Raw genomic sequence first — 72,089 nt, 5'->3', positions numbered from 1 at the left:
GAGACAAGCCTACTTGCCCGAGGCAAAGAGGGATCTGCGCGCGGCTCAAAAAGACTATTATGCCACTATCAGATCCGCTAAGAGCATTTACTATGCAGGGAGAATTGAAAAAGCAAACAATAACAGCAAGGAAATCTTTTCAATTGTTAAAAGCTTTCTTTCAACATGCGCTGCACAACCTCTGTTGCCCTCATCTGATCACTGGTGCGAAGAGCTCTCCTCTTTTTTCGTAGACAAAATTGCCAAGATCCAAGAAGACTTGTGCACCGCCTGTGACGGTTCTTTGTCCTCCTCAGCACTACCCCCCTTCCTTGTGCCTAAGTCAGCTGAGCAGTTTGTTACCTTTTCTCCATCCACTTAGTCTGACATTTCTGCAGTACTTGAGGCCTTGAAGTCAGGGTCTCCCTCTGACCCTTGACCAGCCGGGTTTCTTGGGGGGGTGGCTGAAATAGTAGGCAAAGAGGTTACCCAGATTGTTAATCTTTCCTTTTCCTCTGCAACTGTCCCGCTCTGTTGGAAGCAAGCCAAATTGCTGCCGCTTCTAAAAAAGACCGGGCTGCATCCGGCTGTGCCTTCCAACTACCGGCCCATCTCACTATTGCCAGCCTTGGCAAAGGTCTGTGAGAAGATTGCTTTTAGACAGCTGGACTGGTTTATTGAATCTTCTCATGCTCTGCATCCAGCTCAATCAGGGTTTCGGGCTGCTTACAGCACCGAAACGGCGCTAGTCGAGATGTCGGAAGCTATCCGGGAATGCCTCCATGGAGGTGGCAGAGCAGTTCTGATTTTACTAGACCTCTCTGCCGCCTTCAATACGGTGCCCCATACTCTACTTCTCACTAGACTAGCTGCTGTTGGCATCTCCGGACTTGCACTTGACTGGCTGACGTCATTTTTGGACAATAGGACGCAACAGGTCTGGATGCCGCCACACGCCTCTCTACCTAAAAAACTCACCACAGGAGTTCCACAGGGGTCTACTTTGAGCCCCCTGCTTTTTAACGTTTATTTAACTCCTTTGATTTATTTGGTGGAACATTTGGGGACCAAAATAATGGCCTACGCCGACGATACCCAACTTCTGTTCACCTGGTCAAAGGACAAATTGGATACGTCGGCAGTCCAACTCTGCCTCTCATCGGTCTTTCGCTGGCTAGCACTTGCCCAGCTTAAGTGTAATGAAGACAAGTCCGAGGTTCTTTTTTATGGCTCCTTCCCTGATAAATTCAGTGACCTCCTATGGCCACGCGACTTGCCATGTCCCAAATCCATGGGTGGCCCAGCAAAAAACCTTGGGGTTTGGTTTGGGAAAGACCTTAAGTTTGAGGACCATATTAAAAAACTCACGGGGTTATGTTTTGCCACTCTCAAAGCCTTACGAAGGTTCTTTCCCCTCCTTCCGAGAGAGGCTAAAGAGACGGTGGCGCGTGCTCTAATACTCTCCAGGCTTGACTACGCGAACGGTCTGTTTAGTGGCCTCCCGGCTTATCTGATCCAACGTCTTCAGGTCATCCAAAACGCGGCCGCAAGACTTCTGTTCAATTTGTCCAGGAGATCTAGCGTCCGCCCCTTTCTACGCAGCCTCCATTGGCTCCCGGTTGTCCACCGGATTCTGTTCAAAACACTTGTTCTCTCCTTCCGTGCGGTCCATCAGATCGGCCCTGTTTACTTGAGGAAAAGGTTTGCCTTGTACATTCCTAATCGCTGCCTCCGCTCGGCTAATCAGCTTCAAATGATTGTGCCCAGATTTAAGTACTCCCGACTAGGAGGACAGTCCATTTCGGTTAGGGCCGCTAAGGCCTGGAATGCTCTACCTTTCCAGCTTCGGGCTGCCCCGACCATTACGGCCTTTAAGAAGGGGCTGAAAACTCACCTATTCAGTATTACTCTCTAATTGCTAAACTCTCCCTCACATTCTGAACCTCCTCACCTTCCGCGCCAGGATACTTTTTTAGTAGCAGAGCACGCTATAAAAGCCTTTATATCATATCATATCATATCATATCATTTGCTGATTGAGTGTGTACAACAGATGCTTAACACTACCCTCAGATAAAGCCTTACTGCTCGACCACACTACCACAAATAGAGAGTAGGGTACCATTTACTTTTACCACTGCCTACATTTGGGGTTCCACTGGACTCTGTGCACACTATACCTCACTTTGGGATAGTATATACTTTGTTACCGCTAGTATATACAGAGCCAGCTTTCTACAGATACCATTACAGCGTGTCATTAGAAGTCCAAAACTGGGCTGATTTGCAAATGTGGGACACTTTTTTTTAGCTCTCTGGATCGCTTATAGGGACCACTTTTATTTTTGTGCCTGGGCCTATTTTTTTTCCCGGTGCAACCCTAAATGAGATGAAGACTGATGCTGGAGAACCATACTCCTTAGTCACTCTTCCGATTCTTCTGCGGTTAATAGCAAGAGAGAAGAGGCTTCCATTGTCTTGGTCTAATAAACTAAAGAGAATACTGACATCGCCTTGCTTCACAGCCTTTGTTCAGGATAAAAGCAGCCTTGTAGTGTTCGGAACAGCATTTTACTCAGTAAGAAACTGGGAGGTGTGCATCTCCCAACAGTGATAATTTAAGTGGACATTTCACAGAGATTAGTGGAACATTTTGGTTCCTCTTTACTTTCTGCGGCTCTGTGATCACTGTTTTAAGGAAGAGATGAGATGTGGCCTTTAATGGTTAATCATTTTGAAACGGCTTATCTTTCCAGACAGTGAGCCTGTTTTGGTAAGTCCCATGGTGTAGGAAGCTGGCTCTGAAAATACTATAACCACGTAAGGTTTAGTGTGCACAGAGTCCAGTGGATACCCAGAGGTATAGCAGATGCTACAGTAGAAAATACCTTACTCTTTTGTTGTAGTGTGGTTGAGCAGTCGGGTAAGAGCGTTGGGGCCGGCTGGGGGGGATTTCGAGAGAAGACCACGAGGGAAAATTCATTAGTAATTTAGTTATCCCTTGTGGTCGTCTCTTGAAATTCCCCCCATCCGGCTGCACCGCTCTAACGTGCAGCGGCTGCACTCAGGCAAGAAATGATGTCTCACACTCAAAGGTTGTATTCAGGCCAATTGTTTGTATAAAAAGTTATTTTGTTGTTTTATTTCTAGAACCAAGATTTACTTACTAACAGGTCCCTAGGGTTCTTGGAGGCTGCTGGCTGCAGGGCACGCCGGATTCAGCTTACAGGGGTTTTAGAGCAGGAGTCAGGCCGGAAGGGTTGGGGCCAAAGCAGTTGTCGTCACCCTCCTCTTCTGCAGCACAGCTGTTCGACCCTTCTTCTTGTCACGTCGAATCTGAAGAGGCAAGGTTCTGGGTGCATCTAAATACCAGATTTAGGGATGTTACAGTAAAGAACCAGGGGGTCTTAGAGGTAGACCACCCAGCGGTGCAGGAAATACCCAAGAAGACAGCTTCCTCCAAGTACGTTAAAAAATGGGAGACCACACCACTGGGAGTAAAGAAACACAGGTTTATTAATATCACACAGGAATCTCTAGAGATGGAAAAGTGTCCATGACCCACTGGAGGTAGGTAATGGGAGACAGTTTGACTTGCAAGGAGCACGCAACATCCTTTATAGGGCATGGACACTCCCCTCACAAAGAGAAGGAACGCAGAAAGTCCATATAGCTTGCGGGGATGGAGATACAGATCGCCTGCCCTTTGTCACGGAGCTTGATGCTGGAATGGGGCACATCACCTGCCTCTTGCCGTGTAGTTGGAACAGGAATGGAACCCGCAGGTGAGATAATCTGCCATCTCAACATTCCTGGCACATTTCAGCATAGGTGCGGTAAAAAGGTCAGCTCGAGGTGCAGGTCTACATGTACGTGGTCAGTTAAACAGATGTGAAAATGGACGCTGTAGTCACAAAATGGTGGGGCACATGGCAACTTAGCAGATTCAGGTTTCACAGTCCCTCCTTTTGCCATGGGCAACACCTCAGTCAATGTCAATCTGCATAAGTTCGTCTACAGCTTGTTGATAAGGTATTTTACTATTTTGGTGAGTTGAAGCGTGGTAGGTGATGTACATCCGACAGCACAGATAGAAGCGAGTGCTGGACCGTAATGGATGCACAGACAGCAGAAGAACAGAAGGGCTAACGGATTCAGTAAGACCGTTATCATTTTCAACCCCAGGAGATGAGCAGTTGCCAGAGTCCAGAGCTCCAAGACCAGGGAGTTCCAGTTTCTTGATGGATTTCGAAGACAATTCGGTGAAGCTTAGAGATAGCATCATATACTGACGGTGACGAATCAGGAATATACACACAACAGCTTGCACCGATGATGCGGCATGCTCCTCCCCTATCCACTAAGATGACGTCCAGCACCATACGATTTTGGAGGGCAACCATGCGGGTGGCATCAAGTTCGGCGGAGTAGTTGGTCAGTATTCCTGCAGTCACATTAATTGTTGCTTCCAGGACTCTGGTTAATCTTCAGATCTGGAGGCTGTTGAACATTGGACCCCAGTACAGCAACAGTCCTTTCATAGCATCATAGAACTGTTGGCCTGTGGTGTCTGTCTGGTCCACATCTGGCAATTGTCTTTTTTGGTGGTGGTACATATTGTCTCAGTTGAAAGCGGGTGGTAGGAGGAAAGCAATGTAGCATGTACCAATCCAGTCAGGGGGTAACCACGTGTAAGCTTTGTTTCCACACACAACATGCAATCCTGTAGGAAGGCGGAGATATGGGGTGAAATTGTCATAAGTCATTGTTTTATTGCATAGCATGACTCCTACCTTTATTTTCCCTTGACCTTGTAGACATAATGTACCAGGATGTCAGGAGGTGTGCTCTCACCAATGCACAGGAGCAGAATGTCGCAAGTTCCCAATGCCTCCCTAAGGTTTCTCAGCAACACACAGTTTAAGCATGTATGTCAACTAAACCCCAGGGGGGAAAGGGGATGGGACAGAGAAGAGACAGCCACAAAGCGTCTGATTCTTTATCAGCTTCAGACGTCTACTTCTTAACTCTTCTTCAGATTAGTACAAGCTGAAGTTTCACTGTGAGGAAAAAACACTCATTAATACTCTACTTGTTGCCTACTTCTATTGTGCTAAATATTCTATATCTTGCTCACCTACCCTGTCTGGATGTGGCCAATGCCTCTCTTCTTGATGTTTTTTCTTTATTCTTATCTTCAATTGCTGTAACTAAACATATTATTGAGACTGGTTAATTCTCTTACTTCTCTATTGCTAACCACTTGTACAACTGTCAGCTTTTCTGTGGATTCTCTTTGGGGTAAGTATATCCTTTTCTTAAATTAAATCTTGCTTCATCTTAACTTGGTTTTATCTGTGCTTATTTCTGTCTTCTAACTTTAACCAAAACTGGAGTTTAGATTCACGCTAAAAATACAACTGGCATTGCTCTGTTATCTTTATTTGCTGTACTCTCACTTCTGCCTTGCGCTTAAACTCTTATTCCTCCAAGATAGTTCGTTTATTGCTGCCTTTCGTTTCCTTTCACAACTTGCCTCTGTAGCGTTAATGTCATGCGTGTAAAAGTCAGAACACTTCTATTGACTTGTTCTGACTCTGGAACTTCTATTTCGACAGAGCAGCGGCCCTAAGCAACGCGTGCTCAGTACCTCCGAGCTTGTCTCAAATCCGCATGCCGCCTGCTGGGTCTTTAATTTAATATCAATGTGCATGCTCAAAAACATTAAATAAATATTGGAACAGTCTCACTGCAGCTCCCGTGAATTTCCTTAGGAACTGTACTCAACCAAGGTAAGGAAACACGCGACAAAGTCTTTCCCTAATTCTTCGCGGCACGATTCCAACGGGCGTCCTGTCTTCCTCAAGATTCAGGTGAAGTGCGCCACAGAACAGGCGCATCACCTGAATCACTCTGATTGCTAACAAAGACTAGAGCGCTGACTAGCAGCTCCAGCAATCACTCTTTTGGTGGCCATTTTAAGGTTGTTCTTATTTGATGATTTGTTCAGCCTTATAGCTTTCTTGCGTATTACACAAGTCATGCTCACTGAATGATTCTTTCTGACTTTAGGTTTGACAATCCTGACACAGGATGTGATGTAACAGAAATGGCAACTGTTTTAGCACGAATGGTAACATAGGGGTAGACATGATGGTACGCAGTGGTGCTGAGTCAGAGGCATTACAGATGGTATTGTTGTGGGCATGGAATGTCCAAAGAAAGGGCTGGAATGTTTTAAGGTTGCCAGCGTCGCCACGTGAGGTAAAGACATTTGTCAAGTTGTTCATTAGAGCATAAGTATAAGCAGATGAGGCAGGGAACATTAAGAACTGGACAGAGTGTTGAGTTGCATGAGGTAGAAGTCCACAAACATAACAATCAGTTGCACCTGAAACTTCATTAAACTGGTGCAGCATTTGGATGAAAGTATTATTACTGAATTCAGAATGTCTGTTAAAGTGAGAATCAGGCCACGGAGCATGTGAATGTTCAGGCTTTTCAGGTGGTTGTGGGGTGTGAGGCAGGACAGTATGATGGGCTGGAGGTGTTTCTTCAATAATCCAGAACACTACACTGAACAGAACAGCAAGCGTAGTCAGGACAAACAGTACTATTGTCTTGGTGCTGTAAACTCTCATTCTAGCTTTCTTCAGTGTGGTGGCAGTACCACGGGTGTATGCGACCTCTGGACCCATACCGTTCCCATGTCGCTGACTGGTTTTCTCATCGAGGGGAACATTGGCAGACCTGGATGATGGCACTTGTTGGTAATCATTTTTCAAGGTGGTGCGTAGTCTATGGTACTCATGAATAGGGAGGATCGTGACAAATCCGGGTTTTGGGGAGATTGGTCCCACATCATCGTAACCTCCAGCCATAATAACTCTACAAGTGTCCCGAGAGTACTGCAGTGTCACTAATAGCTGCCGATAGTTGTTGGTTGCTTCACTGACCAATGTCTGCCCCATTAACCCACTACTAGGGGTACCCAGGACCCTCAGTCAGAATTTACTACTGCCCTGCGGCAATGGACAATGGAGTACTAATGGCCCTTGGAGCTGGGCTTGTTCTTCAGCTTAGCCTTGGATCGGAGGTAGTGTCCGTCTTTTCCTTCGTCACAAAGTTCTTGTTCAGGTTCAGAATCGGAGTCACAGTCTATTGGTTTGTTGTGGGTCAGAACTTCTTTGTGTACTTTCAAGTTGTCTTTAGTTATGGGATCCACTTTTCTGCAGTGGGAGGCAGGAACCCAGGATTTCTTTCCCTCTACTCACAAGGCCGTTCTGGTCACCGGCAGCACCTGCAAGGGACCCTTCCAGCGAGGCTGCAGAGACTGGGTGCGTGCAAAGTTCTTCACCAAAACAAAGTCTCCGGGTTTGATATCATGGCCAGGGCCCTGAGATCTCTCTGTGACGGAGGCCCAGACCTGTTCATGGAGTAAAGACATTTTTTTTGTGAATACGACAGATAATCAGTGAACACTTCCTGGGGAAGGTAAGTCAGGGATTTCGGAGATGGGGCATTCCAAATATTCATAGGTCTACCAAAAACTGTCTTGTAGGGCGTAAGGTGTGACTTAGAATGTGGGACTGATCATATAGACAGCAGAGCTAGAGGTAGAGCGTTCACCCAATTCAATCCTGTCTCAGTTGGGGGGCGCTAGAGGGCGCACTGCGGAATGGCTGGCTAGCTAGACAGCTCCGCCGGACGGTTCCGATTATCTGCAACAATAACGTGAATAAGGTCACGGAACCTGCTGCAAAACGGTAAAATCGGGCAGCGGAGGATGGTCGGCGCACACTGATATACTTTTTATTGCTCTACGAGCTGCTGGGAAGGAGAACTCCGACGGGCAAGGTTTGCCGAGGTCCGCGACCCGAGCGGGCAAGATGGCGACTGCCTGTGAACGGCCGGAGCAGTGAACATCGGAGACGCGTGGAGCACCCACCACGGAGCTATGCGGCAGCCTGGACACGGACCCGTGAGTAGCTGCAACGAAACAATGCACTGTAGGCGGCCTTAGACGGAATACCTAGTTGAGCTGCGACGAGACAACTGCTTGATTCAATAACGTGAGCTCGTCAATAGACCTCTGCCGCCTTATGGGTAAATGTACCGTGTCGGGATGTCCGCACTGACTCTGGGCTCACTATGACATGCGGCTGAGAGGGTGGACACTGCCATAACCGCCGCTGCTCGGCAAAACAGCGATAAAGCGGTCAAAATCTGAACCAGTGCAGCATTTGCATATTTACTTAAAAGCGCGAAACTATCACCCAAAATGGCGGCGCCCGCTCTGGGGTGATACAACACTGGCGTTCTGTAGCTCACTGGGGCGTCGGACTGTGGGTGCAACAGACGTACACACATGGGACAGTATGGCAACCCATGTGCCCTACTAATGTCTTAAAGCAAGTGATTTGTGCAAAACTTGACATAACGACCTTACTAAACGTGCACACGTGGCAGCTGCAACTCAGATCAGCACCCAGCCTTTCACAACGCGCAATACTGCTCCCGGCTGCAAGACTGAAATCAGCACTGTCCCCACAGCGTTCCTCACTGTAAACTAACAGCTCCTTTCTACATTGTACACCTGATATGTATGAAACGGGGGCAGGTAAATCCATGGATTAATTCCGCCCACATGAGTCACATTTGACAACGTGCAAGACAAGTACTGTGCCTACTACGCCGCTGCATGGTGACAAAAGGAGTTCACTAAACACTACCAGAGGTCGTTGATGTGCCGCGTAGCGATGTGCTGCATCGGTCCTTACACGACTGGTGTGTGGAGACGTTCACTACAGTACCGGTAGAGCACAGATGAGGGACAAAGCGCAGGTCAGTGCATAAATATCAAGAGCCACAAGTTGTAACACAAAGGTTGTTCTTTAACATGATATACGCCACAGTTAACGACTGAATCAAATACCGAACTGTCATGGTCGCGCATGCCAACTTCACGAGATGCTAACGACCGTGCGCATACCCTACACACCCTCTAAACCTGTACTGATCTGACCAACCATAATTATTGACGCCACAAACGACACCGGGTCTGCAACACAGCTCGTAGCCCTGAACGCCAACGCGACGCCATAGCCAGGCACGCCTTCTCTACAGACCTGCAGTGGCAGAGTGCAACATCATCGCAGCATTGTAAGAAGTGGAAGCCCTGCAAAATGGGTAAACCAGATAAACAACAACCAAAGCTCAACTTTGAACAACGTCAAACTGTGAGAGGGACCCACCCCCACTCAGATACGGAGACTGAAACAGAGCGCACACCACCCAAAACCATGGAGATGATGTTGAAAGCAATACAAGACAGCCTGCAGGATATGCATGGTAAAATGGACCATCTGACGACACGATTGGACAACGTGGCGGCCAAAGTAGACCGGCATGGAGAGCGGCTGGACGAAGCAGAGACGAGATTATCCGCTGTGGAAGATGAAAGCACCTCTAAATGTACAGGATTTGAGAAGATTCTAGAAGTCATTAAATCTAAGTCCGAGGATTTGGAAGCGAGGTCACGCCGAAATAACATACGCGAGCGGGCGTACCAGAATCAACAAACATTGGTAATATGGAAACATATGTGGAGGAAATGTGCCTCTCCCTGTTCGGCAAAGAGAAATTATCCCAAATTTTCATTGTGGAAAGAGCACACAGAACTCTGGCACCACGCCCACCTCCAGGTACAACACCAAGACCAATAGTGGCCCGCATACTAAACTACCGAGATAGAGATGCAATTCTACGCATGGCACGTGAGCACCAAGATCTGCAATACCAATCCAACGAACTTGCATTCTACCCCGACTACACGCAAGCAGTCCAACAGGCCAGAAGGGAATTCAATGGAGCGAAAGCAAAACTGCGAGAACTTCAGGTGGAATACGCCATGCTCTACCCGGCGAGGCTGAAAGTCAACTGGGACGGTAAATCCACACTGCTCACCACACCCAAAGCAGCAAATGATTTCATAAAGAAAATCACGAGCCATCGGAAAAACGATCAGCGTCGACAGCAAGAACAAGATGGTGACTGATAACGGAAAGTGGATATGTCGCGCTAAACAACCAATCTACTGGGCAGGGCGAAATCATATATTGGTGATGGTGACGGCTCCTAACCGGTGCCTAAAGACAGGACTAAACATGGCATCGGCGGGTAAGGTTTATTTGCACCGCATCCTTGACTACTACTCTGTGGTTTACTCCCATCACCAGGTATGTTGAAATATGCGAACTGTTGGGTATATATGTCAAGATCGGGTCAGTACACCGGGTCAGACACGATCTTATCGACAACTCTTTGCTAGTTACTGAGATATGTTATACACATACGCCATTTATGATTTATGCATTCTTTGTTGCGAATGTACGTTAACTGACCCAATGCCACTCATCTACATAGCGGGGCAGAAGTTGGACCTATAAACGTATCTTTTAGAGACAATGTCGATGTAACAGTTACTGACCGCTGATGCTATGCAACTGTGTTAAATGCCACGGTCTCCGACCTCTACAGCAGTATGATAACTCACAAATCCGTTCTGTACCGGCCCTCGATCACATGGCCCAGGTACAGCTGGGATAAACATTACTACGTCATGTGTTCCGCATGGAGGCGCTCCCTCCGGTATTGTCACTATGCAGGCTTAATGAGTTACATAGAGTAAACACGCTGTGGTACAGCATATACCGCATACTTCATATAGTTACGCTTGATATACACGATGATGCATGCATGTTATGTTTTAGTAATGTTTATGTACCGACTCACTTTTCAGAAGGACTATGTGCGAATGTTGCTGCACTTTTGTTAACTCTGTGGAATTGGGTAGACATTATGCAGTGTTGTAGCATTCATAGCAGGTATCTTGTGACTTTAAAAGTTTACGCAACAGTCCACGTCCGTTACCTCGGACGGTGTCGTGCAGTCCAGGCGGGCCCCCACATGGGTGACCCCCACTACAGTTTGAATATTAATGGGATGTTCATTAAGGGTATGGCCTCAGCAGGTTTGGGCTGCTGTTGTGGGGAGGAGGGAGGGCGGGGGGGATGTTCTTGTTATTTATAGATCGGACCGCTTGAGATGCATTGCCTATACTCAGTTCCATCACTACAACCACGGAAACCACTTGCACTACACTTACGAATTACTGAGGTTCCTTTTAGCCGTGAAAAGGGAGATACATACATCTATACACGACCTCTACCATAGCTAATCCTGTACATCAATCCAGAGTCCTAAACGCCCTCTCATGGAATATTAGCGGGTACACCAACCCCAAGAAAATTCGTCGTATATTTGCCTGTCTAGACAGATGGAACATAGACATTGTTATGTTTCAGGAAACACACGAATCTCCACACTCACACACCCAGGTGGGGCGCAGATGGGCTGAATCAATGCACTGTTCGAAGTATTCGTCCTATGCTAGGGGTGTTTCTATTTTGGTGAAAAAAGGCACGAACTTTAAAGTGAGCACAACAAAACTAGATGACGGTGGGAGATATGTCATAGTGAAGGGTGACTTACGTGGTGGGCAAATAACTCTAGTAAACACATACGGTCCAAACATGGATGCACCGGAATTCTTCCGTGAAATTTGGCAACACTTAAGCACTGATACTGATCAAACACTACTATGGGGAGGAGACTTCAATATTGCTCTAAACGATGCCCTTGACAGATCAGACGGCACAATGGAACATCACACGCATGCTAGAACTGAACTGCTAGACATTATACGAGATCTATCCCTGCAAGATGTCTGGAGGGTACGGAATCCTGAGGTTACCGAAGCGACACACACATCGGTGCCCCACGCTAGCTGGTCGAGGATAGATTATTGGTTGGGGACAGCTGACATTTTGCTATGGACACACGAAGTCACTCATATGCCCAAGACGCTATCTGACCACAACCCTGTCAAACTGTCATTAACCATCCCAAATTACATACCGCCGCCATACAGTTGGCATTTCAATTCCAACGCACTTACAGACCCACTATACGTCGATACCATCGGTAAGGCTATTAAAGATTATTTCAGTCTTAATGCAGACACCACGGAAGATGCGGGACTTCTATGGAAAGCATTTAAGGCAACAATACGGGGGGTCTGTATAGGTACAACCGCTGGTATACTAAAAGACATCAGAACTCAGATTGCCCGATGTGAATCTACACGCCGTGCTCTAGAACGACAATACGAAATGACCCCGACACACAACATATTAAGCGACATTAGAACTACACTTACTGAGCACCAAAAATTCACCGCTGACAAAATCAAATATTTAAACAAACGACATGTGGCTAGAGCATACTGAGAAGGTGGCAGACCAGGTAGAGCCCTAGCTTCTAAAATATGCACTGGACACAAACAACACATCATTACAAAGACTGTTGGAGATGATGGACAAATTCACACCGACCAGACGGGCATACTTCAGAGCTTTGTACGCACTTACCAGGACCTATATACCTCACGACACATTGCCACACAACGCGAAACACTACAATGCCTTGATGATATTGCTATTTGCTGGTTGTCTGATAACCAAAGGCAATCTCTGGCCCAACCACTGACGAAGGAAGAGATTGCTGAAGTCATAGCATCTTTACCAAACGGGAAAGCACCCGGGCCCGATGGATTCACTTGTGAATTCTATAAGACATTCAGCGACTTACTCTCTCCATACCTAGTAGATATGTTCGGAGAGGCACTAGAAGCCCAGATTCTTCTGGCCACACTACGTGAGGCTGTGATTATAGCATTGTTAAAACCAGGTAAAGACCCCGAGACCTGCAATTCCTACCGCTCTCTGTCGCTCTTAAATGTCAACTCTAAAATACTAGCTAAAGTTCTTGCAACCCGATTGCAACCACTTATGGCCACACTAGTTCTCCCAGACCAGTCGGGATTCATCCCCTCTAGAAACACCACACACAACACTAGAACGTTATTTGCCACCGCACATTATCTTACACCGTCCACCAAGGCAGCAGCGATCATGCTGGACGCTGCTAAAGCATTCGATTCTATTGAATGGTCGTATCTCCTAACAATATTGCACAGAATGGGATTTCCCCGGGTCTTCATTCAATGGGTACAGCTACTTTACACCAAACCAGTGGCTGGAATTAAAATAAATGGTTATATTTCAGAGCCCATTGCCATAGAGAGAGAGACGAGACAGGGTTGCCCCCTGTCCCCTCTCCTATTTGCACTAGCACTGGAACCCCTAGCCTGCATAGTAAGACAGAAACATCACCATCTGGCACTTCAATTCCCGAACAGGCCTCTGCATATATCCTTGTACGCAGACGACATGTTATTATATGTCAGAGACCCAGCTGTCAATCTGGACCCACTCCTAAGGGTATACATCCGATTCGGTGGGTACTCAGGGTTGCAAATCAATTGGGATAAATCCTCCATATTTCCATTGACTGACTCCACCCAACAACATACAACGGAATACCCACTGGAGTGGCAGACAGACCCTATCCGATACTTAGGCATTTGGTTCCACCGAGACCCAGAAGTGGTCATTAGAACTAACTATGGTAGGGCAATTAACACACTTGAAGATAAAATCACAAGATGGATCCAACTCCCTCTGTCACTGGCCGATAGGCTGGCGATTGTGAAAATGGTAGTGAAAATGGTAGTACCCTAAATTACTTTACCTTTTCAATAACATTCCGATACAAGCGCCAAGAGAGGTGTTTAAACGCATCACGTCCATGATTTTGAAGTTAATCTGGGCAGGTAAACAAGCACGCATAAAACTAGACACATTAACACTACCGATTCATAAAGGAGGCTGGGGTGTACCAGATTTTTGGCTGTACTACCTGTGCGCACAGGCCCAATTTGCCACACATTGGTTCCACACGACACCATATCTGACTCATGTGGCAGTTGAGGAAGGCGATGCAGCCCCGATCCCATTGGACGCTATCATAACGCATACCAGACCTCCGCTCCATAATAAAGATATTAATACAATAGACACCACCAATAATGCCTGGAGAACTCTGGGCCACATGATGCATAAACTCCCACTCTACGCTCCGGCACTGCCGCTACATCATCACCCAAATCTCTCCGTCATTAGTGAAGAAGTGGGCATGTGCCTATTAAAACAAGTGGGTTTCTGTACAATGGGCGACGTCTACAAAGACGGGGTCTTTCTTACAGATCAGGACCTAGCCTTTATTCAAAACCAGACGACACTCTTTCGCTTTACATTCTACAGACTTAAAAGGGCGATGAAACAGCACTTTCTGACATTCCCGAACGGACCCCAAACAATGGACACCCTACAACTATTGATCAACTCCAAGAACACCTCACATATGGTCTCACGACTGTATAATCAGGCGCAGACAGAATTAGACCGTAGGGCTACCAGGGCACTGGGAAAATGGAACAGGCTTTTGGATGCACCTCTTACAGACAAAGAATGGGAGGCCTCATGCACACTCACGAAAATGCTAACGCCTAATGGCAACCTACGTATAATCCATTTCAAATACCTCCACCAGGTCTATTACACTCCTGCCCAATTACATAGGTATGGACTACACGAAGAAGCACGTTGTAAAAGATGTGGTCATGACCACGCAGACTTCATACACCTGGCTTGGAACTGTGTGAAGATACAGGCTTACTGGGCAGAAGTGACGGAAAAACTGACAGAAATGGTGGGAGTGCCGATTACATGTACAGTTACATGCTGTTTATTGGGCCTGCTGCATAACGTAAAGGCGACGCAACGTACATTTTGCGTCATAGCATTATTATTAGCCAAACGCAGACTCTCAATGTGCTGGGATAGCTCACACACACCCCAAATTAAACATTGGTTACAGGACATGGCGTATTGCCAAGATACTCTGAGGACATACGAGGAGTCCCTCCCGCTGAGATCTAGACCCAGAGACTACTGGTCATATTTCACAGCATACTTAAACGGGCAAATAGAGGACTGAGGGGCACACAACATTATTGGTATTAGCTGATAGCTAGAATGTGACTTACTGGATAGTGGTTTCCCATATATCGAGTTATTTAAATGCGGAGCTGGAGTTGGAATGCGGTTGTGGACTGATCAAGTTATGTTAAGACATATGTTATTTAAATAAAATTAGGGAAAAAAAAACCTTCTGATTTTGTAAACGCGGCCGGCCCAAAGTGGTTGTAGGCGGCTTGCTGTGTACTTTAACGTATGTTGTGCATGCAACCTGCTCATGTTTATTTGTCTCGACAACACGCCGCCGGCCTTTTCTTGTAAGGTTGTAGGCGCTAAGCTGTGTAACTTGTGTGCATACTGACAATAAAGGTCTTGGAACAAAAAAAGAAAAAAAAAACAACAAATCCTGTCTCAGTTGTTATCTTAGCCAGTTTCTCCTTCAACATCCCATTATAGTGTTCTACTAATCCTGCTTCCTGGGGGTGGAATGCAGCGTGGAATTTTTGCTTGACTCCCAATCCTTCTAAGATATGTTTGACTGTCTGGCTGATGAAATGTGATCCTCGATCACTTTGCATCAATCTACAAAGGCCATACCGGGGAAAGAATTCCTTCAGGAGTACTTTAGCTGTAGTAATAGCAGTATTATCCTTGGTGGGGTATGCTTCCACCCATTTACTGAATGCACAGACACCACCAAAACATACTTGTAGCTGTTAACTCTGTTGATTTGGATATAATCCATCTGGAGGACTTCGAAAGGGGCAGAGGGCAGTGCAACTCCTGCTGTCGGAACCTTAGTTCCCTTTCCCACATTGTATCTTAGACAGGTCAGACAGTGCTTTACAAATCGCTCTGCCAGGGCTCTCAATTTGGGATGATTCCATACTTCCTTGAGCATAGTATACATGGCTTGGGACCCAATGTGTACAGGTAAGTGTGTCATTGTAAGTAAGGGAATAATATATGCTGTTGGTAGTTTCCACCTAAGAGTATCCTGAGATCTCCAACATCCCTCCTTATCTAACATACCATCAGTTTTCTACTGTTCTTTTTCTTCTATGGCAGCGGATTTTTGTATGTCAATTATCCGTTGTCTGGCATCGTGCCATTTCTCAGCTTGTGATTTTAGGACGTACATTGGTGAAGGTATTATTCCTAAGGCTGTGTTCCTGGCTGTGCTGTCAGCCACAGCCTTCCCCTGTCCTACTTCGTCAATAACTTTCTTGTGTGCCGAGCATTTGATCACCGATAACATAGCAGGGAGAGTGATGGCTTCCAAAAGGGCATTAAACCAATTCACCATGTTGTATAAGCGTCCCATGAGAAGTGAGAAACCCTCTTTCTTTCCAAAGTAGTACAAAATTGTGTACTACCCCGAAAGCATACTGACTGTCGATGTAGATGTTCACAGTCATGCCTGTACTGAGGATGCAAGCGCGCGTAAGTGCTGTTATCTCTGCCGCTTGGGCTGATTTCTGTAATATTCGGGCAGTCTCAACTACTGTAAGTGCCGTTGTGACAGAATAGGCTGCAGATGTGGTGCCATTCGGGAGTTTCAGGCAAGAACCGTCTACCCACAGGTGGCCTTATGCATCTGGTAAGGTTGTGTCTTTAAGGTCCACCCTTCCCTTGGTGTCTGCTTCTGTTCGGATACGCAATCATGATGGGGTGGCTAAGTGAGGGTGTTGGTGTCAGGTAGGGGTAAGAGTGTAGCGGGATTCAGAGTGGTACAGCGTTGAATAGTTATGTGCGCATTTAACAAGGTAAGTTCGTATCCATACAGTCGGGCATTAGTAAGTTGTTGGGTTTTAGTTTTATTCAACAGAATATCAACAGCATGTGGTACCTGAACTGTTAATTGGGAACCTAGAACTATACCCTCTGTCTGGCGCACTGCCACAGCAGCCGCTGCTACAGCACACAGACAGGTAGACATAGCTCGGGCGACTGGATCCAAAACAGCAGAAAAATAGGCACAGGGTTGTTTGTGTGTACCAGGCATTTGACAGAGAAGTGAGAGGCACAACCTGACCGTTCATGTAAAAAGAGAAAAAATGGCTTTTGATCATCAGGTGTACCTAAGACTGGGGATGAACACAGAGCCTGTCGTAGGGTCATGAATGCTTCCGCATGCTGTGATGTCCAGGGAATAGGATCAGAAACATCTTTAGTCATCAGGGAAAGAAGTGGCTTGATAATGAGTGAAGAATTTGGAACCCACTGTCTACAGAAGGAGGTGAGACCTATTAGTGCTCTCACGTCTCTTTGGGTGGTTGGAGTAGGGAAGTTCAAAATAGCCTGAATTCTGTCTGGTGTAAAAGTGTATCTCTCCTTAGACAACAGGTGACCTAAATAAGTCACCTTTTTTCTACAATACTGTAATTTGTCTTTGGATACTTTGTGGCCATGTTCAGCAAGGAATTTTAGGGTCATTAATGATGCCTGTCGGGCCAAATGGGTAGTGTCTGCTGCTAACAAAATGTCGTCTACATATTGAATAAGAGCCACTTCCTCTGGGAGACGCATCTGGTCAAGTTGTTTTTTCAATGCTTGGCTGTAAATGCTCGAACTTTCTGTATAGCCCTGAGCGGCGCGACAGAATCTATACGATCTGTTCATTAGGGTGAAGCCAAAAAGAAAACATGAGTCTTCATGAATGGGGATGGAAAAGAATGTGTTTTTCAAATCTATGACTGTAAAGGCTTTAGCTGTAGGTGGAATCATGGTGAGGATAGTAGTTATGTCAGAAACTACGGGAAATTGTGGTACTACTATCTTATTAATGGCCTGCAAGTCAATCACAAATCTCTACACCTTTTGGTGTGTAGCCAATCGTTTTAATACTGGCAAAATGGGGCTGTTGCAGATGTTGGAAGGAACCTGTTCCACCACGCCAGCCTGAAGGAGGTCTGTTACAATTTTTTGTAGTGGGAGCTCTCCCCCTTTAGATATTTTATACTGAGGTAATCTAGGCAAGGGTGCACCTTCCCTGACAGTAATGTGAACGGTTATCATCTGGATAGTACCTACATCAGTATCAGAAGTCGCCCATTAGGTGGTTGGGATGGTAGCTAAATCTTCCTGAATGTCGGGAAGTTGGAATAGCTGTACAGACAGTTGGCATGGGGAAACATTGTCATACAGAATTACTCTAACATTATCGGAGGAACATCTGATAGTGGCACGGTAATGTTTTAACAGATCCAATCCCAAGAGATTCTCAGGACAGTCTAATGATAGCAAGAACGTTGCAGAAGTGTCAGCACCGTTGTTAGAGAATGGCGTGGATTTGGATAGGGGATTCACAGAAGGCTTACCATCGAACCCAGTCGATGTAATTAGTTTGCCGGATAGAGGGGCCCTCAGAATCAGTGGGGTGGTCAGGGTACTGCGGGATGCTCCTGTATCCACAAGGAAACATCCTTTAGTGCCGGCCACCAATGCTGTAACATAGGGTCCCTGTTGATCTACAGGTACCTCCACTGGTTCCTTCCCCCATCCTTGACCTCCCTAGGCTGACCAATATACTGGGCTCATCTCAATATCATCTTCGGCATAATCCTCAAGGGTAGACTGACGTTCTGAATTATTGTCGAACCTGTTGCCTCTATATTGATATTGGGGTCGGCAGGGGGTGTTGGACTGTCACGGTGGTGTTTTTCCTGTGGCACTGTTATCAGCTAATATCGGGCAATCCTTCTTCCAATGTCCCGGTCTTTTGCAGTAGGCACAAATATCAGTCGACTGGGGACCAGATCGATACGAATGCTGGTTCTGTACTCAAGTGTACTGTGTTTTCGAGGTGAACCTGGCATTTTGCTGATGGACATTATTTCTGTCGCGAGGGAGATTACGGGCGTCTAACTGGCTAAGCAACACTTGTTCTTTTAATTTCTTCTTTTTAGTCTCCTTTTCTTCTTCTGTGTTTTTGTACTGAGCTTCGTAATATTGTGCCATTGTCAGTATAGTGGAAAAAACAACAAGGGTTTGGCTAAAGCGCAGTGAGACCGCGCCAACAGTAACAATAAACAAAATAGGTTGCCAACACTGCACAATTATTAGCACATTGGTTCACGGGACAATGAACAAAATAATTATCCTTACGAAAACCACTTTTTCAGTTTGATTTTTACTCATCTATTTTTTCAAAATTATTCACAACACATTTCTCAATTTTTTGTGTTTTCTTATTCACAGTCTCAAATACAAATATATAAAGTCTCAAACTTTTATTTTTGTTGGGGGGAGCCCTATTTTCTCTTATGGATCATACATTCACTCTCTAAAATATTTCCTCAATTCACAACATATACACTGTGTCAAACTAAAAAAGTGGTTTTCGTAAGGATAATTGTTTTGTTCATTGTCCCGTGAACCAATGTGCTAATAATTGTGCAGTGTTGGCAACCTGTTTTGTTTATAGTCAGTATAGTGGTGGGCGTTGCTGCCGGCCAGCTACTTTCACTGGCCATAAGCCTATTTCCTACTGCTGGTAAGAGCCCTTTGACAAAGGTCTGAATAAGCAGGTGGCGACCAGTTTCGGTCACTACATCCTGACCACTGAAATTGGTATATGCTTTTCCTAGTCTAGTAAAATAATCAGAGACTGATTCATCAGTATTCTGTTTGCAAGCATTGAGAAGGGTCCAATCTACCTTTCTCTCTGGAGCGAGAGTTTTTAGTTTGGTTAACAGTCTTTTCTGCAGTGCTAATATATCTTCATGTGGCTTTTCACCAGGTTTTCTCTCTTTTTCCCTTGTTTCCAGGTCTTCCCATGTACCATGGAAAGCTGCCTGATCGATAACATATCTGAGCGGTTTCCAAAGCTTGGCTGGCAATAGAAGACCAAAAAATTGAGTGATGTCAATTAGGGTCAAGGTATAAGTGTTCAGTATCTGTTGGACACTCTCATAGAATCCCAAAGGATTCTTTCTGATGTCAGGTATATCTTTTCGTAACTGTAACATCTCAGCCTTTGTCCAAAGAGTATATACAAAGTTAACCATTAATCTGGACAGGCATTCGGGTCATCTGGGTTATATCAAGCGGTACTTCCACCATTTGGTCCTCCTGTTTGGCGATAAGGTGGTAAGCCATTCTTTCTAAAAAATAGCTCTTTCTTGTCAAATGTACCTGACCCTCTGCTGCGGCGAGGATGTCCGAAGGGGAGGCACAGTCCGTAATCAGTTTGTAAGCTATGCGATCTATTTTTTCTTTTCCTCGTCCCTGAGTCTAGGAGAATGTGATCTTGTATACTCGCCCGGGTCGGAATCATAACTGCTGTCTGAATCTCTAACCTCCTTTCGGAGTCCCTTTTTGTCACATTTCTTCATGGTTTTGGGAATAACTACAGGGGCAAGGGTTTCAGTCTCTGGGTCAGGTACCTCCACCTGAGCCGGTGGGGTTGGGACATCAGAAATGGGAGCGTTCTGGGCAGGTGCTGGCTTCGGCTGTATCAATTGCTGTGTCTCATGATAAGCGGGAGGTCAAAAAAGCAACATAGCATCGTCTTCTTCAATTTTTGGGGGCAGTATGGGGTACTGTCCTGTTGTGTTAAGTCGGTGTTCCATATCACACACTTCTATATTTCTCCCTATTTCTCGCCCTCTAAGGGTCGCCATTTCCTGTTGAGCAGTTTTCTGAGTGTCTTATTCTCTCTTGCTTGAGCACTTTTTTTTCTCTTATTAATTTCTTTCCGCCATAGACCAAAGGAATCGAACATACTCATTCAAACCTTCCGTCTATCCAACTGCTCTTCCAAATATGTATGTTTAGGTACCTCAAAAGAATCAAATTCGGGGCACTGCTACTCAGCATTATTTGTTGTGTATTTCTGCCATAATTTAGTATAAATTAAACCGGAAATACCATATTTGATGTACATCTCTTTATTAGGGGTCCCCTCTGGAGGGGCTGGCTGACTTTCTTCTAACACATCCTGACTGTTCGAGCAACAACAACAGAGTTTACAAAACTTACTAGAAACAGGCATGTTCACTGTACTTAATACCATTTCTCTCAGAAACCAGACAGTTCCCAATCATGAACACATTACCTGTCCTTCGGTCTTTGCAAAGATTGAATCAGAAACCATCAATCAAAACAGAAAAACAGACACATGCATGCGTAACTGAATCAGTATAAGAATTATTTTTATGTTGCTTGAAGCGACCCTACCAGAATAACCAATGTGTTTCTCCGCTCCCGGGTGGTTCTCCTCATTTTCCAGACATACTAAACGGACCAGGAAGGGATTCCAGGCAGGACCTGGGCCACTGTAGTCAAAGACACCGTTGAGGGAAGTCTGCTTTCCGCAGGTGCACTCCTCAGTTACCGATCTTCCCCTTCTCTCCGGGTCATCAAGCTAAGACCACCGAGTCTCTGATGGAGCCCCACATTGATGCACCAATTGAAGAACTAGGGGGACTTAGAGGTAGACCCCCAGCAGTGCAGGAAACACCTAAGTCCACAGCTTCCTCCAAGTACGTTCAAAAATGGGAAACCACACCACTGGGAGTGAAGAAACACAGGTTTATTAATCTCACACAGTAATCTCTAGAGATGGAAAAGTGTCCGTGACCCACTGGAGGTAGGTAATGGGAGACTGTTCGACTTGCAAGGAGCACGCAACATCCTTTATAGGACGTGGACACTCCCCTCGCAAAGAGAAGGAATGCAGAAAGTCCATATAGCTTGCGGGGATGGAGATACAGATCACCTGCCCTTTGTCACGGAGCTTGATGCTGGAATGGAGCTGTCTAAGCTTTAGGCACATCACCTGCCTCTTGCCGCGTAGTTGGAACAGGAATGGAACCCACGGGCGAGGTCATCTGCCATCTCAACATTCCTGGCACATTTCAGAATGGGTGCGGTAAAAAGGTCAGCTCGAGGTGCAGGTCGACATGTACATGGTCAGTGAAACAGAGGTAAAAATGGACGCTGTAGTCACAAAATTGTGGGGCACATGGGAACTTAGCAGATTCAGGTTTCACAGGGTTGTGCAGGTTGGAACCAATGGGTCCCTTCCCTGGGGTGTCTGCACCTCCTAGTATACCACCCTCTACTGGGAGGGGGGCATAGGCCTCTTCCTGAATGGAGGGGACCCCTCATCTTCAAGATGGTGGGGACTGAGAGGTGGCCTTCACTTTGCCTCCCCCACCTGAGCGGTGGTGTTGGCAAAGGTGAGCACACCCACTTCCTGGCTAGATTTTCCCGCTGGTTCTCACGCCCAACATGGAGGTCAGAACCGGTGGGAGCCAGTTGCTGATAGTGAGGTTCCGTGAATTCTGAACTCGTTCCATAAAGGTCATGGTTTCGTTATGAATTTGATATTAGCGAACCGTAACTAGTTAGTACAACAAGTATGAGTGTTTTCGTCATGTTAGACTGATGGATTCACTACGTATTTAGGGATTTCGTTCTGAACCCTTGGGTTCCATTTTGTGTATGGCAGCCATTTTGTGGTTGCCCTCACATAGACCGATGACTGTGGCTGAACAAGTCTTTTAAGTACATGTATACTTTAGCTCCAGTTCGTGCTGACTTCTGCTTGACCTGAGTGAACTGACCCTGTTGCCTGAAGCTGACCTTGTTAAACCAGTTCCTGCCCTTTAGCTGATCAAGATTAAGGATCAGAGCACAGGACATCGTAAAACTTTATTGCACACAAATATGCCTTATCCTACTCGCACCTGTTTCTACTCCTTTCTTTATGGTCTATTTACGATGGGGATGTGCCCTTTTTTATTAATGGTTTGTTCGACCTGTCTTAAGAAGAATGTTGGGTTTGACCAATGATTGATCATGGGCTGGGTAACTGAAAAGTGGGTTTTACCGTCATGCGATACTTTGGGTGTGGATACATGTGATTGGACAGTTTGTAAATGTTAGGTATTTGTCTGGAATGTGATTTTTGGCATAAAAAGGGATGACTTGCTTTGTAAAATTAAGCAGTCTCCTGAGAACTCATACCGTGTTGACTTCTAGGACTTCTGTTACTGGCTGCAGCCAATAAATTCGATCTTTGACGCCACCAAGAAGTTTCCGTGTCTCTGTATTCTAAGACAGGTGATACCCGAAGACTTTGGGCATGCCCCTGGCGCCGCCGGGTCTTAAATAACCTGGTTCTTCAATAGAGGAAAAAGGCTAGGGGAGCTAACAAAGACAGCAAGCCTTTAAAGCTCCTTCTTTGAGGACCCTGCCCGTCCCTGGGGAGGAGGTATGACACCTCTGCCCAAGATGTGCTTTGTTTCCAGACCCAGAGAGCGGAGGCTCTCTGCCAGGGGTCCAGAAACCTGTCTGGTGGTGGCAGATGATTGGGAGCCAGTCATGAACCACACCAGGGTTTGTCGTTTTTCAGGGGGCATTACTAAGATGCCCTCTGAGTGTATTTTACATTAAATCCCACACTGGCATCAGTGTGAGTTTAATGTGCTAGGAAGTTTGATAGAAAACTTCCCAGATTTCAGTAAAGCCATGATAGAGCTGTGGAGTTCATGTTGACAAACTCCCAGCCCATGCACTCAAAATGGCTCCACTGCACTTACAATGTCTGTGAATGGCACAGATACTGTAGGGGCATATTGCTCCTGCAGCTGTGCCCTCACCTAGGTATGGGGTACCCTGCCTTTGAGGGCTGAAAGGCCTGCTAGAGGGATGACTTACCCATTCCACAGACAGTGTTGGTGGGCATGGTACACCGGGTTGTGTGCCATGTCGCATCTTCAGTTTAGTCTGCACCAAAACATGCACCCTGCAATGGTAGGGTTGGGGGTGTTTTGTTGAGAGAACTAAAATTAATATATTTTTCAAATGACATGCTGCTCTTATCACGCAGGAAGCCTATGCTGGTGAAGGAGATGCCGTTGCCACTTGGTTCATCAGCAGTTGAGGATTCTGATGAATTTCTCTTACAGCCAGATGAGATGTTTCTGCTCCACAAATTCTTAATAGATTGTTGGACGCCTCTCTCCAGCTTCCAAATCTAGATCAAGAAAAAGAAAGAAAGAGATCTAGGCAATCTTGAAGATGGACTCTCTTACAAGATTGGCCAAGATTGTTGCGATGTATTCAGCAACCATTCTGGTGCACCTGCGCTATTGGCCTCTCCTGTGGTTAAAGGAAATGTTTCTCTTGAAGAAATGTTCTTATTCTGCATCTGTTTCCCATTCTCCAAATGCAAGGGAGAGGTTGGTGTCATGATTCTCTCACCTGGTGTTGTAGAACATCCATTTTGACTAAATGTTTGATAAGGGCGTTGGATGCCAGCTAAATAGGCTTTAGTGCAAGATTCATTAAGATGCCCACAGAAATAAAATGGTCAATGGAAAACAGTCAGACTTATGTAAATTTCTCAAAGCTGTTTGCATGTTCCATCTCAGTAAAAATTTGAGCAAAGGATTTGGTAACGTGTTGCATTCTTTTGTGAATGGACAGACTTTCCTCAGTGTGATGCTTAAATGAGTTAGGGCAATGGTTCTTAACATTTTGACGGCTGTGGGCCCCCCCACTTAATCATTACCCGAACCCAGGGACCCCACTGAATCATTATTGGAATCCAGAGACCCCCACTGAGTGATTACTGGAAGGCGGGGACCCCAGTCTAAGTTTTTCCGATGACTTGAACCACAAAACAATATGCAAAAGTATAAAACAAACGTCCTGCATGTCTAAATTCCATTGAAGCTATTGTCTAACCCTGGGGGTAGTTCGCGTAGTAGCGCTACGCATAGATACGCAAAGTGCACTTCGCACCACGTGAGCTATGTGAACTGCGTAGTGCACTGTGCAAAATGCTGTCCGCACTGTGCAATCAGTGCAAACCGCATCTTGCACAGTGCAAGCAGTTGTTTTCTGCCGCTCAAGTAGATTTCTACTCGAGCGGCAGCTTTCTCAACGCGGACTGGTAGTTTCTCATCGCGATCGGTCACGAGCATACACGACCACTCGCAATGAAAAACCTGACCTCCCCGCGTTGAGAATCTTGCCGGGAGGTTTATTTTCCACGCTCGCGATCGGCAACTTGATGTTGCTGATCGCAAATGAGGAAAAAGTCTTGCCGGGATGTCATTTTGCTCACTCGGGGTCGACAACTTGGCGTCGAGGACTGCGAGCAAGCAAAAAATGATCGCTACACTAAGCGTGTTTGCACTGTGCTACGTGCAATTCAAGTAGTGCGAAGTAGCGCAAACTTTGCAAACTACGCGAGCGTAGCATAGTACTTTGCCCAGGGTTACTATTATCCACACTATATTCTGTTTGATGCACTTGCACTGTGATTAAAGATACTAACTAAATGTCTAGCCTCCTTTTTAAAATTCCTTCACATTTAGAGAATGTTTTAAAAATTTCAACTTTACATTTTACTTCTTTATATACATACAATTTATTAATCTGCTAATATTGTTATATATCTGGCCCCTACAGGGGTTACTGGACCATAGATTAAGAACTACTTAGTTGGGAGTTCAAGGAGAAAGAAACCAGCAGATCTAGGAAGATAGGAAGAGTCTCTTTCTATTTCTGTATAGACAGAGTAATCATTCAGGTAAATATGTCCCTTGCCTCTACAATGCATTAACCAGAGTTGAACTCCAGATGTCTCAATGACAGGAATGATTGGTCACTCATTTGGGGTAGTTTCAATTTCCTCATTCTTAACTTTGTTGCTTGGAGGGATATTCGGAAATGTTTTGATCCAGAATATACTTCTCTAATTGTGGTGGCAAATTTCCGAGTCCGTGTGTTCAGTGAGGGCCACAATAATCCATAATCTAAACACATAGAAACGGGGCAATCAAGAAAATGAAGGCAAATGATTCCTTTCTGTATTGTTAAAAGATGTTGTATCAAGCAATCAATGTGCGTTATCAATAATTTTTAGGATTTGTCGATATTAACCATTTGTCGATATTAACCATATTAAGCAAAAGTGCTTGTAACATGTATTTCATCATAAAAGTGCTTGGTGCTCAAGTGATCACAAACAGCAAGAAATCATGAAAGATAGAAGAGCGTATATAATGCAAGAGAGGCAATGGAACATGTAAATCAGGAATTTCCAAACAAAGTTTTGAGATTCATTCAAGAAAAGTCCAGTTGCCCAATGCGTCAAAGGTGTTTTGACCTATTGTAGTTTAAAGGGTCATCATCAGGAGAAAGGTGTATGAGCACTAGTACGAGTTAGTGCCAAATATCAAAAAGATTCCAAATGTACAGAATTACCCAAAACCAGAAGGATTCAGATAAAGGACAGTGTCAGCTAACATGAATGAAGGTTTAAATTATATTAAAACAAATAAAGGACAGTGTCAGCTAACATGAATGAAGGTTTAAATTATATTAAAAACTCCATGTGGAATATTACCCCATCCTCTGTAATGTTTGGTTCTCAGTTTGATTTCAGGATGCTCAGGCAAATTCATATGTGTTTAATTGTTGGTGGTTCAGTTGTAAGGACTGTTTCTAGTTTGTTCTTGTTTTTCAAGGACTCTATTCTGAATACAAAAGAAGGAGAAGTGACACTGCTAACAAAGGGGAATATATGGAGCCAAGGGACTGAAACTGGAGTACTGTATACCTGTTCTGCTTGCATTGCTTGTGTAATGTTTCATCCTTCCTTAAATCTATTTGAGTAGGAAGAAGTCTGGTGTGTATTATTTGCCCTTGTGTCTTTAGTCAAATCTAAACATCCACTCATGTTGCTATGGGCGACTCTGAATATTGGGGGCACTGGGAAAAAAATGATAAGGGTATGCCCTATTCTTTTTGACTGTGTGAGGCACAGAGGGGAGCCCAAGAGCTGGTAACACATGTTAACAAGCACGTGGGGTTTTATACCAAAAAGGCGTGGAAGCATAACGAAAAAAACGTAAGGGTGCAGGTTGTGCAAGCAACCCTAGTCCCCTAGATACAGTGGTTGAAGTGGGCGGGATCGGGAGGGCACGGCGTGCCCCTACTTCTTCAATTCGGTAGATTCCGTTTCACTACTTTTTTATTCTACACATGCCTCCCAGGATGAAAGAAATAACATAGGCCTAAGATAAGGATCTGTGGTGGCGGTTCGGGACGGACGAGTGGACAGAGAAGGAAAAGGACTCTGTCTTTTCCTTCTTGCCCAGAGAAGACAGGAGCAGTGTCCACTTCTGTTATACAGCTGTCGGCTGTCAACCCCCTCCCCTCCTCACTTACTGAAAACCCAACAGTTATCACCCTCTCCTTTCCTTTATTTCTTCCCCTGTGAAGTGGATCCAAAAAATAAAAAACGTTTTGCTGGAAATGTCTTGCAGCCTCTGCAATAAAAGGTTGAAAAGATGAAAAATAAATACACAAATAAAGTAAGACAGAGTGGTCGCAAAGTGGCCAGTTTTATTGTATTCACACCCAAACACGACAGCATCACTTTTTTTCCCCTGTCTTTCTTAGAACAGCATTGTTTTCACCAGGTGGGGAACTGCACTATTCCTGGAGGCACTGCAATGCCTGATTGATGGGTGATTGGAAAACAAAATGTGTACTGCGGCCCTGTGTTGAAAGCTGTGGTCTTTTTAAACCGTACTGCTTAAGTTATGTAAGGATGTAAGCAATGAACATTGAAATGTCGCTTTGGGCCCTACAGTCATGTCCTTAACTTTTAAGGCAAAAGCACTCACTGATTTCTGAATAATGTGTGTAAAAGTGTAACCATGTTGTTCCTGCTTACATTTCACATGCTTTACTTAATCTTGCATTCCCTATGAATGTTAGCTTTTTCCAGGATATTGTTACTTTTTTTTAGGCAGCATATTGCTCTTCTCTAGTGCGTAATTGAATTGAGTCGCATCCCGGTGTTTATAGCAGGGCACAATAGGGTTGTAGTTGAAGGCAGTGCGAGTTTCTCTCAGTGGGGCAGTATGGTGTTCAGTGGGGGAGAGGATGTGGCACTATGGCCAGAGCTGCCCAATTTGGAACTTGGGAACCAGGTTCAGCATTCATGAACAGTCCCCCAGACCACTCTCCTGAGGGAGCACATTCCCATGCTAGACCTTAGGAGGCCTGTAAGACCTTAGAAGCCCTAGTGTCTTAACACCAGCAGGTGGACCCTAACAGTGGCAAGAGTGGGTTAACCTTGAAGGCTTGTTCACTATAATCCATACTAAAGTTCACCTTCAGTTTAGCAGGCAGGCCTATAAAGCAGCACACTCTAGAGCGACAGTACCTCTGTCACTGAGGTTACACAACCCTTGAGATGGGCTGGCTCTAGGGCGGTGCAACTGGTGTGACTGCTACAGCGCGGCTCCAAAAATCATTTCTAATCAATACTCACCATTTCCCTGAAACCTTTAAAACACACAAATCATGCATCAGTGGGGCCCATAACACTGCGCATTTACTCTGTTCACTTACACTTGACTTCAAGGCTTTTAGTGAATCGCAATGGAGAAATGCTGTAACATTTGGTGGAGCGTCTAAACCTATTTAACAATTTATTATTTAGACCTGCAATTTAAAGCATTTTACCATGGTTTCATTTAAACATTTAATTATTCAGACACACCACCATAGTGGCAATGGATCTGCTAGAAAGAAAATTAGGCGTAGGAAAATCACAAGACCAGCTTTTAAAATTCCATTTTCCCAATTTTATTAACAGCAAAACTTTATTATGTCTGACATTTATGCATTAGTAAATTCTTTATTTAGTTAAATGTTAAACTTTATTTAAAAATGATCATTTTATTTAGAGCTCAGGAAAGAATCGCTTATTTTAGAATGCAGTTAAAGTTTAGCAAAGAACAGATAGTTCCAAATTCATTCTTTCCTAACATCCCTAACTAACACCCTCATCTTACCCTTCAATCCTGCAAAGCAAACAATTAAAAATCATTAGTCTTACATCCAGGAATCGGTCATCAGTCGGGCAGCACTTCCAGTAGAAATCGGAAAAGCGACCCCTTCTAGATAAAACCAGGGGTTTTTATATCTTATTTCTCGAACTTAATCTATCTAAAATGTAACTATCACTACTTATTCACACTCTGATTGGACAAATTCGGGGTGGGTGAGCATCATCTCACCATTACAACATCATTTTCTCGATGGTTCAACAGAAAAATAAAGGGTCTTTGTTTTAGGACAGTCCATAGCTTAACTATTTCTTTTTATTGTAACATCGCCTCCGTTTCACACGATCTCAACATTCAAGTGTCCATGTTTGGCACCCATCCTAGGTTCCGGGCCAAGGCAGCCTTGAACCTCCTCCAGCACAAGCAGTTCACTCTGACTTGCAGTTTTTGGCGAGCCTGCGCTGTCCAGCTCTTGCTCACTGTTTACCCGAGCGTCCATTTTTATATAGGCCTCAGAAACCACTTGTGGAAACTATCATAGAAACAAACACAAATTCATGTTAATTATTGAATTTAAACCCATTCTGTTTACCTCTCACCATACTAATGTTTCCCATTAGTTGTTACCTAGCAAATAAGCCACACAAATGTGTTTTATACTTACATAATCGATCACTTCTTAGCACAAAAACGTATACGATAAGCACATTTAATCTGCGTTTGTTTATATTTAAGCTGCACATTAATTCACAACACAATAACAACACATATTAATTAATTATATGGCAACATGCAAGCAAAATTAGTACTCCGTGTATAATAAAATGTGTGCATCTTATTCTATGGTTGATTAATTTCACAAAACACCCTTAGTAAATGTTATTGTTATGGAACATTGACTTCAAGAGGGGTACACAAAATTTTGCGTTTGCCACCTCGCTCCATCATGACCACACCGGGCGCTGACTTTGGGTGAGGACGTCAGCAACAATAAAAATGTCATGATAACTCCGGTGATTAATGTTCTTCCCATGGAGAGATTAGAGTTTTGTCTAGTGGAAGTTTTGACTCATTGAAAGGAAGCACAGAAGGTTAATGGGCCTGCTGCAAAGAACATGTCCCATGCAGATCACAAAGAGCACGTGATCCGCCGCCTCACGTGGAAACACAATTCCCAGCAACTCCTGCGGCCTGGACGCCGCCTACGCTCACCTAGTGCCCGGTGGTGCTTAAAAGACCTGCAGAGCTCCGGTGGAGCGGGAGCTCTGCTCAAAGCTTGGGGGCACTTACTGCTGGATCCTTTGTCGCCGCTGCCTGCCCTGAACCTCGCGACCGCTGACTGAGCCGCCGCCTCATGTGGGACCACAATTCCCAGCAACACCTGCGGCCTGGACGCCGCCTATGCTCACCTAGCGCCCGGTGGCGCTTAAAAGACCTGCAGCGCTCCCACGTCAGGGCCGCGCGTGGGCCGCGCCAGGGGAAGCCCGGTACAAGGGCAGGACCGTCTTAGGCCGTCAGGGGCCGGAAGAGGCCGGGCTGGGCCACATTATTTAGCCTTTTGACCAGAGCCCTCACATGGTTGGTTATTCATACGTGTATTCAACTGTAACTTGTACACACTGTTAGACTTTGTTATTGTATACTGTTTAATTATCTGGTTGTTACACCTAGTCTGTTAGTTGTTTTCTAGTGAATTTATGTTATTGTCCTATAGGGTAGTAACCATGGTGAGAAGGAAGTTACAGCGGGTAGCCTCGAGAGAAAATGCCAAGCTACTATGGGTCAAGCAAAAAAATCTACACCTAATGATCCGCCAATATTAACCTCTGCGCCAGTGGGGTCCTCTGGGGCCGACAAACTAACATTGGACACCCTTAAATTATTGTTGAGCTCTGTGTTGGAGGAAAGACTGGCACCCATCATGTCTAAGTTGTATGATATAGAGCAGTGGTTCCCAAACTTTTGACTCCTGAGGACCCCCATTGAGTCACCACTGGAAGCGGAGGACCCCCAAGCAATTTGTAGGATTTAAATATCAATCATTAAAACAGTAATTCGGAAAAAATGAACACACATGTGCACACAAAACAAATACTCGAATTACTAATGATTTCAGGAGCATATTTCCAAGCCCCTATCAGCATGGGAATATCACTTTTTGAGACGATCCCAGGGCGATAGGTGCTTTGCCTTATTTACAAGGCAGCGTTAAGCCACTTAACGTGGCTTGACGGTGCCTTGTAAATAAGACCCCCTTTCACCCAATACTTAGTGTGAAAGGGGTGGGCAGGGGGTGTTGCCGTGGGCGTTTCCACTGCAACACCTGTTGATTTTGATGCTGCCCCCTATTTACAAGGGCAGCATAAATGGGAGGCAGCGCCAAAATTAAGACCAGGGAAAACCTGGTCTTAACTTGGCGAAACAAGGAGAAATGCTTCATTTCTCCTCGTTTTTGCAAAATGCCTTGAATTGTTTATGTTCAGGAAGGTGACCCTTCCTGCACATCAACAATCTTTAAAACAAAAATTACATTTTGTAACTTCTATGTGTGCTGCATTAAGCAGGACACATAGAAGTGACAAAACAACATTTCAAGATAGTTTATGTGCAGGAAGGGGGACCTTCCTGTACATAAACAATCTTCCCCTGTTAAGTGTAGCACCAGCGCATGGGAAACACAGGGCTGCACCATATTCTTGTAAATATGGTGCAGCCGTGCGTTTCTGAAGTGGCGGAGTGTGTTGTTAAGCCAAGGAGGCTAACGACACTCTCCGCCACTTCTGTTGTATTTTATATTGAAAGAATTTGCAAGAAAACAAAAAAAGTTGATGGGAACGTTGGTGCTGCATCTCCTTTACTAACTTTTCAATGGTTGGTTTTATTCCGCAGTACGAGGCTCCTGCTCCTGCCAGGGCCAGACTGGAAACCCAAAGTAGCCCTGGCAAATGATTACAGACCAGTCCCCATAGGGTGCACACCATGTGCAGTGAGTGAGCCTGACCACTACAAAGGGGGCTTTGGGAGGCTCTCCCTCCAAGAATATTTGGAAACAATGGTGCAGTCTACAACACATTTATCATTATATCTTGAATTGTATTAGCTTTTAAAGAATAGTAAATGAAGACCCGACTATGCACAAGAATACGACAATCTTTCTGGGGTTTCTTCAATGATTCCCCCACTAGCACTCTCCAACAGTGTTTCTCATCTCTCCATAGCCCCTCTGTCACGTGTATTTCATTTTGTATAGCATCTCTCATACCATTGTAGGATGTCAGAGCACTTTACATCACACACATATAGAGACAGTGAATCATATGTGTAAATCAGTGTATAGAAAATATTACATAAGGCAAAGGGGACTGACTACAAGGTGTAGCATTCACATATCATTAATACTGGTAGGCATTTTTAAAGAGTGCTTGGTCTGGAGAAGCAAAAACTCAGGATTCAGAACATAACACAGTGGTTAGCAAAGACTTTAACAATAAAAATGTATTTCCACCCAAATAAACCTTTTTAGCAGCATCAGGATAATTAAAGACTGGGAATAAACATAAAGTCACCAACTTGTACCTTGCAGTTTGCAAGCAGCTGTTTGGTGACAGTTTATAGGTCCCTGTGCTAGATTACTTTTGTCACTTATGAACTGCACTGTAACACAAGAATCTCTCTTACAAAAGCAGTAACCCACTGACCTAAGCATATAAAATACTACATATGCGTGCGTTAATTTGATTGCTAGACATTCGTTAATCCTTATAAATGTGTATTTAAGTTCGAAAAAAAAGGTTCGATCACTACAATTTATCCAGTTATGGGAAATGGTAAAGGTGCTTTATTACGAACATATGGACTCCCACTTAATTATTTCTGGGGATTTTAATACTCATCTTGTGTGTTTTAAAAAGCGAAACATTGAATCAGATCTTCTTACTAAATGGTCTAATTGTGAGTTTATTAAATACAATTTAAAGATCCTGTTCGACAGAGATAATAATCCAACATTTAATAGAACTGATAGTTTATCGATTATTGATTATACAATATTGTCAGAAAAACTTTGTAATCTAGTTCAAAACTATGAGGTGATCCCAAGGATCGAGAGTGACCACAATCCCCAAATTATTACTTTTAGTTTTGCCTTTAAGAATCTGCCAGAAGCGAGAATATTAAGAGCTGCCCCCGTCGCTTATAACCTCAAAAGGCTAATATGGAGCGATAAAACCGAGAAGGATATTATTGAGTTTCTTTCTCTCTCAATTCCAGAAGCCTTGGTTTCAGCTCATAAAGGAAACTCGATTATTTCCGTTTGGCCCTCCCTGTGTGATTCCCTCGTGGATAAATTTTCTAGGCGGGAACGCACAGGGGGCGTTATGTTGAACCCTAGGAACCCGGGTTGGTTTTCTCATCGTTTATTATATTTGAAAAAATCCCTTAATAAAACAATAAGATCTTTGTACAGAAAGGCAAAAGGGACCACCAACTTCTTATTGTCACTTAAAATCAGAGACCTAAAGAGGGGGTATAAGAAGGAAATCTGGAGAGCTAAACAATCATATTACGAAGAAACTTGGGCTAAACTTCATTTTGCTTGCAAATCTAGGGATTTACGACTGTTCTGGGGTATTATTAATAATTTAGAAAACGGACATTCTAGAAGTAATAGTGCCAATATAGATTAATCAAGTTGGATAAGCTTTTTTAAGAAATCAAAAACTGGACTAGCATTTGATGCCTCTTTGGAGCCAGTAGGTTGGTGTGACCCCCCAAGTGTCAGTGACCCTTTAACTTTGAATGATTTAGAGCCATGGTCAGTGGACACAGTTAAAAAAGTCTTACTTAAGATTAGGTCTAATGGAGCTCCAGGCCCCAATGGCCTGCCGAATTGTATTTTTAAAGCTAAACTTATAAATTGGCCAGAGTTACTAACGTTCCTTTTTAACGAGGTTCTTAAAACCAGTCGTATCCCGGACTCATGGCGGGGAAGCATTATACAGCCGATTTATAAAAATGGCCCTCAGGACAACCCGGCAAATTATCGATTAATAACCCTCACAGATGTTGAGGCGATAATTTTTGCAAGTTGTCTGTTAGATGAGTTGGAATCCTGGGCGCTAAGAGAAGAATTGATTCCCATTTTTCAAACAGGTTTTAGGAAGGGTGAATCGACTCTGACAAATTTAATTTTATTAACATTGTTAGGAGAAAGAGAAAAATGTAGGAAACAAAAATTGTACATATGTTTTATCGACCTAAAAGCCGCCTTTGATTCCGTTCCCAGGAATATTCTCTGGAAGAAGCTTCTTAATTGGGGTATATCTAAAACTCTTCTAAAAATGATTAATTTATTGTACTCCAACACTTGGGTCCAGATTAAAATTGGCGACGGCAGACACACCACCCGTCGACTCGATACAAATGTCGGCTTGAAACAGGGGTGTGTGCTCGCCCCTTGCCGTTTTAACTTATTTATGGCCGATCTCCCAGCCCATTTTAATAATGTAATTTCGCACTCACCCAGTGTGATGGGTAAAGAAATTAAATATTTACAGTATGCAGATGATACTATTTTACTCAGTCATACTATAATAGGCTTGAAAAGACTAATACGTTCATTTAATATATATGTTACCCAAAATGGTTTAACAATTAACGAAAAAAAAAAAAAAATAATGTTAATAGGAAAGGGTAAATTAGGGGTAAAGGATTTGACTATTAATGGCCTAACGATAGACTGTGTAAAATCCTACAAGTATTTGGGAATTACATTTGATGATGGACTGTCATTTAGACAGCATTTTAATAATTTGGAGGCAAAAGGAACTTCTCTTGCCTTTGCCTTTCGAAAACTGTGAGATAAGTTACTATGTCCTAATCATGATCATTTACTTAAAGTTATGAGAGCAAAGCTCATTCCCTCCCTGGACTATGGATCAATCATTTTTAAGGGTAAGGACGTAAAAATGTTAGAGGACATAGTTATTAGGACCTACAAATCAGTTTTTAGGATACCCAGACAGATCCCGCGTGCTAATTTAAGACTGGAATATGGCTTAAGGAACCAGATTTTGGTCCGCCAAGCTGCATTTTCAAAAACTTTACTGGTATTAGCTCGAGCAGAGGAGGGCACGTTAGCGAGTCTGTGCTGGTGTGAGATCTCGAAGGGCCAATGTTCGAGAAGCTGGCAGGATTACCTATCTGAGTGCCTTTTACGTTTTCCGACGTTTTTACGATGTCCAAATCTGATTGAAGAAGTGAGGAGCATCATGGCATATAAAAAGATGTTGAATACAACTGTTGCTCTTCTGTCAGAAATATGGATAAAGATGAGCTAAGAAAAAGAACCCACTTCTGGACTATAGCAAATTCTTTTGAGAAATTGTGTGCTCAACCATATTTACTTTTTCATTTAAAACCCTTGCTTAAAAAGAAATGTATGCTCTTACGGTTCGGAATTTATCCAACCAAAGATGGAACCCCTAAGTGGGAGTACAAATGGTCATCAAACATCTGTAGGCTGTGCGGGCTGTTTGAGGAAACGTTGCTGCACATTGTTACACTATGCCCAAAAATGTGTCAGGAAAGGAAGCTAATTTTAAAACCTATTTTTAAAGAATTAGGAGTTAGAACTTGTAGATCTGCATTAATATCCTGTTTAAGTGGCGTTAATTTCTATAATATACAGCAATTTGTCAAATTTATCTTTAAAGCTGAAAAGAAATTATGTAAAGCTGATTCCTAAAGTAATTGATAAACCTGCTGGGTGCGAAGTAATGATTTTATGTTTTTTAGGGAGTATGTGGGCAATTTTAAGGCACTTTTAAAACATTCTAAAACCTTGCGATATTTTAATGTTGTCTGGTAACTTTTGTACCTATGATCGATTTAATGATTTTAAATATTTGAGTTTGGTGCTATAATGTACAGATGAGTTCTAAAATGTATTAGTAACTATGTTATTGTCAACACGCAGCACTTTAGTTTTGCCAGTGGAAAATGCATTGTATTTTTTAGTTGCTGCTGAAAGCACAGGCCACCTTAGTATTGATGTTGGGATACTATTGTATCGCTGTTGCTAATAGTTACAGTCATTTTAGAAATCTAGTCATATTGGTTGCTTGTTTTTAGCATGTTAATCTTAATTTTTATTATGTGAGTTCATTGCACTTTAACTGGAAATTATAAGTTGCTATCATATGTACTTACGCACTTTACTTCCAAAACTGGAAACGGTTAATCTGATGTTGGGCAAGTTATTTTTAACTGGAAATTATAAGCTGCTATCACATGTACTTATGCGCTTTACCTCCAAAACTGGAAAACGGTTAATCCGATGACGGGCATGTCATATCTTGGCACTGTATTTATATTAGTGCAATCAGACTTTGTCCTTGTTATGTATTTTTGTTTTTGTAATGATTTTAATTAATCAACAAATAAAGTACTTCATTCATTCATATAAAATACTGTTTTATAAAATGCATGGTACACTGTTCTTTGCAGTAGGCATATTAACCCTCTGTGCTACATTAGACAAGTCAAAGCTGCCACTGGACAAAACTCGCATGTCTCTCCAGCAGGGACATTAATCACTGGTGTTATCTTGACACTTTTATTGTTCTTTGAAAACGGCTAATTATTCAAGATACTTTGTTGCTTTTAAAACTGCTGCCTGCGGACCCCCTGGGAATGTGTCAGGGACCCCTGGGGGTCCGTGGACCACAGTTTGGGAAACACTGATATAGAGCATAGCCTTGCTGCCTTAACTAGGTACCAGGTTTCATCTTGCTCTTCAGCCATCACAAGTAGCATGCCAACCAACCCCGCCCCTCTAGCTGATCCCGTACAACCTCCATGTGGACCTAATTATGATATTCCACCTAGCACTAGTGTGCCCCATGGAGGCTGCCCGGGTAATGAACATCTGTGAAGTTGGTGGGGGGTACCATCGGGGGTATTACATCTAACAGGCCACCCCCAACGACATGTCTTAATCACACACCCCAGAGATCGAGGAACAACAGGAGTAGAAGTCAGGGAGAAACGTTCACCAATGCCTTGAACCCCACAGTAATAGATTTACCTCCCCAATCTACACCATTGGTGGTCATTCTTGGGAACGTGCCACCTCTTCCCCACGGCTCCACCGAAGTTTATTACCAGCTTAAGAACAAGGTGATTCACTGGCTCTCTAACAACACCTCAGTAGGCCCAGCTATAGGCTGTAATATCATAATGGCTCGTCCTGTGGGATGGTTGGGAAATTCAAGAAAGTCAGGAGGGGGTGACTGTATTATTCTAAACTTCAATGACTGTACGATCGTCGAGAGGATATTCAGAGAGATCAGAGTCGGCTCGTTTAATATCGGTTCCGGAATTCGGATCCTCCCCCTGTGCTATTTTTACCAACCTGAGCCATCAAATAGCAATAGCCTTATCTCACATATTAGACGGCAGACACATGGACTGGTAGCAGTCATTAGAGCCAGCCATCTGATTCCCCATGCAGCAAATGATAGTACCCAGGGGGATTCTCACCCTTTATCTATTCCTCTAATGCCAAACAGATTTGCAGCTCTCTCTATGTTAGAGGATTGCAATTGACTGAAAGTACTCGCAGCCTCTAAAGAGCCCACGTCGACTTTCTATTCTCAGCATATAAGAGAGGGTCTCCCTCGACAGTCTCCTGTTGGGGAGTGCCCTGCCGTCCCCACTGAGAGTCCAAAAATGGCCCCCACCGTAGACCCCACAAGGCAAGTAGCCCATAATGTCATCTCTTGGAACACTGCCGGGTTGGTGGGGAAATTTCAAGATCCAAAGTGGGTAGAGTTTATTAGGCCATTCCCCATGATCTGCCTACAAGAGACCTGGTTTGTGGATTGTAATCTATTTTTAGAGGGTTAAAAGCTTTTTTTGTCCCGGCTACACCATCACCCAGCGGCAGAGCTAAAGGTGGTTTGGTTATATATACTGCTCTAGCCTTGAAATGCGCAATCAATTCTATATCCTCTCCTAACACTGATATCCAAGCAGTTATTTTAAAGCGAGGGAATGCAAAGCTGTGCTTGAGTAACTTCTACAATGCAGTGAATATCACAGGGATCTGCAGGATTGCCCAGCTGGGTGATTTTGTTAAACAGTATTGTGGAATTGCCTCCCACTGCATCATGTTAACAGGGGACTTAGGGCCATATGTATCAACATTCCGTTTTGCGATTCCTAAATAGCGATTTTTAAGGAATCGCTATTTAGAAATCGCAAAATGGTATGTATGTAGGAAATCGCTTCTTTTTAGCGATTCCTTAACATTCCTAAATTGCGATTAGCAAATTGCTAATCGCAAATTTCCCATTCATGTCTATGGGCCAGGAGGCCCAAAGGAATGAAGGGCAAATTTGCGATTAGCAATTTGCTAATCGCAAATTGTGAATACTTTCAAGGGTGCAGGGGTGTCTCAAGAACACCCTGCTGCACCCCTGAAAATGACATGTGTGCGCATATGGCGCACATACATGCCCTAAGGGCATGTATGAGCGTCACATGGCACCTTTTGATGTTTAAAAAAATGGTTTTCTAAAAGAATTCGCAACTTACCACCAACTCGAAGTTGGTGGTAATTTGCGATTCCTTAATGGCATTTTGGTGGGGTTTTTTTCATTGATACATTGCATTTAAGGAATCGCAAAATGTGCAATTCCTTAAATGCAATCGCAAAATAAAGAATGGCAAATTTAGCGATTCCTTATTTTGCACCAAAAATGTATCATACATATCATTTAGCGAAAATGGGTTCGCAAACGCCGGAATTCTGCGAATTTCGGCGTTTGCGAACCCATTTTGCTTTGATACATATGGCCCTTAATGTCCATCCGTGCGGTAACCCGATGAAAACCGCCACGGGAGAATTGGGATGCGATAGGATGGGGGCCTCCATTTTGAACACTCTGGATGGGGTGATGCACTGAACCATCTACTTAATGAATACAATCTGGTTTCCACCATGTCCGTGGTGGATGTCGGTAGTAAACAGCCTGTTCCCAAATTCAAGGGCCATACTGGGGGGTCATTTATAGACCATGTTTTAATCACAAAGGGCATACGACCCCTTATATCGAGCTTTAAAATTTTGGAAAGTATTTATAGCGATCACAATCCTGTTTGTATCCATTTGGGCGGTAACTTACTGAATTTACAGGATAAGTTGACAATCCCCGGCGTGCTGAAACTCACAGACGAAGACGCTGACTTAAGTGGTCAAAGGTGAACCCGGATTTACTTTACGATAGTATTCACAAATCTTGTGCCCCCGAACTAATATCCTGTGCATCGCCGGCTTCCCTCCCCTCGGATATCCTTAAGGCTTTTGAGGGGATTGTCTCTAAAGTGGGGACTTTATTAACTATCCCTATAACTGCCCCTTTGCTTAGGGACCCTAAATGGTTTGACCACACATGCTCAAAAGCTGCTAGGGAGTTAAAGGCTGCCTTGAAAGTCAACCCAAGAGACCACTTACAGATTCGGTCTCTACGTTTAATTTATAAAAAGGCATTAGCAAAGCGAAAAGCTGAATTAAAGGAGATGGTTTGGAAAGAACTCGTAGACCCCAGCACTTTGAATAACAGTGAGAAATGTTGGGGCATAATTAACAGACCACTGTTTGATATAGGTGGGGAACATGAAGTCGGTACCAACATCACTGACTGAAGACGATTGGGTATCTCACTTCAGCTCCATATTTAAGAGTAACACCCCTCAGCTAGAATTATGTTGTGGCGGACAAGATGTAACTTTACCCCATTTTACTTTAAGAGAAGTCGAGAAAGGAATCATAGGGCTGACGAGTAACAAAGCACCGGGCCCAGATGGTATGATCTTTTTAAATCAAAAATGTCACTATGGGCGCCGGTCCTTACAGCAGTGCTTAATGCAGCAGCAGTATTGGGTTGCCCAAGGCCATGGGGTACCTCCACAATCGTGCCGGTTTTTAAGAAGGGAGACCGTAACAGTACCACCAGTTATAGACCAATCTCCCTGATTCATTCCATGGTTAAGGTTGTGGGTGGTGTAGTGCTGAATAGATTGACAATTTGGGCTGAAGAAAACAAGGTTATATCTGACATTTAATATGGGTTTCGCCCAGGCCACTCTACACTAGCACAATGCCTAAATTTGTACATGGTTCTCGGAAGTACACCGTAGCCCGACGGGGCACCATCTACATGGCATTCATGGACCTTTCCTCTGCGTTTGATTGTGTCAACCGGGGGAAACTGTTGGAGTCCATGAGCGCCATGGGGGTGGAGGCCACCCTGGTCAACTTCCTGGGGGACCTTCATAAGGACACAAAGGCCAACGTTAGATTTTCGCAGGACCTTAGGGTATCCAGGGACTTTAATATTGAAAGGGGAGTGAGGCAGGGCTGTATATTGGCCCCCTTCCTTTTTAATTTGTACATCAATGAGTTAGACACGTTCCTGGTTAAAACCGGAGTGGATTTCCATTATCTTGGGCGCAGGGGTTTGCCCGTTCTGCTATACGCAGATGATGCCGTCCTCTTGGCTAGAACTGCTAGAGGACTGCAGTCCCTACTGAATGCTTTTCGTAGTTTCTTGGCTGCCCGCGATCTAGCCATCAACAACACCAAATCCTACATTATGCAGGTGGGGGCGCGTCCCAAAAAACAGAATTCATTTGTGGTAAATGCAGAGAAGGTTCCCCTGACTACATAGTTTTCTTACCTGGTAATCTTATTCGACGACCAGCTAAAATGGGGACCGTTGGTGCAAAGGAAAAGAGGGGAGATAACTCTGGAAAATACCGCCATCTTCAACTTTGCGACGAAAATGGGCAAGTGTCCAGTCACCGCATTGCTGAAGATTTACCAGGCAAAAAGTGTTGCTTTGGGCAGTTATGGCAGTGAACTATGGGTGTACACAGCAGCCGAAGGTATCGGGGTGGTTGAGAACAACTTCTTAAAACAGCTTCTGGGGGTACCCAGGGGAACCTCTAACTTAATAGTTCATGAGAAAACTGGTTTACCCTTCATCGGTGACACCATAGCACTACGGCCCCTACTATTCTGGCTGAAGTGCTGGTTAAATAAAGATCTGGTCCTTAACCATCAGCTGTTAAAGGAAGTTTTGTCCTTGGACCATATGCTCGATATCCCATGGTTAAAATATCTAAAAGGCTGCTTTACTGAGCTGGGGCGCCCGGACCTTTTTTTAAATCCAGATTCGATTGTTACAGCAGATGTGGAGATTGTAAAAATATTCTTTATATTAATGGAAAAAAAAATCGAAAAGGGGTGGAACTGGCAAAACCCAGCATCCGCAAATTTGTGATGCTCAAAACCACACCACTATTTGAGCCATATTTATCATGGCTCATAACAAGCCACGAGCGTTTTTTGTTAACAAGGTTCCGGCTGGATTATTTTCATTTATTATTAGCTGTACCGAGGGGATCCCATAGAGGTCAAGTGTTACCTCCCTGCGGCTGCGACAATGTGTCTCCGCAGGACCTGGTGCATATTTTATTCATTTGTTCCCTCTATGATGTTCCCCGGAGGTTCTTTTTGAAGCCCCTTTTAAAAAAAATTGAATTTTAATCAGGTCCGCCCAGCCCTTTGCCATTTACAAATGTTAAAACCTGAAAGCACCTTATATGTGATTAGTTTCCTGAAATCAGCTCTAAATTCCAGAAACTGTAGGGAGAACTAATAGCTATACAAATTCTCTCCACTATATCTGTAGCCTCTTTTTTTTAAAAAAGTTTACATGTATTTCTTGGGTGTCTGTTACATTTTATCTCCTTTTTTAATGGAATGAATTTTATAAGGACTGTGATCACGACTATAGTACATGTTTTAATCGTGATTTATGTCCATTGTCGTATTGTCGCTTTTACTCTTGTAAAACCGAATAAAGTATTTTGAAATGAAATTAAATTTTGTTACTTGCAGTTTATAAGTTAAGATCCTAACATAGAACAATGAGTTATTAAATTATACTGTCTACTAGTATGGTTGTCATGTGACTCCTACACCTTCTAGACCTCAGTCTTAGGTAATATTCCTATACAGTGATTTACACATGTATAATTGATTGTCTCTGTCTAATGTGTGTGATGTAAAGAGCTCTGACACCCTACACTGGTATGAGTGGCGATGTATATCAAATTAACTGCATCTGAGAGAGAGTGTGGTTATGGAAACTTGAGGGGCACTGTTAAAGGGTGGTAGTGAGGAAATCCGTGTTGGAGGTGGTCATTGGGGGTCACCAACACACATTGTTGCACAGGGTAGCACCAGCACTAAAGCCCTTGAGGCAAGTCCGGCCCACCCATTGATACCTCCATTTGCCTTATTTCAGCAGTAGTAGCTGAAACTCACCTGGGATCGGCAATGCAGGATTTGCAAACACACCAAAGTAAGTTTGCATACTTCACAGTCTCTCTGCTTTTAACATGTGTTGCCTTCTTTGGGGCCACTGGAATTAAACAGCAATGGAGGACAAAATGATGCTGCAGTGTTGACTGAACTACACAGCAAAAAGAAAGGCTGCAGCGTAATGCAGTATATTTTCTGATACTTTGTTATTTTTACACATGCTAACAGTCTCTGGAAAGACTTTGCCTTATTATTATGAGTGTAACATACAAATGCAACAGTGAGAAAGTTGATCAATCAACCTATGCAAAGGGCCATCAACTTCGCAGCAACTCGTCACATTTTTAAATAACTTTTGATCCATTTGAGCTACAAACAATTTATTATTTAAAATTGTCAGATTATGCAGCAGATGTTGTATTATGTGGCAAACATGTCAGAGCCAAATCTATATAGAAAATATTTGCAAACAAGGATACTTTTCCATTCATGTTTGAACTGCTCTTGTGGAAAAAGGGAGGAGAAGTGCTGATGACAGAAGCTGCATGGCTCGGAGACAAATGGCTTGGGATTCCACTTTTAATCGAATTTGGGACATTCTGTGATTGGAAACATCCCACTTTGAATGTATTTTAATGTCAATGCCTCATATTATATCTTAAATAATCATGTGTATCTATTGGTTGAATTAAATAACCTAATAATCTGTAACTGGTTAGTGAAATTCCAAAAAATACTAAAAATGTGAATGTTTTGTGCATTCTGGCCACGCCTCTGACTCCGCCCACTGATCCCATCCTATGATTATTCCAGCTCTCTGATTCTCCGCCCACAGTTCCCCTACTTTTTATTCACCACTTCGACCACTGCCTAGATAGGACCAAGGGATTTGTATGTAGGACGCCTTTGCGAGCAGGGCGCGGCAAGTTCGCACCCAGGTTTCCTCTTATGAAAGTCTTTGCAGAACGCACATCCCTGCACCCGACCTTGCATACCGGCCTGTAGCAACAGGGAGCAGGTGTTTGAGTGCTGACGTCGCCCTTCTGCCGCTGGCAATGCCAGTGAGCTTGAAACTTGTGAAAGGCATCCCAGAGCGGCATTATTGAAGCGATGAATGAAGCGGTTATGTTGGGCTATCCGAGTCACTCGGGTTCCCGTCCCTTCTGCAGAGCCCCGGGCGGTACCAGCTCAGCTGGTGTTTCTAGTTTCTTTTCGCGCAGTTTCCCGCGTGAATCAGTTCCTGAGGGCGGTGCCAGCTTCAGTGGGTTATCTCGGCATTGTGGTGACTCAGAGGTCACGGGGTACCCCTGATTCATTCGTTCTGTCGGAAATTGACTGCACCTAGTCCAGTCCTCTTGGGCGGCTATGAACAAAGAATACCCACGATATAGCTGTTTTGGCATGATTTGTGGGATTTCCGATTGCAGTCTCCTTTAAGTCTTGGTGTTTTACTGATTCTGCCCCAGCCCTGCCAATCTTTCAGGGGCTCCAAACTTTTAAAAAAATGTTCAGATTTACAATGGACACGTGACTGTGCCATGCTGCATAGCTGAAGCTGTATCCCACGCCCCTTGTGTATTTTTACTTGCTACTTTTGTTTCTGGTTGTGATGTTTACAGGAAACTGTGCCAGAGTCGTCAAAGCACTGTACGCGATCTGGTCCCACACTTCGAGTTGATTTAATCAACGATTAGAATTGACCTTAAGGTTCACACTTGACTGTTGCTTTGGGAGGAGGGTCTGTAGTCGTGGGTGCCCCTCCGGGGTCTCCGTTACTGTGCCAACAGGTCGGCGTGATACAGGCACTCCCATCCAGGCGATGGAGGGAGCGCGGGCGCTCTGTGCCCATCACTCGCTTTGGGGCCAGAATATTTCATGACAGAGAACAAAGAAAAGTTCAGAAACTCAACACTTCACAAAGTAGGAGGCGCGTCCCCTCGGAATATGAAAAGTTGGCATCTACTGAGAGGAATGTTGCATCTTTTTTGTTTCTGCACCAGGAGGCGCTAGACGCCCGACTAGCGCTGCCACCGCACACGCATGGCGAGAGTTCAATGGCACAGGAACCGGACTTTGAACATTGCACCGCTGCCCTTGACACGGGAGGGGGGTGGGGGGGGGATTGCACTCTGCACGCACTGGCACTGTGGCTGGAAGCAGGCAGCCCCCCACCTCGGGAATGTGAGCCTTGGGCGGCGCCCGCCCTCCGCTGTTATATTACAAACAGACCAATCGCAGGAGGCAGAGAGGGCACATTCATATCTCGCAGCCAATGCGGAGGACACCCTGGACAGTATGAGGTATTGTCAGACCAATGGGGACTCGGCGGAACAGCGCACCCCCTCCTGGGTATAAATACCGCAGCGCGGGAGCTGCTCCTGGTTTGCAGTGTTGGCAGAGACCCGTAGCGCGTCTGTAGTCAACTACATCCCCGGAGGGAGTGGACCAAGCACACCCTCCGCCCCCGACCATCAGCTCTAGCTTCCTCTGAACCCCGCGACCAGCAGCCCCAGACCCTACGACCATGGTGAGTGGCACAGGCTTGCTGCCCAGGGCACGTTATTGGCACCAGAATGTGTCTGTCCTGTCAGTTCCTGACGTCGCTCTCTCTTGCTAGGGTCTGCCTCTGTGCAGCTCGTGGCCTCCCTCATTCGTTCATTCTCTTGCTGAAGTATCTTCCTTCTCCCAACTACTGTCTAGTCTCTCTTGGCAGTGTGCATCTCTCTTGTACAGGGTCTGTCTTTCCTCCCCGTTCTTGTCATCTCTCGCTGTTAGTCTCCCCCCCATGTACAGATCTTTCATCTCTTCTCAATGTCGGCCTGGTGTCTGACTCTCGCTACGCTGTCTCCCTCTTCCTTGCTACTGTTTCTCTCCTTGCTCGCAGCGCCATCTGCTACAGTGTTTCGGCGAAGGGTATCGGGCTCCTCGGGCACACATGGCTTCCTTCTGTAGGCTTTTCCTGGGCTAAGGCCATGGTGCGCTCTTGGGGTGGAGAGAAGAGGACTCCCCGCCTTAGGGAAGTGGCCGGTTCCGGGTCTGGCGACAGGAAGGGTCTATTTCGGGCGTTGAATGGCAGAGCCGGTGACGTTATCTAACCCGTGGGGATCAGCATCGCAGTCTCACGCAGACTGAGATTTGTGGCCCTGATTGTGCTCCCTCGGCAGGCACGCGCCGGGAGCTGGCGCGTGCCCGCAGCGCAGGGTCACTCCTGCCTCCCAGCCCAGCGTGGGAGGAAGCGCTGTCACCTCCAAGAGGAAATCACAGCCTGTAACTGGAGATGTTCCGCCCCTCGAACACATTTAGACTATAGTGACCCTCAGGGGGCGGGCGGGCTAATCCTAGTGCCACCCCCAAAACGGTGAGGTGAATACTCACTGGGAGCAACACATTAGTGCCACAAGCCTGGTGATGGCGCAGAAGCGAACACAAGTTCGAATATTGTTCTACTCGCCTAGGGGAGGGAAGGACAGCCCGGAGTACAGTGTTGACAAGTTTAGTGCGTTGATGGGGCGCGTTAGTGTTTCTGACGAGTTTGCAGAAGTTGTTCTGCGGATGACGGGGCCGCAGCCAGGGAAGATGTAACCAGGTCGGTGGCTTAACAATAGCCCCCGACCTCCAGGGGCCCTTCCCCTAGCGCTGGCCCGAGAGCTCCTTACATAGGGGTCCATGTCCTTTGCCCCCCCCCCCCCCCCGTTTCGTCACACCACTGAACAAAGTTGCAGGGGGGGGGGGACAGCTCTTTAAAACGTGAAAGTAAAGCACTACTGACAAGTGAGATGCTGAGGCATAGAAACTTCCCGGCCTTGAGTACTGGGCTTCGGCTGGAGAGGAGGGGCGGTGGCCAGTGCACAATGCCCGGTTATCTGCCCCCTGTAAGTGCTGAAACAGCAGCTCGTATCCCTACATTCCGTACATTTACTCCAAAAAGATAGCATTGTAAAAGCAAACTCTGCCTTTTTCACGTTCCCCGTCGGTGAATGGTTATTTCAAACCAAGAATCAGCCCTGGCGGTGAAACCTTCTTGTAGTACATTCCCGGCCGGTCAACTGACTTGTTGAGCTTGCCCCTCCCCAACTTGGTTTACCAGTTGCGGGTGCATCATATACTTTCTCCCGTAGTTCACGCAGCGCTTGAATTTTAAGTGCGCACAAAGCTGCAAGATACATGTATAGATAAACTACGAGCTTTATTATAGTCTCATCTGCTCTCCATCTTGTCCCGAAGCGGCGGCCATTTTCTTCTTCTGGGAGGGAGAGCACAAAATGGGGACTGAGATGGAGGGAAACCGGAACTGACTGTTGCCAAGCTCACACTCGAGAGATGCTGGGCGGGCAGCACTTCCGGCCACTTGATGCGCTTCTGACTTTTCCTGCTCAGTCTGTTTTTCGTAGTTTCAAACTTCTGCTCAGTTGTCTGCTCCGTTCAGAGGACCTTGAGCTGGTTTGTTCTGGTGGTAAATCAGTGCCAGTGTAATACCTCACCTCGGAATGGAAATATAACATTATTATATAATAGGCGATGTAGGTCAATGCCACCATGTTGACTTAGTATATTCATTTTTGTTAAATTTCATTCATTCATTTACAAAGAGTGTAACCGAAAGCATGCCTCACAGGTTGGCAAAGAAACTAAAGCAGACTGTCTGCTTGGAATGTAGCACAAAAGATGAAACACAGTCATCCGTCAGGCTTGGCGGTCTTTAGGCGGCTCCTCATTTGACAGGTGACTCTTGCATAGCCCTTTGCAAGTCCCCTCCACGCGTCGTATGTTCGAGCGAAATTGCACAAACTAGCCGTATACTATATCAAATAGCCCCTCGCTTGGGTGGGCAGATCATGTTGTATTTCAAAGAAGCCATCCTACCTAACTGCGGATTACAGAGGTAGTGCTCGCTGAGCGTGCCTACATTCACAATAACGTGTACTGTTCGGTAGATTTTTATTGGCCATTTAGTTACATGTTAATATTTTAGCAATTTTAGTTCACGTGTGCCGAGCATCGTTTCGAAATGCACGCATTACCTGTGGCACGGCTCCTGTGTATCAAATATGCCCTGAGTTCATAGTCTTGATTATTTCTGTTCTGTCAATAATACTTTATTTGGTCCATATGGACCATATAGCATCAGGAAAAAAAATGTATTTAAAACATGATCACACTTGACTCGTATACCAACATGCCATTCAATTATGTGCAAATGACAGATAATAATACTCAGTTAAAAAAATCTTTTTGTTGATTCTTCCGATGCTTACGGGGTGGGGGGAGTGCTTCCTCTCAATTACTGCTGACTATGGTGGTTTCCTTTATTTCACAGCGTGAGTGTATTTCCATCCACGTGGGCCAGGCCGGTGTGCAGATTGGCAATGCATGCTGGGAGCTCTACTGCCTGGAGCATGGCATTCAGCCTGATGGTACCATGCCCAGTGACAAGACCATCGGTGGCGGCGATGACTCCTTCAACACATTCTTCAGTGAGACGGGTGCGGGAAAGCACGTTCCCCGGGCAGTATTTGTGGATTTGGAGCCAGCAGTGATAGGTAAGTGCCTTCTCCCTTCTAGACCCACCCTTGCACACTTGCTGCTTACATCAATGCTATATAGAACCTGTTGCTGCAGAGTGGCTTAAAGTTGTACTTTACTGGATATCTTTACTTGTCTCAATTCTGAATGCCTTGATAATAGCCTGCTGCAGTGATAAGTTAACTTCTGCATACATTCTCCCAGTAAATGTACCCCCCAGTCCATTACTGAAATTAAAGTGTCCTTTGGCTCCCAATTGAAAGCCTTATTCAGAACCACAAATTCTCATTGGCCCTGCTAAGATGAGCGACCCCGCTTTTTACATGCTAGCCACATGCACAGTATCCATGTAAAAGAGGCCTGCTTCACATGCTTAATTGCACCCTGCTGTCTAACCGAGAGAGGCCAATGATAAAGCATGCACTGAGAACATGGGCAGTTCACGTCCAACTGAGGCATTGAAGAAAGACAATCCAATTTAGTGGCATCTGTTTTCAAAGTTTAGGCCTAACAGACTAAGTACCATGCTCTCAGGTTGGTATAAAAGGACAAAACGAGGAAAGGCACAAGGGTTAAGATCTAAATAATGCCTTATGCATAAGGTCAAAGCCTCTGGCTTAGTGGTAAAGCCTCAAGTAACCCAGAAGGCCTTGGTTTGCCAGGCATATGTCAGATCAGTGTCTGTGGGCTGGCTGTACTAAAGGCCATTCAGTAAAATATCAGGAAGTGCCTCAGAGAGGAGGGTAAAAGATGTCCGGCCGGAATGATGCGCCTCTGTATCTCTAGAGAATGGATGGAAGTTTATCAGTCACCATCGATTTCTGTGTTTTACAAAGGTTTAGCGTTAAGGATTCTTAACCAGGTTATTAAGGACAATAAATATGCTAGTAACTCTGAAAAGCAAATGGTCATGCAAAAATGAAGCAGGTAAGCAGAAAGTCCAGTATTCTCATTTTGAGGTCTTAAACAAGCTTTACATTTCTTTTCCGCTTGCAGTTCTTGTTATTCTTCAATTGGGTATGAACATGGAAAGCAAGCATGGGCGGATCTGCCTGCAGCGGAAGGCCTTAGCTGGAAGAGTTTGCTTATCACAGATTATTTGAGAATTTTCATCATTTGCATTGCTCAACAAAGCAATTACAACGTTCATGACTCGCTCATGCCAAGTAAACTGTCATCAAGATATCAAACACTGAAAAATCAACACAATTCTATATAAAACACACAATAATACATGACATTTATACACTCATATAAAATGTCAGAATAAACTTAAAATACATGAACTAAATTGTCCGGGTTTGCAGGGTCCCGGAAAATCAAGCTTTTCCCTTATTAGATTTAAACCAGTGGTTCTTAACCTTTTGACTTCTGTGGATCCCCACTCAATTGTTACTGGAAACCAGGGACCCAACGTGATCTATTGTTAGAATCTGGGGATCCCTGATTAGTCATTACCTGGAAGCAGTGGATCCAGGCCTAAACTTTTTCAATGATTTGAACCTTAAATAATACACTAAAAATACAAAAAACATAATTCATCCAACAAATGCACAAATTATTAATTCTAACAAATATAAACTGAAAAATATTTTAATGGGAATGTTTGAGCTTTTAAAAATTCAATTAAAGCCGTCCATACTATCTTCTGTTTGATGCCCGTGCACTGCTCGCAGGAATAAGTCTGCTGATACTAACTTGATTTTTAGCTTCCAATTTCAAATTCCTTCGCATTTACAGAACGTTTTAACATGTTTTTTTTTTTTTTTACATTTTGCTTCTTATTTATATACACTTTATTAATCTGTTAGTATTTCATTTTCTTAGCAGTCACAGACCCTCTGACTAGGCTTCACTGACCAGACAGGAGTCTCCAGACCACAGATTAAGACCCACTGTTCTAGCTCATGTGACTGTTGTCATCTACTGATCATCACTTTTTACCATAGTAAACGATGGCAAGATGCAGGCTTGGTGCTAAGGAAGGTTACTATATACAATTAAGTCTCTAGAGCCTTGTACTTGTGGCTATGGCTGTTTGCTTCCACTGGTACTTTTGATAGCATTGGGCATTAATGTAACAGTGCATCTGCATTGGATGGTTCTTCTCAGCGATTCATAATATTGTTCCTGAACTTTTCTGCAAAACATTGTCTGGGTCCCGAAGCCATACTGGATGACATGACTTTACTGATGACTGTTCCCGACACTAGAAAATAAGACTACCGGACACCTGTACATACACTGTCTGTAATACAGTGCATTACCATCCTTGTCGTCTTCTTGGCCCCAGTCCTCACAGCATGAGCTTCAGTTTCCTTGAATTATAGAGTTCACCTATACAGAGCCCATACCAATAAGGCCGTTGCCTCACTTTGTTTTGTGACCCATAAAGGTGGGTCTAACCCTAAACACATCCTGACTTTTTTTTTCTTCTATCCGATAGGTGTCATTGTCTCCAAAGGCCTACTTCAAAGATTGGACAACTGTGCATCGTTGTTCAATTTACCCTGTGTGTAAATGCTTCATGCTGATCAATCAGTGTTCTCTTGCAGATGAGGTGAGGAATGGGACCTACAGGCAGCTCTTCCACCCAGAGCAGCTCATTACTGGAAAGGAGGATGCAGCCAATAACTATGCCCGTGGCCATTACACGGTTGGGAAAGAGATCATTGACCTGGTGCTGGAGCGCATCCGGAAACTGGTGAGTACTCTTTTCATAGATGTGGCATTCAATGCCGACTTGCATCGTTTGCTATATTTTCTATTGCGGGTCACAGGTTTTGTGGATAAATGATGGGTAGCTGCTGGTATGGTTGCTCCTGGGAGATAGGTAGGCTGATAGTGTTGGGGTGTTCGGAGGCAACACATCAAACATATGTAGATTGGTTCCTCAAGAGAGCACTTATGAAGTTTTTTCTGAACTTTGTGCTTTCTGCTTTTAAATGCAAAATGACTTGCAACAGAGCAGGGAAATGCTCATTATCATACTGCTCAAAGCAAAGGTGGTAAGAACACGCACCCTGTGCTGTGCAATGCAATTTTACTTAAAACTGCTATTCTAAACTGCAGCTTTGTTTATATTTCCTTCCTTGTTTTCCCTAAACTGAGCTAAAGCTACTAGAAAGCTTACTGCCACTGCACATTCCCCTCCCTCATAACTCCCCTTCTGACTGCGAGGCTGCTAGCATCAACGTGGCCCTCGTTGACATCACCAACCATACTTGGTGGCCCCTGGGAAAATGTTTGCTAGTACTCATGTTCTAGACTCTTACCTCCTCTATCTATAAATCCAACCGACAGGCTCATATGTCCATTATCAACCTGGCTGTTTAAATCCTTTCTCCTACTATTCACTTTGAAAAAATCATACCCATCTGCTTTCTTAAGGATGGTTTCTTAAATTAACAAATGTACAAGGCTAAGCTAGAGTCTGCATACATCAGATATCCCCGTCCTTTGCCTCTATTTCACTACAGATCCCAAAGTTATGTTCAGCTACATTGTCTCCTATTTACCATCATCTAGACTAAAAGAGGACTTTGGTGAGGTGCTGAAATTCCAGGATAAAGTGATAACAGGCACAAGTAATGCAGTTAGCGAATATATGATTAAACAACTACCACTTAAATAACAAGTGCCTAAACAACGAAGGTTAAACAACGACCAATGCCAAACCACACTGTTTTGAACCACGACTTAATGAACTACGAAAATGAATCTATTGACATATAATCCCAATCTACCACTACATTTAAAAAAAAATGCATGTTTTGGACACAAACATTTTTTTTAATTACATTAAACATTATCTGACTGTGGTGGCTTTAATTTTTCTTCCCTAAGCAGGTTGCTCATATGAAATGGGATCAATGAAAGTGAAATTATGCTCACTGGATTAAAAAAAAATATTAATAGGTTAAGGTTGACTGTCTTGCATGTTTTACTTGTGCTTCGAAAATATGTTTCTTAAGTGATAACCTTTTATGTACCAGCTGACCTTCAATTGAAAGGCATGAAGATAAAAATGTGTCAAACTCCACGGCCATGCCGTTCTTGTGTGGGGCTCTGATTTTTCACTTGATACTGGGGCCCCACATGTATATATTTGCAAATCTGTAGTGCCTCACTAAAGCTGATGTTAAAATATGTGAAAGTACAATTATGCTATTTACATTACAAATCATTTTGAATATCATGTGACGTAAACATGCACAAAAATAGGGAGGGTGCGTGGGGACTCGTGGAAGTGAAATGTGCAACGAGGCCCTCATTCCAAGTTTATTGGAATTTCCAATGCGGCAATGGTGTGCGCAAAATGGGATTCCAGCCTATCAACAATTGGAATGGGGAATAGTTTGGGAAATGGTTCTTACTTCATCTGAGGAGCTTGTGGTTCAGGTCAAGTAGTGGTTAAGGAGGTCGTGGTTCATGTACAGGTCGTTGTTTAGGATTCGTTGTTAAGCTCACTCGTTGTTAGGAATTCGTTATTAAGGTAGTTTCCCGCAGTTAGCATGTACATTTACTTTGCTCCTTGCATTCAGAAGGTTCACATAAAGCACACAGCAGTGTTGTTCATTTGTACAGATAATCTTCGCAGACTTGAAGTCGAACTTTGTGTTGATGCTGGTATTTCCTTCAGGTTCATATCTGATTTTTCTGCTCTGTAAGTGAAATTGTCCTGGTAGGAGGGATTTCCAAAGTTGACTAGCAATAATTGGTTCTGGGACTGGTGCCTGTGTTAGCGTTCAATAACTCTTTCTATCTCCATTTATTTCCTAGGCTGATCAGTGTACTGGACTGCAGGGCTTCCTGATCTTCCACAGTTTTGGAGGTGGCACTGGGTCTGGATTCACATCCCTGCTCATGGAACGACTTTCTGTTGACTATGGCAAGAAGTCCAAACTAGAGTTTGCAATCTACCCTGCTCCCCAAGTGTCCACTGCTGTGGTGGAGCCCTACAACTCCATCCTTACTACCCACACCACCCTGGAGCACTCTGACTGTGCATTCATGGTCGACAATGAGGCCATCTATGACATTTGTCGCCGGAACCTGGACATAGAGCGCCCAACATACACTAACCTTAACCGGCTTATCGGCCAGATTGTCTCCTCCATCACAGCCTCACTGCGATTTGATGGTGCTCTCAATGTGGACCTGACCGAGTTCCAGACCAATTTGGTGCCGTATCCCCGCATCCACTTCCCATTGGTGACCTACTCGCCCATCATCTCGGCCGAGAAGGCCTACCATGAGCAGCTCTCTGTGTCGGAGATCACCAATGCATGCTTTGAGCCATCCAACCAAATGGTCAAGTGCGATCCCCGCCATGGCAAATACATGGCTTGCTGCATGCTGTACCGGGGCGACGTTGTGCCTAAGGATGTCAATGCAGCAATTGCGGCCATCAAAACAAAGCGAACCATCCAGTTTGTGGATTGGTGTCCGACTGGTTTTAAGGTATGTAATGCACATATATCTCATTCAGCTGCGCTGTTGCTCTTAGTCATCCAAAAATAATCTTGTGAATGCTAGATAAATTAGAGCATTTCAGGACAGAGAACCACCACTCCTATTAGTATGTTGAACGTTCATTGGGGGACATTACTGTACTAAGGAGTAACACATTAGGCTGTCTCCCATTTGCACATGCCCTGGCTGTGAGTGTTGCATGAAGTTAGTCCTGGGTATTAAACTTGGCCTTACAGAGCCCCAGATCTGATATGCCCATTTCATTAGCTTTGTTCCAGATCAGTAGTTGACACTCCTTCACATCTCCCTACCCATGCCACCTGCCAAGTGCTGTGGTCCATATTGGCTGTGGCAGCACGCACTATTATCCGGATTGGATTGCTGCTTTCTTTGTATGGCCATAGAAGATGCATTTGTGGAGCACTTTATAGTGTGGGTTACCTTTCTGAGTTTATATCAATTTGCTCTGTTTATGAATGGGTAACTCTGATATATTTGTATATTGGGTTTAACAAATATGTATTCCTTTTTAGGTTGGTATTAACTACCAGCCCCCAACAGCTGTTCCTGGTGGGGACCTTGCCAGAGTACAGAGAGCAGTCTGCATGCTCAGCAACACCACAGCCATTGCAGAGGCCTGGGCCCGTCTCGATCACAAGTTTGACCTCATGTATGCCAAACGCGCCTTCGTTCATTGGTACGTTGGAGAGGGTATGGAGGAAGGAGAGTTTTCTGAAGCTCGTGAGGATCTGGCTGCTTTGGAGAAAGACTACGAAGAGGTGGGCACTGACTCAGTGGAGGGAGAAGACGAAGGAGAGGAATATTAGGCGCAGAGTGGCCTGACATAACTTTCTGGTCTGTTTCTCTGTCATCTGCAATAATTGTAGAATCTTGTCTGTTCTCTTATTCTTGTTCCTGTCCATGTACATGTTATCATTCCCATCTCAAGCTTCTTGGAATAAAGACTTTTTAACCTAGATGGTTTATTTTTATTTTTAAAAAGGTTGCTGTTGATCTATATAGGCTTCTGGTTCCTGCCAAGAACACGCAGGTGCAATGCTAAAGAAACCTAGTGGGGCTAGATTAGCCTTCTTTGATGGACCAGTTCCTTGTGCCCTCTTTCTTTGCCCTCTTCTCACTCACCGTTTGTTATTTAGTACCCAGAATTAGTTGTCTCTGGGCAGTATGCTACTAATACAATGTATTAAACTTTAAAGATTGTTGTTTGTGTAAAGCGTGCACTGTACATATTAAACATGTAGCATTGATAATAAGATGGAAACCTATAGTATTCTGTGAATTTCTGGCTTCCTCCAGCCCATCTTGGTACTAAAGCAGTACATGTCGGCACTTTCATATGAAAACTTTGCAAGAATGTCATCCTGCTGCTCAGCCACAGGGATGTGGATGCTGCTAGGCTTGAAGGATGCATACTGCCATATCCTCACCCATCCTGCCCATCACCCACATCTTTAGCGCTCAGTAAATGGACAACACTACCAATTCAAAGCTCTCCCCTTTGGAGTCACTACAGCTTCCAGGGTCTTTTCGGAGTGCCTACTAGTGGTGGCTGTCCAACTTTGACAAGGCAGTATCCAGGTCTTCCCATACTTTGATGACTGGCTGATCAAGAGCAGCAGCGGCCAACAATGCCTAGCACACACTCAAACAAACACAATCCTGCTTCAGAGTTTAGGGTTCACCATGAAGGGAAATTAGCCCCACCTCTACTCCAACAGATCAAGACCATCCTGGACCTATTTCTAAATACTTCGACAGGGAAAGCCTATCCAAACAAGCTTTTATCGACCCTCATGAGGCAGTGGTCACAAGTGAAGTGTCATTGGGAAGATCTAGTGTTGATAAAGGCCAGCACTCTACGCTCTCTGCAATGATGGACCAGCAACAACCTTTTGCTTCGCAGGAATTTCTATTTGCAGGTGATCAGCACCACTAATGCATCAACTCAGTGGGTGGGGCACATATCCAGGCAACATGAAAGCAAGGTGTCTGCATACGTTAGCTTCAGGATTGGCACACAAACTACCTGACCTTGCAAGCCATCAAAGCCTCCTTCATGCTCGTTCGGGGCAAAGTGGTTCTCATAAAAACAGACATCATGGTCCTGTATTACATACAGAAGCAGTGGTACTCGCTCCTCGCAGCTGTCTGCATTTGCACAGGTCTAGCACTGGGTAATCCACAACGAGATCCAACTTTTAGTTAAACGCCTACCAGGAGTTGACAACAACCTTAGCAGGCCTGTTAAGCAGGATGCATCAGCAAGTTCACAAGTGGGAATTCCACCCACAAGTTCTATGTAGGTACTTCCCACAGTAGGGTACCCTAGCCATCAATCTCTTTGCCTTTCCTGAAAACACAAAGTGTCCAAACTTCACCTCCAGGTACCTACATCCACAGTCCATGGGCAATGCACTATGGATGAACTGGACCGGAATATTTGCTTATCTTTTCATCCTTTTCCACTGCATCTCGGCAGTGGCCGCTCCTCTGTTATGGCTTAGGAGCGTCACTCCCCTCCCACTGAGAGCCAGCTGAGGGAAATGGGAAAAATAAAATGATAAATTGGTTTTATTATCATTTTATTTTTCCTGTTTCCCTCTAGAGCCAGCCAAGGCAGGGCCGGGCTTGCCTGTTGTCACAGCAAGCAGGGAAGGAGCAGTGCAAACTGTAAGGGCACATGAAGGTTTAGCCAGCTGTATTAAACAGGCCAAACCCTCATGCGCACTTAGCTCCAACCCAGTTGTGTCACACAGCCTGGATGGAGAAACAGCACAGACTCTCAGGCACTGTTTGAGCGGCAAGCCGATGCTATCGAGAGCAGTGCCGGGATTGGGTGGTGAGCCTGTGCTGGTATCCCAGAGGCTGCTCGGACACCATCAGGACAGAAGAGGAGCAGCGAGACGTCGGAACAGGTACGTTCATGGAGATGTCCATCGGTCCCCATGGAAAGCTCAATCAGGCCAAACTTTCTCACATAACAGCACAGACAAATCACGCATCTGTAACCCAAACAGCGTAACCTAGTTTACTGAGACTTGAGAGTTTAAAGTTTGGTTACCTAAACCTTGATGAGTGTAAGACTATACTGTGTGAGGTCCACATGCTCACTACACATGTATCTTATGCAGTCAGTGGAAGAGAGTTTGTCCACTACTGCATCTAGAAGCAACTAGACTCCTTCAGAGTCCAGATTCATTCAAGATCACATCAGTTAACATTTACGCCTTCAGAGGGCAGGTCTTATAGGTGCCTCAATACAGCTCAATTGAACAGCTGGTGTGGCATAAAATCAAAATGGGAAAGTCATTTCTTTTCAAAATCCCTGCAGTTAAAGCCTTCATGGAGGGTCTTAAAAGGGTAATACCCCCAAGAACACCCACAGCCATGGTAACTTTAACATAGTTTTCACAAGGCTTATAGATCCAACTTTCAACCCCCTCCCCTCTTGGAACCTATACTTTCTTAGATGATGACTTATCTAGTAGCCATAACCTCAATCAAATGTATGAGTGAGTTACAGTCACTCACAATTCAAGAACCAATCATTTAGGTCCAAAAAAGACAAGGTAGATCTCAGAACTAATTCCAAGACCTTAAGGAAGGCAATATTACCTTTCCACATTGAACAGACAATTAAGCTACCCGTATTCTTTCCACAACTGTTTCTATAGCGGTAAGCGTGCTACACACCATAGACACCTAGTGTAGACTTGCGTACTGTGTTGACAAGACAAAGTACTGCAAATTTCTTTGTAGCCTTTTCTTTTTGTTTTTTTAAAAATTTTTATTTAGACATCCGGCACATATATAAACTTACTACAGTAACCCAAAGAAAATTTCAAAACATATGAACAGGATGTCAATTATTTATCTAGAACCCTCCTTCCAAGCAGCATCCTCCCTCCACCCCCTGGCCTATCCCCCCCCCCCCACACCCTCTTCCCGAAACCATAGGAAAGTCAAAGTTTACTTAAATTTAACCAACATGAACTCAAATCGTAAGGATACATTTTTCTTACAAAAATCTATTTAGATATTGCCTCCCTGTCTCAGCTATAAATTAGCTTACACAACCTATTTTGAATAACACAAACCAAGAGATCAAGACATGGTTTCATTAATCCAAATAGTTATTGGAGACCATATATCCAATCCTCTTTTCCTGACTCTCAAACCTCTGCGTTTATATATTGCTTTCTCCCAGCGATAGGTAGCTAGCAATTTCCCCAGCCAGCAATGAACTGAGGGAGGTTCTTTATCCAACCAAACAGTAGCCAAGCAAAGCCTAAAACTGCCATCATAATGAAAAGCAGAGTCTTATAAGGTTCTGTCATTGCCTGATTGCTCACCCCCAGCAAAATTACTTGCGGCAACAAAATGACCTCAAAATCAAGCATTTGTTTTATATAGTAATCCATTTCCCCCACTAATCCTGTTAATCGGGAGCAGGTTGCAAAGCTGTGTTTGCTGTTTGCAGCAAGACATCCACAACGAGAGCAGTGTATACCTGTCGAGCCTCCCCACTTAAAAATCTGTGCTGGAGTGATGTATAAGTTCAGCCAGGTTTTGAAGCATTGAACTTGTAAGTTTGTAGATATAGCTGCGGTTGAGCTTAGCAATAAAGAGTCCTCACAAACCCCCACCCCAGCGTGTACCAGATCCTGCCAGAGATCAGTGTGTTTAATAAGATCATCCTCCATTATGTTACTAAGTAATACATAAAACTTGGAGATCGGTGCAGATTGCTCCTAAAGCCACCTCCAATAAGGGGACTCTGTGACCCTGAATTACTTTTTTAGAAAGATTGTCCCTCACTTGTAGGAATTTGAAAAAATGGTTATTTCCAACCCCATATTTTTCCTTAATTATATTGAACGTATGTATTGTGTTGTCCATTATCAGATGTCCAATATTCCTAATACCTTTCTCCCTCCAGGATTCCATATAACCATCATTAAAGATTCCTGGCAAGACTTGATTACCTTTCAAAGGGGTATATCTGTGTATCCTATTTAATTTGAGCTTTTTCCTAACAGCCATCCAAATCTTAAATGCTCCCAACAGGACCTTAAACATGACTCTTTTGAAGTAGGCAAAATCAATAAGCCGCATCAAACACCCATGGGCCTCATCCCTGAGCAGTAACCTGTAAATAGAGGGGTAGGCTGCTTCCACAGTATCAGTCGAACCTTTTCCCAATAGGTCAGTCATCTGTTGTAGGTTTGCTGCCCAGTAGTATATCTGGAGATCAGGTACAGGCCACCACCCCGGTCCTTAGGTAGGGTAATACATTTTAATGCTGTACGAGGGCGTTTCCCAGCCCACAATAATTTGGAGATAATTTGATTAAAAGCAGACATCCATGTTTTATTAACTTCTAGTGGGATGGCTCTAAAAAAATATAAGATTCTGGGTAGAAACAACATTGTTATAATGTTGCACCTTCCCAGCAAAGTAAGGTGTAGACCGTTCATTCTAGTAGACTTTTCTAAACTCTACAAATGTCACCCCATTTCCAAGGCAGGCATTGTACGATGGATTGTCGTGTGCATCTATACTTGCTATACCATGGGTACACTTGGCATGCAAGACAGAACGACCATGGCACCCTATGTAACTTCCCATTAGAAGATACTTGTGAGACCGCTATCTGGTCAACATATTCCTTTACAAAGCATTACTGTCGGGAAATATTAGCCAGTCAATTGACTATGGTTGGCCACACTGTTTAGAATAGTGGTCTAAAAATAAGCATCATTCTTGTGGTAACCACCTCTTAGATGAAACAGCTTTACAGCCAATGCAGAGCATGGGTATCTACAGCCACACGTGATGAATGGAGAATGTTATTTACTCTAAGCATCTGTGTGTAGCGCTGTACATTCACATGCTCCCACTTTCCACCCTGGAAGCTGGCAAGGATGGCTCAAGTCTTTTCTTGCGCTTTTTTCTTCAACAACTTACTCTGCACTCCACTTTCACCCCTGACCTGCTGAGCGAAAAACAGCCTAGGTTGGGGTTGGTGCACTTGTGCGCTAAATGAGGAGTCCTAGCACATCCTTAGACTCAAAGAAAAACAAGTTGCCATGCCACAACTCAGAACTAGATAGAAGTATGTGAATATATGGTACTAAAATCAGCATCTATTCCCCCAAAACACCTTTGGTGTGATATTTATCGTACCTGAAATTCCGACTGAGAGGAATCTAATTTTATCAGGTACGATAAACATCACACTAATTACTTGGCCACTCGTAATGAGGGCACGTGACTTGGCTAGGCTGATGACCTGACATACCTCAATGCTGTGAGGTCATCAGCCCAGGAGGTGTTGATATAAGGTTGAGCTGGCTGCTCACGCACAGTGCAACTGGCTTTAATTTGGTGCTGCCCTCCGTCCTCACTGTGCGTGACCCGCATAGACAGCAGAACCCGCAGCCCAGGTATCAGCATTTTATTATTAACTATAAAAAAGCGAAAACCGGCATAAAATATAAAGGGCATATCACCGACGCCCAAACTGGCGAATTATAAAATATTAACATTGCATACTGGATGTAGCCTTTGGAAATAAGTGTACGAGTAAAGCCCGTATTAAAAAGTCATTTTCAAGAAAAATGTGGCCACTTGAAACTCCTGAAAGGACCTATTACAGGAACTTTTGACCTACAATCGAAGAGTTCCACAACTGGACGTGTGAGAAACCGAAGTGTTTGTGGTCCTGTCCTGAAATAGGCTACTGTATTACTCCTGTCAATGACGGAACTGCAGCCAACTCCAGTCCTTTGGTTGCCGTAAAAGATCCATCTGTCCTTTGTCAGCCTGTGTCCTGATTCTGCTTCCTTTTTTGATATATTAGACCAAAGGTTGCTTAATGGAAAATAATGTAATTAAATCACAGTTGAATACCGGGAAGGTTCGTCAACAGTATCCAAAATACTGACTGATTTAAGCGTTAGCCTGGTGTTTGATGATGGTTCAATACATTGATGCAAAACACATAAACCAATGCATCAAAAAGTTGACAGCAAATGCTAGCTCTTCGGCTTTTAAAAATGTTCATCACTAGACATGGTTGTTCAGTGAAAGGGTTTGTTTGCTGGGATTTTGTGTTTTTTCAAAAGAAGTGACATTAAAGTGGCACAGTTTTCTGCCAACAGGTTCAGCTGTGTTTTTTTTTTAATTTTGAGCAGCTAGTCCTCAGGAAATGGTTCAAAAACTAGTGCCACCATTGGGAGTGCTGACTCATGTAGAGATAAAACAATCGATTGTTGGAGGGGCTGAGAAGATCAATGGGATAATCACTTTCTTAGGAAAAGGAAACAAACAGCAGTGATGAAGGTCTCGAAAAGCAATGACACATCCAGGTTAGGGGCTTCTGGAAGCTGTGTAGGAACCTGTACGTATAGAACAGGACATGAGAAAGTATATCAACAAGCACTGGCAAAGCCAATAGATGTACCCTGTGCAAGAGCTATTGGCTTTGTCCAGCTTGGCACAGAGGAGAATGGTACCAAGTGGAGGTTTGTAGAGTGCAGTACATTGGAGTGTTGTGGTGTGGCCTGGTATAGAGTGGGGTGGCACAGAGTGGTGTACAGTTGGTGGCATAGAATGGAGTGGTGTAGAGTCGAGTAAAGTGGCATGGAGTAGTGTAGAGCCAGTTGAGTGGAGTGGCAGAGTGGAGTGGCACAGAGTCGAGAAGAGTCTTGTAGAGTGCAGTGAAGTGTTGTGGAGGGTCATAGAGTATTTTGGAGTGGAGTGAACCATTCTGGAAAAGAGTGAGACAGTGTGAAATGTCAGAGAGCAGAGAGTCGTAGAGCTAAGTGGAGTGGCGTAGAGTGGAACAAAGTGTCACAGCCTGGCATTGAGGGTTGTAAAGTGGAAGGGCATAGAGTGGAGTAAAGTGTTATAGAGGGGCATAGGGTTTCATAGAGTGGACTGTCATAGAGTTAAGTGTCATGGAGTTGAGTAGAGAGATGTAGCGTACAGTGGAAAAGAGTTGTAGAGCGACAAAGTGTCAGAGTAAAATATAAATCCAGTATTTGTAAAGCACAAACAGCTACCTGAAGGCATCCCGGTGCTGGGGGCCGTGGGAAGATTAAGCAAGCTATTGCTCAAAATAGAATCGTGAGCCCCAGATTCCAGCGTCAGTTGCCCTGCCCGTGGCGCCACACCTCTTCCCAGTGTGGAGTAAACAGTTCGTAGAGTGGAGGGGCTTAGAGTGGTGTGATATAGTGTAGTGTGGAGCAAAGTGCCATTGAGTGGAGTGGCATAGGGTTGAGTGGCATGGAGTGGCGTAGTGTGGAGCGGCATAGAGTGTTGTAGAGGTGGAGCATAGAGTGGAGTATGCATGGTGTGGTAGTGCATTGCCACTACAGACCACATTTTCAATTGAAATGATCATTATATTGCACAGATATACAGTTTTACTGATAAAACTGTACAGCGCACAAATTATAATGTGTGGAAATGGCATCACCTAGTGTACTGATTGTTTTGGTCGTATTAAAATATTTGTTTCCAGCACTCAAAACATTTGCATCATTTCTACTTTCCTAATTCTAATATATTCTGAAATATTTCACAGTTCATTTACCTACACTTAAATTTTATTGTGCTCTAGTAAAATCCTTTAATTTCACACCCCCAGATTGTCCAATCAGTCCTCTCACTTTGAAGTCAGAGAAAGAAAAGTAAACACAAAGCTTCCTCAGAAGACAGAGCTTGACATTTGACCTCTGTCTTTGAATGCACAGCAAATGTGAGAAGATAAGAGCAAGATTTAAAGGCGTGCTTACATAAAGCAAGCCCACATGGAAAACAAGCATTTGCAATGCAATAGGTCTCGCATTAAGAAAGTTTGAGCTATTGGTCTTGTAAATGACAATTTTTTTATTTATGTGTTGGTTTTGAAAATAGCTAAATTAATAGATTTGTCATTTACAATGCCTATAGTTATAACTTTCGCAAATGTGACACCTATAGCATTTGTAATGCAACATATGTTGTATTTACGTGACTTAGATGTATTGATATTACAAATAACTACCATTTTTTTCAGCATGCAATACACCATGGGAGTGGATACCCACACCCCCACTCCATGACACCACACGCGTCCAAACACAAGGCACATAAGGGTGTTACACTATAAAGCCCACCACAGACTCACAGGCGGAATGAAGGACTCCACTTGAGGGATCTGAGTGGATTTTACCTGCGGTAGTAGGCCTTCTCCTCACAGGTTTACCCTTAAAACAGACTGTGTTCTCAAACTATTGATCGAGCTGTCACCATCTGGTAATCTCCTCATAGCTGGGTTTGAGTGACAGCTGCCTCACTCTGTAATAGATAGGGGTACATTTTAAGTGCCCCCTGCTCAGCAAATCATAATGTTCTGCAGTGGACAGTCAAAGAAAACAGATGGAACATACAGTGGACTCACAGACTGAAGTACACCGACGGAAAAGCAAGCAGGGAAGTCAGTAAAAAGTAAAAAGGGGCTAATGGCATGGTTGTTCGCACAAAACCCAATATCCTCTGCCTTTGCCCATTACAGTTCCCACATTTAAACTGCTTCCAAATGCACCCATTTCCCAGCAATATGATGTTATTGATATTATGCACCAAATGTGCTGTCCTGAAGGGGTCCCTGGACCAAATGCACCCTACATGAGCGTGGCAAATTAATTAATTAATTGATTAATTAAGGTTCAGTAGAAAGTATGATGTTTACTCACGGTATAGATAAGAAAGACAATACACTGTTCATGTAGAATGACTGCCAACTCTAGTAAAATATCAAACCACTTCTAGTTACCCAGAGCAGTACCGCGCAGCTGCTCAAATCAGACACGAACTTCCAGGATAGGCAAACATGGACACATTCAGCTCTGCACGTGACTCTCTGTCTCTTGGTCTGAATAGCACGAGCTTTGAAGCAAAAAGTCGTAAGTTTCACATCATGGCGCCTTCTTACCTTTTCTCTGAGCTTTGCGTCCATCTGTATGGCCAACGACGAGGAGAAGACACAAAAAAGAAAAATATGTGAACAAGTCCCCGCCGGGCCGCCGCGCTGCCTGCGACGACCCGGAAGCGGTTGGGCAGCCGGCGAATCCCATCGTGGCCCCAACCGGAAGTCCCGCCCCATCGCGGAGAGAGCGAGAGAGAGCCACGAAGTCTCCGGATTCAGTCCCGGTCCCGAGATGGGGGACCGGGTGAAGAGCGGCCGGGCACATGGGGAAGGCGGGGCTCTCATGTGGTGAGAGAGCCCCGCAAAGCGCTATCGCCGCCCGAGAGGCAGAACCGCCGCCGAGCACCGCCAGAACAGGTGAGTGTGTTGAGGGAGAGGAGGGGTGAATGGGGGTGGGGTGTACGCGTGTGTGTATGTTTGAGTGTGTCTGTGCGTGCGTCTGTCTGTCTGTGTGCGCGTGTGTCTGTTTAAGGGAGGGTGCGTGTGTGTATGCAGTGTGTGTATGTGCGCATGCGTGAGTGTAGAGTGTTTGCGCAAGGGAATGAGGCAGGAGAGGGGCACGGCGCCGTGCGCGCTCACGAGGTAAAAACTGAGCAGATCTGCGCTCGTGCACCCTCTCCTGTCCACATTCCCAAAAACGGGTAGCAATAGTTGTCGAAGCACTGCAATTAATGCTTACGCATTGAATGCAGGGCGTGCTTCGACCTAAAAAGGCTATGCTCCACGAGTGGGACAACTTAAAATATAGCAAGCTAGTAGAAAGCAAGCAAATGTGAGTTAGAAATAGAAAGCGTATATAGTAGGCAATGTACGCAATGCATTCTTAGGTCAGCTTTCAGAATGCCCAGAAGAAGTCAGCAACCAAACGGCTGTGCTGTCTGGTAGGCTTCAACCTAAAAAGGCAATGAAGAGGTCAGCAGCGCCTGCCTCATATGGATGTATGACATTACAACGCATGCTTTTACCACGCATGCCTTTACAACGCAGTTTTTACACCGCATGCTGTTACAACACATAGCGCTTAGGGGTGCTGGATAGTGAATAATTTAATTTACTATTCCAACTCCAGTCCCCGTGGATAGTAGGGAAGGTGTTGGATAGTAAATTAAATCTATTCCCTATCCTAGAGCGCCCCCCCAGCGCAATGCGTTTTAATTACATGCGTTGTAATAGTTGCGTCTAAAGGCACTGCGTGGTAAAAGTTGCCTTGTAAAGGATGTTTCCCGTCTCATATGCTTGATCAAATCTCCAGGAGGCTGAAACAGCACTAATGGTGGCCGCTCAAAGAGCAGGAAGGGGGCAGTGAGACTCGTAGGACACCCCTGGTTGTGAAAAGGAAATGACCATGGTGCGCTAGCAGAGCAGTCTGCTGGTGACATTCTTTAATCCCAAGTGGACTGGTCACTCTTTGACAAACTTAGCTTGCCTATTCGAGAGAACATGCAATACCTAGAAGACTGGCCTGCACATGGATGAACTGCCACACACCATATTCTTTTACTTGCTTCATACAGGGATGGGCGGATTGACCAACCTCTGGTGTTTTAGGTAGAATGTCTGACTTGAGGGTGCTTTAGGAGCCCCTGGACCTTCTTGCCAGCAGAACAGCCCAGCACCTGTACAAGTGACTTTGTCATAGTGGACGATGCCAGGTGATGCTAGTTCTGAATGGCATGGCTCAATATTCCATGATGTAGCCCTTCTCCCAGGGCATTTTTTCCAAGCCTCATAGAAGTGGAGCAGTGACATTTATGAGATTTCACTTTACCACTCCTACAACTTGACTACGTCAAAATCGTTACGCCTGCTTGATGCAGGTCTTTTCACATGGGACTCGTCCATGGGTTATGACATATGGCTGGATTAGCTTCAGTTTTCCGACACACTCCAGTGATGCGTCATTTATTCCACCACCAGATACGTCAGAATTCATGACGTATCTGTAAATCCTTATGCCATGAAGCACCATATTCATCCATGGTGTCGTGAGAATGACGCTATAAAAAGTGACGCATCACTGTTTTTGTCCAGCGATGCGTCACTTTTCATACATGAGGTCCTGGGTGTGAAAGTGCATCCAATTGGTTGGACCTGCCAGTGGCAAGATGTGCGTGTGTAATTGCACATGACCAATGCAGTGAAACTGAAAATTGTCAATTTCATCAGTTTTAATTGTTTGTCAAACACCCTTCAGGGGGTGGCAAAGGGCACACACGGGATATTGACCATAATTATGATAGAAGAGGTAATTTGCTGCTGATGTCCAGTGGCCTGACAAATTTTTGTTTTGCAAACTGGGCCAGGTAAAATCCTTTCTACACTTTACTCTCAGGAAAGAAGAGGACATGCTTTTAAGGGAGGCAGTGTGGGGGCGGGGTTAAGAGCTCGAAACTCAACAACTAAACAACAGACAGTAAAGGAATGCCCAGATCAGTGCTTAACTTTTATGTAAAAGGAAAGTACTTTAATCATACAACAGAACTAAATACTAACATAATATAGAGGGTTGCAAACTAAGTTGGGTTAAACAGTGAGGCACTACACCCCCTTCTTCCAGATATCCTCCTGGTAGCTCCCTTCCTCCCGCTATGGTTGAGGTCGCATGCCTACAGCCCTAACCAACTACGAATTTAGGCATGGTTAGGTGCAGGTGCCAATGGTTCAAATACTCTAACAGGTCACGGGTAGAATTCTGTCCAATGCCTTTTTCCACTTCATCAAACAGTTTCTCCTCCTGGACAGTCTCTCTACGAGGACTCTGCAGAGAAAGCACTTCCTTCGTCAAGAAGAACTTGAGACGGGAAAAAAGTGCAATGGTTTCCTCCCACTTCTAGACACATTTCCAGACAGGAGATGCGGATCCACTGTCTACGGTTTCAGAACCAGTTTGGCTTGTTTCTCTTTGTGCTAAGTCTCACAGCAGGAAGTAATGAGGCTGGCTCCAAGCAGTTTTAGCCAAGATAGAATGGAGTGTGAGATCTCTGAACCTGGCTGTTATCAGCGTTCCTGAAGCAGTAATGTGGAAAGGATCAAGGACTGGCCAGTCTAGAAACCTCCTCACACTGAACAACAGAAACTGCAACCCCACCACCTATCAAGTGGAAGTGCTCTGGAAGAACTCATCAGCAGCCTTTTACTCAAGCCCTCATTGAATTTCTAAAGGTAGCCATATCTCCATCATCCCTCACTTCAATTATCTTGATCTCCACCCTCTAGCTGAAGGAATTCAGGTCATAAGTGTCAGTGCAACCTTCAATACCCTTTACCACCCCACGGTCCTGGATAGGGTTGCTAAGACCGGAATCGCAGGAAAAGCCCTGGGTTGGGTGAGCTCCTTTTTGAGGGAATGAACATTCTAGGTCTTTGATAAAGACTGTGTATCAAAAACCATGCCATCCACATGTGGGGTCCCACAAGGGCCCTCACTCAGCCTGACACTGTTTAATATATACCTGCAACCACTCGGGGGCACTATAGCTCCCCATGGGATTTCCACAGTTTCCTATGCGGATTACACCCAACTGGTCTTCTCTCTTGCTTCAGACTCGGATCCTTCTTTATCCACTCTTGGACCATGCCTGGAGCAGGTGGCCAGCAGAATGAATAAGTCCTGCCTTAAACTCAATTGCACTAAGACCGAACTAATGATTCTGGGAAACAACTCCGCTGTTTGACAAGTTCCAGGCTGGCCTAGCTTTGCCCCCATTGCCCCAGTCCCAAAGAAGGCCATATAAAGTTTAGGGATGTGGTTTGAATCACCTTAACGATGGAAGCCCGGGCTATTAAAACTTCTGCTAGCTGCTTTGGACTGTTAAGGATGCTGCGTAAGATCCTGCCACTATTTCACACAAAATACTAGACAGGTGGTAGTACAAACCCTTGTACTTGGGGTCTCCTAAAGGAGTGACACGCAAATGGCAGGTCATGCAAAATGGGGCTGCACTCATGCCACTTGGGATCCCTAGAGCACAATGAATCAGAAAGGGTCTGGGAGGCATTCACTGGCTCCCCATTATGCAGAGGGTAGAATTTAAGTCACTGTGCGTTTTTCATCATGTTCTGCAAAGACAAGGTCCCATATTCTACACCAATTAGTTTCTCTCTACATACCCAAGAGACCATTATGTTCATTAAACCTCCATTTGGCTGTAGCCCCCAGTGTCAAAAGAGCCAGAATTGTAGGACGATCTTTCAGCCTAAATGTAGCAAAGCTCTGGAGCTCCCTTCCACTAACTATATGAGCACAGATAAAGAACTATGCTTTCAAAATTCCCTTAAAATCTGGCTTTTTGTAGAAGGGGTGTGGCCAAGCAGTCCAACATGGCGAAAGCGATTTAGACGAGCTTCGGAGGCCCGCTTTAATATCCGACTACTATCCCGCGTCATCAGCTAACTTTTCTCCCCCAGACCGCCCTACGCTGTGCCTGACTGTTCCCACCATCTCGTGACAGAGTTTGGCAGCCGTATTGATGTTGGTGCCGCCTGCCGGCAGAGCCCTCTACTGGATCGGTGCCTGCTGCCTCGGCCGGTGCGTTGCAGTGTCCGGGACCTGAGTACGCTGGAAGTCCATTGATTAGCATCCGGAGGCTCCCTGTGGAAGACCCAGAGGGGGATTGTGATACCCCAACTCTGAAGACCGATGAGGAGCTGTGCCGGAGCTGTGGAGTTATTTTCCGGCCCAGTATGGAGGGAGGATCTGGGCCGGGGACCCACGCTCGTGTGCTCCCCGCTGCCCGCCTCTGTGTCGCTTCCTTCTTTGGCGGCCCCACAGATGGAGGTGCCTCTCCTTACCCTGGCTGTGAGTGGATGCTGTAATGTTCGCGTTCTGCCTATAAAGATGACAGGAGGCAGGGTGAAGGTTCTAAGTATTTATTCTTAATTATATTTCTCTCACGGAGAACGCCAAGCTCGCTGCTGTCTTTCTGCAGCTCCGGCGCCCGACTCGCGCTCACTCGCGTGAACCCAAGATGGCCACCGTTCACGCTACATGGTGACGTAGCGTGAACGCTAGACTGCAACTCTACATATCTCCCCCTTTTCATCACACAATGAGAGGTAGTCTTTGGGGGTTTACTTTCCTTCTCCCATCTCATAGTCTCTGAACCTGGCAGGTCTCACAATCACTCTGCCCCCCCTGGTTCGTCTTACCGGGGTGGAAGTCTGTTCTCTCCCGTCAACCTTCGTGGACCCCACCTCTTTACCTTCTTGAGTACACTGGCTCGCTCTGTAGGAAGGCTCTCTCTCCTCTCGGCCTTGTACCTCTGCTCTGGGGCTTTCACAGCCTTCTTGTTTCAACTCCATTTCTGTCCTTTCCGTGTCTCCTTCTTGTATGACGTTGTCATTCCCCGGCGTGCTTTGGCCTGACGCCCTCAGTTCCCGATCTTCAGGGAACCATTGTACAATCTTGTTACATCAGGCCATGCGGTCCTGGGACAATACGTCCCCATCGCTGAGCAACGCCGCTCGGTCATATACTTCCTTGACTTGTAAGGGTCGGCTGTATTTGCTGTCACCTTTCTTCTGTAACACCGCCAGCTTGACCATAACCCATTCTCCTTCCTCCAAGGATGTGTCTTTTACATTCTTCCTTTTGTTGTAATGTTCTGTATAGATGTTTTGCGGTCTTTCCAAATTATTCTGTACTACAGACCATTTACTTGTCACCGTCTTTTCCTTCCAGGCTACATTGTCTTTTGTGAAGGGATCTCTGCTTCTCAGGATCTGGAAGGGGCTGTATCCGGTACACGTGGGTGTGATGCGGTAAGCCCAAATCATGTGTGAGATCTCTTTTTCCTAGTCCTTACCCATCATGATGGCTGCCTGGATGGATCAACATTAGCACTCTGTTAAAACGTTCCACTTGTCCATTCCCTGCTGGATGGTATATGGACGTGTGTTTGGATGTAATTCCATTCCTCTCCATATAGTTCAGCCATTTTTCTGACGTGAATTGAGGACCGTTGTCACTCAATATGGACTTGGGAATACCTTCTCTGAGGAACGTCGCTGTGAGGAACTTGAGGATAGTCTCCGTGCTCATCTCTTCTTGCACATGCACTTCGGCCATTTGGAATATCTGTCCACAATGGCGCATATGTATTTCGGAGTCCCTTGATCGTCCAGTATTGGTCCCAATATGTCAATGGAGAGTTCCTCCCATGGATTCTTCGGGGTAGAGAATTTTCCCAAAGCTGGTCTCAATGTCGTCAATGTTTTGTCAGCTCGCTGGCCTTGGTCACACTCTATTACATATCTTTCTGTCTGAATGTCCATGCCTGGCCACCAGTATCCTTGTTTGGCCCTCAGCTTGGTCTTTACAATCCCCAGATGGCCTTCATGCAATATTGCCAACAGCCTGGGGATTAACCCCTCCGGGGGCACCACCTTATCCCCTCTGTAAATGAATACTCCCTTGTCATCTAGGGACAATTCATCGCTCACTTCATAGTACTTCCTTATGTCCTCTCTTAGATGCTTTTTCTCGGGCCATCCGCCCGTTATGTGTTCCATCACCTCTTTGATGTGCAGGTCCTCTCTGTACGCTTCCATCCATTCTTGATTGCTTATTACCGTTTCCGGGTCTCCCATCGCTGCAACCATCTCTTCGCTCATTTCCGACCCTTCAGTGGCTTCCTCCATTGCCGCAGCTCTACTCAGGTAGTCGGCCACCTTGTTCATTTTACCTGGAATGTACTCCACGTCGTAACGATACTCCAATAATTTCAGGGTCATTTTTGCTATCCTGGGGGTGGCACTTGCATGCCCACTAGACGTGAGTACTCTTACCAACGGTTTATGGTCCGTTTTCAACTGAAATCGAGTGCCCCACAAGAACTGGCAAAACTTGCCCATGGCCCATACTACCGCTAGCATTTCCTTTTCGATGACACTGAACTTTTTTTCCGTGTCCGTCAGGGCTCTGGATGCAAAGTTTAATGTCTCTGTGATTCCGCTGCTCCTTACTTGCATAAGGACTGCTCCCAATCCCTTGTCACTGGCATCCGTCGTCAATATCGTTTGTCCCATAGAATCTTACCTCTGCAGTGGTATGGCCTGACTGATGTCTTTCTTGATGCTGTCGAACTCCTTCTGCGTTTCTGCCGTCCATGCGAACGTTGTCTTGTCTCTCGTGAGTTGTCTCATGTGATGGGTCTTGGTGGCAAAGTGTTGCACGAACTTGCTATAATACTCTGCCATCCCGAGAAAGGACCTGACTTCTTCCTTGCTGGAGGGCGGTGGAGCGTCACATATGGCCTTCACATTGCCCCTTTTCGGTGTGATACCTTGCTCTCCAATTTTGTGTCCGAGGTAGGTGACCGAAGCCATTTTGACGGCACTTTTCCCTTTCCACAGTTAGTCCTTTTCCTTCCAGCACGTTCAGTACCTTGCTTAACTTCATGTCATGATCAACTCGGTCCCTGCCCATTACCAGAATATCGTCCTGGAAGAATTGGACTCCTTCCAAGTCTTTAAAGAGACGGTGCATGAGTTTCTGGAAAACGGCCGCTGCCGAGGCAAGCCCAAACGGCATCCTGCAGAATTGGTAACACCCGAAGGGCGTTATGAATGACGTCAATTACCTACTCTCCGGGTGTAGTGCTATCTGGTGATACGCTGATGTGAAGTCAATGGTGGAATACCATTTTATGCCCTTGGTCTTGGCTAACATTTCCTCGATGCGGGGTAGCGGGAACTTCTCTACCACAATGCCTTTGTTCAGTTCGCGCAGGTCCACACACAGCCGGACCTTGCCGTTGGGTTTCATTACTACACCAGGGGCGCCAGCCACTCTGCACATGTTATGGGTTCAATTATTCCATTCTTTTCCAGCTCCCACAATTCCTGTTGCACTGCATCCCTCACTGCAATGGGGACGTTCCGTACCTTATGTGAAACAGGTGTGGCGTCGTTCTTAAGGATTATTCTGTGCATGAACTTCTCCAGCTTCCCCACTTTCCCGCCAAACACCTTAGAGAAGTCCCTTTTCAGTTTCTCTAAGTCAGGCCATTGTTCAGGTGCCGTCATCAACACTTGTACAGCTCCACCCGGGTCCATCTTTATGCCTAGATCTCCCTGATCCATCCAACCCAGGACGGATGGGCCCTTCTCTGCCACGTAAAGTTTGCAGTCCGCACTCCGCCCCCTGAATTCAAATTTTAACGGTCGATACCCCACCATTGGGATTAGATTTCCTGTGTACGAGACAGGCCTTATGTCAGGTGGTTCCAATCTTGCTCCCAAGTGAGGCTTGAACTTCTCGTTCCAAACCGCTCTCTACAATCGTGTATGGTGATCCTGAGTCCGCCACAATGCTGATCAGTACTCCTCCTATTAACATGCCGAGCAGCAGTTTGTTCGACCTCCGGATGTCCACCCCCAGCACTTGATCCTCTATGCATAGTACTGAGTCCTCTTCCTCCTGACCTCCATCGTCGGCGTCTTCCTGATCTTGGTCTACGTACTTCACCATGTTGCGGCCAGCTTTTCTCCTACACACCTTCTCGTAATGCTCCACTATGCCGCAAAACATGCACTTGGCTCGGAATGCTGGACATTTCTTATCATACGCTTCATGGGCGGTACTGCCACAGCGGTAACATGAGTTTCTGGTTCCTTTCTGCTGCTTCCCTTGTGGTCCCGGTTTCCCCGGCCACTTGCTAGGTCCTCTGTTGGGAGTCCCGGTGTTCTTGCTCCATCCTTTGGGTTCTTCGTCTTCCACCCTGTTCACCATAGGCCTCACCATCGATTCTCGTTTAGCCGCATCTGCACATCTCTTTGCCAGTTCAGCCTTTTTCACTATCACAATCACTTTTTTCAGCGTGGCGTCACCACTCGCCCATAGCTTATCTTGCACCGTTTTGTTCGTCGTATGCATCACAATCTGGTCCTTGATG

General features: G+C 44.9%; 1 protein-coding gene across 1 annotated transcript; it reads left to right on the top strand.

The window, feature by feature from the left end:
• The first annotated feature begins 44,578 nt into the window (after window positions 1-44,578).
• LOC144755309 (tubulin alpha-1C chain-like) lies at window positions 44,579-54,175 on the top strand. Its single transcript, XM_078644105.1, has 5 exons — window positions 44,579-44,727; window positions 47,518-47,740; window positions 50,279-50,427; window positions 52,506-53,186; window positions 53,732-54,175. The coding sequence occupies exons 1-5, from the start codon at window positions 44,725-44,727 to the stop codon at window positions 54,023-54,025; spliced, it is 1,350 nt and encodes a 449-aa protein (XP_078500231.1). The 5' UTR covers window positions 44,579-44,724; the 3' UTR covers window positions 54,026-54,175.
• Window positions 54,176-72,089: the final 17,914 nt, after the last annotated feature.

Source organism: Lissotriton helveticus, chromosome 5_1 (genome assembly GCF_964261635.1).
Source record: "Lissotriton helveticus chromosome 5_1, aLisHel1.1, whole genome shotgun sequence".
Classification (NCBI taxonomy): domain Eukaryota; kingdom Metazoa; phylum Chordata; class Amphibia; order Caudata; family Salamandridae; genus Lissotriton; species Lissotriton helveticus.
This window is presented reverse-complemented; position numbering and strand designations above follow the sequence as displayed.

Bases quoted from the DNA above. Each gene is read 5' to 3' on its own strand.
- LOC144755309 (XM_078644105.1), top strand. The intron at 50,428-52,505 runs GTGAGTACTCTT...TTTATTTCCTAG, and splicing joins TGGAGCGCATCCGGAAACTG to GCTGATCAGTGTACTGGACT. The intron at 53,187-53,731 runs GTATGTAATGCA...ATTCCTTTTTAG, and splicing joins GGTGTCCGACTGGTTTTAAG to GTTGGTATTAACTACCAGCC.